Below are 53513 nucleotides of genomic sequence, written 5' to 3'. Positions count from 1 at the left end.
AACAAAGATATGGAGTTGTTGAATCTCATGTGAAATCTTGCTGTTTTCATTTGCATTAATTGCAAGAAGTGAGAGGGTGTGAAGTGTGATCCTACTGGTCTTATATCGGTCATGTCCGTGCATTAAAATGCAGACCTGGTGTGAAGTGTGTTTCCCTCACTGTGTTGGCTTTGTTTGCTCCGAACACCCTCTAGATCCATGTAGTTTAAGCCTTCGTCAAAAAGAAAAGAATACATCTTAAACATTTTATCTAAAACAGTTTATAACAAGTAGAAGTAAAATGTGGATGACAGCACCTTAGATCACCATAATTACATTTAGCCAATAGCAAGGATCGGCACCGCGGCGCATTCAAAAATATAGTATGTATTAAAAGTTTTTACAACCTGTAATAACCATGTTTTCATGTATAATAGATGCATGCAAAGTAAAGCTGTGCCAGGAAAGGGGGCAGGTTTGAGTTTGTTTTCTGCTCTTTTACAGACTGCAGTGGCTGTACTCACTCGTAAGGGTGAATATAGTAAATAATGATCTCGCACATGTTTACGTATCCCTTTAAAAAAAGGCCATTTTCTGTCTTAAATATGACAACAGTACAGCAAATTGCACCCTCAACTACTTGTTCACTCAGGCAGCTGAGGCAGCTGAGGTGTATTTGTCCAAATAACACCCTTGTGAATCTTGTGCCGGTGTCTTGTTCTGGCAGCTCCCCGGTGTGTTAATTTACGCCTGGGTCCATTTTATAGTGAGCACCTATTGATTTGCTTGGACACACATGTAAGGCTCTAAAGCTCTGTTAAGACAAGGCAAGATGTCTGCTACAAATTGATGGGAGCATAACGTGTATGTGTGTGTACACGCAGTGTTTCACATCATGCAATTCTCATACCTCACAAGGTGGCAAACACGTCACTAACACCCTATCACATCTGTTCCCATGACGATAAGGATCCTTTACGTTAATTAAAGCCCTTTGCTTTGCCGGTATGTTATGTGACGGACAGGTTGAAGTGTGCCATTAGGGCTTACAGATGCAGAAAAACACACGCATAAAGACAGACACCTTGCTTTAGTAGTGTGACTTATTGGAAGACTCTAATGCTCCATTGTCTCTAAATCTGTTTACAGCTTGGTTATTTCCCCGGGTAAAAGCAGTGACACCGTTACATACGCTCCATCACTGACTGCTTTGGGGCTCCTGAACTATTTCAGTGAGCAGAATGCATAGTGACTAATGGTTGTATCTCAGCAGTGTTCCAAGTCGCCACAATCAAATGCATTCAAAGTTTATCAGTGATTTTTATCAGGCTTGATGTTCCGGGCGGAGGATGTGAGGCAGGATATGAGGCTGATGGTTGTGATCAATCACTGATAGCATCACACAGGACTAACGAGGCCTCCTAACAAAGGAGCGCTGAGGAAAGGATGTAATTGGGAAATTGGAAAAATTATCTACCTCAAAGATGGATTCACACTGTCTGTGGAGACATGGGAAGGAGGGAGAGGGAGAAGTGAAAAGAAAAGGTCAATACCAAACACACTGTGCATGGCAGTGAAAGACGAGGACGACAGCCAGCAGGGTGTCCATCAGCAGTCATGTCTGCTGTCAATGAATCCTTGAGAGACAGCTGAAATCCCACCTGCTCTCATAACATACAATTTCATTAATTCCATGATTTATGATGGCAAAAATAAGTAGAAGCATAGTTTAAATGTATCTACATAAAATTGAGATATACATACATGGTAAACAGGGCTATAGCCAGGATTTTAGAAATACTGAGGTCATGGGTCCAAAATTACCCCCAACTGACCCCCCTTCCTCCTAGAAAACAAAACAAAAAAACACCTGTATAATTTTCTACTCTTAGTATTTGTTTCACTGTTTAAATTTCCATAAAATGTAATATCTCCACTAACAGAACTCAAGTGCTCTGTTAGCTCTGTTGCTAATGCTAATAGCTTTCTGATATGAAAAACAACAGACTTTGGTTCAGACTGTGCAAAATCCATGCAAAAGCTGTTTCAGACATCCAAGATGTTGAAAATGATGATGATGATGATGATGAAGACTACTGGTCTTGCTAATCCCCTGATTTTTCGGGTTTTGACTGAGCTGGTTCGACAACTTTTGATTGGATTGCCTTGAAACATGATAACAGCCTCTGGATGTTTTGTAATAACTTGTCATTCATGTGTGTTTGCACATGTCACCATGACTGTTCCTTCAGTCTGGAGATGAGTTAGCAATCATGCTGCTACTTTTATTACTGAGCATAAACACATGGTAGCAGGAATAGCTAACTTGCTACTGAGATTGCGAGCCTGTATTGATATACTAACTATACCTACACTATAGTGTTAAAGACTACCTTTGATTCGTCCCAAATTCTTATTTTTAGAATAGTTTTGGGAAGGGCTAAACCACAAATTGAGCATTAGTAGACTGATTAGATCTTAATCTCAATGAGACCACCTGATTAAATAAAGACTCAGTAAAAGAAATAAAATTTGCTTTGTGACGATACTAAATTGTCATCGATATGAAGTGCCATGTATGTTCGAGTCAATGGAATTCTTGCTTTTTAAAAGACCACATATTCCCTGTTTATGAACCAAAGCAGTCATGGTCTTTAATGTGTCCATCCTGACAGACTCACGACCCAGCAGCAGTGAGGCAGGCAGAACCAGCTTGTGGATCCTCCTGCTGAAGCGAGCACATTAAGGGCACTTCAGCTGCTCAGACAGGTCTCGCTTTGATCTGGGAATACACAGAGTCCTCAGTGCTGACAGTTTATGTAAGCAGCAGATCCCAGCCCATCGCTCAGATCAGCCCCACTTCGGGGAAAGAAGCGGCTGCCGCTTTTTGAGAGCGCAGACGTGGAGACACACTGGGAGAAAGACGGGGGTAACAAAGCAAAATAAAAAGGACACTGACACATGTGGGGTTTGAACGTGGAACGTCTCAATTGGAGAGGAATGGTGGAGAAGTCTGGGGCATTTCAAACGCAGCACAACGGTCTCGCCGCAGTCAAGGTCGAGCACAGCGTGATGACTTCCAAATCTTTACGTGCTGCTGCTGCTCTGATGGTGAAACAGAAGTGAAATTGATGCCCTGAATACTCTAGCAGTCCAATGGAATGATTCCACTTTCTAAGGGCTCATTCATTAAGAGGTTAATGACTCGAAATGTGAAATTAATTTTACGTCCGATGGAACATTCCCTGTAAGTGTGTGTGAGAGGGATGAACTGCGCTGAGCCGTCGGCCTAATGTTCTTCAAAGTCGAGATGAATGGGCCCCTCCCTTTTTCAGGGGACTCCATTTCTCCTGTACCGATCATAGATATGGGCTGTTGCTTTTTTCATGGCCACATTCAATTTATGGTTTAATTAACATTTTGGAGCCAAAAAGACGTCTTCAATAGCACAGCTGGCCTGAGATGTATTTATGAATGTAGTGAAGTGGGAAAGAGAAAACAAAGAGATTCTGACTTCGACTATGATATCATTTGACTAATCCTCATACATGAACTCACACGCGACAGCTGGTGGAAGACTTACTTAGTGTCGGTGGACTGTTCGCCAACAAAAAATAAAAAAATAAACCCTCCATTTCTTTGTTCACTGGAGAGCAATAAAAACAGATGGCAACTAAAATGATCCATGTATGCAGTATGATGACAATTCCTAATCATAATTTATCCCGAGCTCATCACAGTTATGTTGTGTTTGCAAAGTGGTTAATTCCTTTTTGATTCAGTGCCGTCATAAAAAGACACACTCGTCGTCGAAGCGAACACTATTTCAGTTGTCATTCCAGCTACAGGCTCACTGTCAGCATTATATTGGCCAGTGCTGATTAAAGCTTTAAATTTTGATCATCGGTGATTCAGGCTCTCAATAATGGTCAGCAGTGATTAAGCTGTCACTGCAGGGCAAGGTCATTTCCACTTCCTGGTAATGACACAGACTGCTTTTTAGTGTTGACGTATTTTCAAAGTCTGACAGCAATTACGGCGGTAAGTGAAAGAAACAAAGTTGAGACAATTTAGTACTTAACGTGTATGAAATGCACTGAATGTACAAAATATGAGGGACATCTTCCAGCCAGCTTTTATATTTGCATTTATAGCTGCTCTGTGTGTGTGTGTGTGTGTGTGTGTGTGTGTGTGTGTGTGTGTGTGTGTGTGTGCCATGTGAGGCGCTGAGCTCAAATGTGGGACAGGACCTTTCCTGAAGGTCATCCCAGTGCAACTTGACCTACCTGCATTGCCTTTATTTTTATTCTCATCCTTATTCTATCTAACTTTTGCTGGGTTTTATTCTCCATCTTATTTTACATTCATTTTTATGTGAATTTGCCTGTGTCATGTGTGGAGTGTGTTTTTAGCCACATTTGCGCCATGGCTCTAGGGATAGCCTTGTTGGTCCACCACTTTGGTGAAGGTATTGCAGTTCGGAAGCTGTTGAATCATTCAGAAATGTTATTACATCTGTGAAATTAAAATGTCTCAAATGCTTTGGTTTAGGACCAAAACCTTGCAAAACTAATGAGATTCCCATCAGCCTCTGTTGTACTTTATGTTTCTGCTAATGCTTTTTTATTCTATTTAACTACAGTGATTGTGTGTTGGGCTCTGAGCACTGTGTGGAAGCCTGACCAGAGTGGTGAGGAAGGTTACTGGAGGCAGACTCGAGAAGCCATGTCCATAATTCTTTATGAAAGAAAAGTGGCACCATGAGACATGTGTAACTAAAAATAGTACAAAACAAAAGGAAACTAATGAGCAGTTAACAGGGCTTAACTGAATAAAACTCAACTTACAGCAATGCAACTTAATTTAACATGAAGCTACAGCTACAGCAGTCATGGTGATGATGGGGAAAAATGACGTGTTCTCACCTTCTTTGTCACATAGACATAGTGTTAGTCTTGTTCTTTATTAAGTAGATGAAGGTAAGTTGCTTTGTGAATGCTGCTTTTTATTGATTTTATGTCTGCTTTCAGAAGTCCTCTGGCATATTGTATACAGTAAACTGGATGTCAACTCTACAGTCATCAAGCATATCACTCAACTGAACTCAGTGGGTTAATGTCAAGTATGAAACCACAAACTAATTGATGCCTCCGGATGTGTATCTTTGTATTATTTCTGGTGTACTGTTGTATATTAGAGTTCTCCTTAATGTCTTTTGCTTACTGGTGTGTGTCCATATATTATTTGTGTATGGGTCTAGTATCTATTCATTTCTTTTACCTAATGTACTTGTAAATAACTTGTTATGGCATGGCAAGATGTGTCTGTGCTTGTAGGCTACTGTGTATGTATAACATAGGTAAGTATTTTGTTTTAATGTAATTTTAATGTAATTATAAATGTTGGAAACAACCAAACTCAGCCTTCTTTGCCAGACACTGCACTGTGTGACAACAGTCAAACAGTATGTATGCATGCTGGCAAGTTTTACATTGTGATCTTACACATGCTCAAAACACTGTATGCTATTCAACCAAGACACATGCATCAGGCTTATTGCAGACACACAACAGATAGAGATTATTTAGATTTACAGCACTGCAGAGGAATAATTGCATCTTCTAATTGAACCAAGTCTGAGCTCTCAAGGGAGCAACACTGTTCCAAAACAAAGAAAGATTAATAATGAAATGATGAGACGTGGACTATCAGAGGATGATGCGCTGGGAGGGGAAGCTATGATTTAAAGATCTGGACAAGCTAAGTCTTAATCACTTTATCTGATTGGTATTTGAAGTCATGAATCTCAATTAGCAAGCATTAGGACCTTTCTGGCAGTTATGCGGAGTCCATCTCCATGATTGGACGCTCCCTGCTTGTCAGCTGGAGTTAATAAACTGCTAATAGATGGAAATATTTTGAAAGCAGCTCCAGAAAATATATGAAGCAGAAGATGTTGATTCAGGATCTGGAAAGTGTAGTATTTTACACGGCATTGCAAAGCAAAATGTTTACCTGTGATTGCTATGTGTTGATAATGTAGGCTAAGAGCACTGATACTCATCCTCATACAAAATTCTACAGGCTGTGGACTGAATTTACTCTAAATCAGCCCTCCTTTTTCACGTTTTTATCAGTTGCTTCTGTTGCTGTTGCCTTTTTTGTCTTATAATTAATGATTTCCTATCCTTGTTGCTTTGTCTATATTGCTTTGTCTATCCATGCTCGCCACTGTGTACTGGATCCTCTTGTGTTTGCATGCCCTAATTATGCCTGAAAAGGAGACAATGGCTCTTTTAACTGATAGGCCTTTCTCTCAGCTTCCAGGTCCTCTATCATTCCCTGCCACAGGTTCTCAAAAATGGCTGCTTTTGTACCCGCTCCCTCCATACCTCCATTATTAACAAACCAAACGGTCGTCCTGGTAACCTGCAGATAAGCAGCTAGGCTAATTTTGTTAGCTTGTTATCTCATCAGTCGGAAGGTAAAATGAAAGACGCTGGGAAATCAGCTAATTAGCCACTTTGATGTTTTGTCCTTTTGTAAGTATACGATCAGTGAACAGATTACGTTGCTTACTGCACCGCCGAAATCCAGCATTGAAAATACGCTTTTGATTTTCCTCCCTGTATTTTTGTGCTATTGTTTCTGCATTATTCACATTCTGATCTCTCATTTTTCCTCTCTCGTTGCACAAAAATTCAGCCCGGTTTCCACTGAGCCTCTTTAGCATCACCTGGGGTAATTCTGAAGGAACGCTAATCTAGGATTCAGTTTGATAATATGTATATGAAATATTCACTCTTCCCTCCCTCTCTCTCTTGGCGTTGATTTTTTTGCATCCTAACGTAAGCTGCGAGCTGCCTCTTTGTGGCAGCATGTGTCTGATACTGGGAGAGGCTCTCTGGGAGATGCGTGTGTGTGTGGATGACATCGGGGAATCACTCAGACGAGTATCCTACTTGACAGTTGCTTGCTGCCATCCGATGCCTCTCACCTGAGGCACAGGCGCCGACGTCCTTCAAAACCATCTGCCTGTCTTTCAGTGCTGCTAATTGATTTGTCCTTGGATGGAGGTGTCTGCGAATGCTTCGGGGAGAATATGCATTTTGACAGATGCTCGGCACGTGAATGTGTACCATACACAAAAAAGGGGCGGGGCCTTGTCTCGAAGACGCTCTCGCGCCTGGAGGTGAATTAGTCGTCTTTGTGATGCGTTCAGTTGTTTAAAGAAAGCGACGGGAGTTTAATGGCGAGACGTCTCAGCAATTTTACAGCAGCAATCTGGTTTGTTTTCCTTGTGCTTCAACGTACATTAAACACTCTCTCTACAGTACTTCTATGTTGCCCTCTGGTACTAGCTCTATCTTAACTAAGCTCGCACTTTTCACAGTCTTTAGGGATTCATGCCAAAATGCTTGAAAACACTATCACAGGAGGGGGTGGCCTCCCTGCCTTTTTTATACAGTCTGACACAGCTTTGAAAACAGTTTCCCATCATCAGAAGTCAAATGCCCCGAGCACTGAAATCAATGCAACAAATCGTTTTTGTATTTTATTTTTCTGACACAATAGTTTTCGACCCCAACCTTTGTGTGTGTGTGTGTGTGTGTGTGTGAGTGTGTGTATGTGTGTGTGTTTTCCCCAGCAAGTCTGAGGAGGCAATAATTAATTCAGGAATAATTCAAAAATTAAAGACTGTAAGCCACAAGGTGAATACGGTAGCCTTTAGTTTGAGTTCAGTGCTCCCCGGGGGACTGCACCAGAACTGATTCTTTTTCCTTTTTTATTCATGATTCATCATTGTCAAGACACATCTGGCAAAATACCGAGCATATGAAGTATTTAGAAGTGTTGGATACATTATGCTGCTTAATGGAAAATACTTTGAATGAGCATCAGGTACAGGGTGCTTTGAATAAAGTAACTTTTACCTCAAATATCAGATATAACCTGATATTAAACCAACTCGAAGCTTCTGTTGTAGCATTCTGCGCTCCTCATTATCATAGCCTCCCGTATGGGGGACTCACCTCTGAGTGCAGGTTTAAACTTCCCACCAATAATTGCTCTGGCTCTGAGGATTTATTCCCTGGTGCTTACATTGAACAAGGAGAGTCGCTAATGTATTGGTGTCAGAAGAGGTTAAATGCCTACACCGGCATTTAAATGTAATTAAGCTTTTCTCACAGCCTGGAAAGAAAGAAGGAACACAAACATGTATTGCATATCATATACAAAAATTACATTTATACTTTCTCAAACATCCCCTTCTATATAATAATGCAGCAGTTATAGAGAAAATTACAAAATTACCACAGTATATAACAGGAAGCATCCACAGACACCAATATGTGGTAGGCTATTAAAAATAATGTTACCAGCACAACAGCATCCCTTGTTGTAAGCAAACACAGACACACAGCAACAGTCCCTTGGCCATTCGGAGGCGAGGGCACAGCTATAGAGGCTTTTTAAAATGCAGTTTTAATTATTTGATCGTACCTGTGATCGCTTCACTACTAACCTAATAATGGCAGGAATGTCTGCTGGGGGTGTGTGTTGATTCCTCGGAGGCTGTGGGCTACAGAGGAGACGATTAACCATTTGCATTTAGATTGTGTGTTGACACACAATACAGACATAGGGCCCCGTGATTCAGATGTAGGGAGAGAGAAGCCGAGGGCCCGAGAGATAGAAGTTGACTGCGGGGGCCCTTAGTGTGCTTGTGTGTGCGTGTATGCACATACGGCTGTTGGTATGTACACAAGGTTGAGGTGGTCCGGTGTTAATAGCCATGCCTATCTCTCTCCCCCACGGCTTTCCTCAGGTCGTTCCCCCTATCTGCAATGAAGGATCGGAGGATTCATAGCATTAGCTCCACTGTAGCTTATTGCTTATTAGTTGGCCTCAACACCCCGAGGAGAACATGGAGGTAAATATAAGGGGGATTTAAGGAGGTTCCATCTAGTGAATGGATGGATTACATGATTATAAAGAGCCCTGCAGGGAGGCTTTGATGTTAGTGGAGGTAACCAGCTGGGAGAAAAGGAAAAACATGGAAAGACTTTAAGCAGGACAAGGGAAGACACCTTGAATGTGCGATGATGTAAAAGAGGTTTTTCTGTGGGCATTTATTCTTATTACACAGTAGAGGTGACTATTATTGTACTGTAGTGTCAATGGTGCTGTGTTTTAGTTGAAAGAACATTGTCTTTTTACAATTGGTGCCTCATTACTGTAGTTTTGGACATTTTATTTACCAGCTGCTATAGGCCTGATTTTAAACACACAGTTAAACCAAAACAATGAGTTGTCTCTAAATGCTCTGTGGGGCCAAGGGGAACTGCAGAGTCACGTGTCAATTGTCTTCTGGTTTGTTACTGCAGGGGACTCCTTTCACACTACACATGCTCATTTGATCCATTGTTGGTATTAAAACACTGATAAGTGCAGCTTTAACAGGTCTGAACGCTTGGTCTTGCAGAGCTACTCTCTGGTTCAACTTTGGCCCGATGCTCTTACAACAGTTCTGTGCACTTCAAGCTTTATCTCTGAATTGACCATTGTTCTCTTTCAGACTGTTGCTTCAGCCTATCGCTCTCCAACTGTCGGAGCAATGCTCTATTCTGTTCAAATGTTAACCCGCCACTTAATCCAACATCAAAACCAACCCCCTCAATAAGACCTGAGACAGGAGTTCTAGTGGACATTTCAGCACTCAAAATCCCAGGCTCAAGCAGGTTCACTTTTAAGGTTGTTTTTATGTTGCTTTTAGGTGTTTATCCCCAATATCCACTTGACATTGACTATTTTTAATAACTGTTCTTTTGTGCACTGCTCTAAAAACTCTACAGATGGAGCTTTTATCCCTGTCATGGCAAAAAAAAAAAATCAGCAAGCTTTACAACCACACACAGTCAGAAGCCAATTACGTAGCGGCCCGACCACACCAGCCGAACAATTACGCACAGGTAAATTATGCTCAGCTGACCACCAGAGCAAACAAAAAGCACAGGCACCAACGGAAACGACCAGCACATAACTGTCCCAACCAATCAGCGAACAAAACAGAGCCCAAATTCCCCTTACTGCCGAGCCCAAATCTATCTTAAACTCAACCCTAGACTTTCACTTGTGGTGGGCATTTATGCACAATGGCCCAATGGCCCGATAAGGAAAGAATAACAAGTGATAATTTACTGAAAGGCCAATAAACAGCAAAATCAGAAGAGTGGAGTGTGATAATCAGTGGGGATCAGTAATGCAGTAATGAGAGAGTGTGTGGAGATTGGCTGTAAGCATGTTGGTTATAAGAAATCAAGCAAACAAAGGGAGCTGCCACACCATGTGCTCAGGGAGAGAGCCTCCTCAAACTGTTTTCAGGTTCCCTTCAGATCCCTGAGATTACACCGGGTCCAGGTGTGCCTCATCAGACTGATGACCCCTCCCACTCTGCCTGCCAGGCCTCTGTGGCCTGCTTTTCTCCACCAGCCGGACCTCAATCCTTTTCACAGTTTTGAGCATATGAACCTCTCACTGCTAGTTAGTCAGTCACTGATCTCTTAGTTACATTTCTGCAACTCATGCCCAACTGTGGAGACCAACTCGGTCCCTTTTCCTATTCAGCCTCACTTTGCCAAATGGGAATAATTTATAAGACGGATCAAGATCAGTCCATCAGATCTTGAGAGGACATGCTATGGCAATAAATGCAATCTATCAATGCAGTCTAGTGGTGATGACTTATGTAACGAATTCCCTCATAACAGTCACTCAATCGATCAGTGAGTCAAGTAAATGTAAGTTTGTTAAGTCAACGGGGAGACAAATGCAACACGAAGAATGTAGAGTTTGTCTTTATTGACCGGCTGTTCAGCTGATATTTACAGAGCTCTGCTGTGTGAAGCAGTTCATTAGTGTAATCGATCCTGGCGCATACTCTTCTCTGTCATGCTGTCAAATAAGCTGCTTTGGTCTAAAGCTGTTTTTATTGATGTTCCTCAGTGTTTCTTGTGTTTTGTTTTTTTTGTTTTCTCACCAACTTACTTTCCTTGCTCAGATGAATATTTTATTGAGTTCAGCCTTCAAAACGTCTCTTCTTTGCTGCAAACGTCTAGAGGTATTTGAGAAGTTAAATACCTTTATGGCTAAATAAGTCATGTACACCGAGAAGATGGAGACAAGAATCAACAATATACAGCCACCTTATCAGTATATGACACATCTTATTTAGAGGACATATCCGTTGAGATTGCCTAAACCCAGTTTGACAAAGGAAAGATGGAAAAGATTTCAGAAATCTTCTTGGATAACTTCATAAGTTAATAATTGAATTGATCAATAATGCAATGAAACAGTGAAAATCAAAAGGAAATTCTTCAGACTAGAAAGAACTTTGCACTGTGGACACTCTTTAAAAAACCTTTAAAGTTTTTGCTTAAACCTGCTGTACTTGAACTGTTTGGCCACTTGGGGGCTGCAGAAAAACACATTGTGAATGAAACATTAACATACCTTTTAAGTTGATGCTAACTTGTTAGCAAACAGTTGCCAATTCCAGAGGTAAGTATCTGGCTTTTTAGCTGCCAAACATATTTATTCTGCTGTAAAGTTGAACATTGTGATATAGGGGTCTATGGGAATTGACTCACATTTGCGGCCAGCCTCAAGTTGTCATTCGAGGAACTGCAGTTTTTGGTACTTGCGCGTTGGCTTCATTTCTCAGCCCTGGAGGTTGCTGCCTGGTATACAACTGCATTTTTCTTCATCTAAACATGTAATTTTGTCACAGATTAAAAGGCAACACACATTGAATAGCTTCAATTGCTTTTGTGTTAATTCACTACATTTGAATTGTGCAGCTTTGAGATGCCTTTCATCTCTCTCAGTGTGATTGGCCCACGGGCCCCAGTGACTTAACTATAACATTACAGTGCAGCTTCTCATAAAGCCAGATCAATTACTCAGAGTGGGACCTGATTTTTGTCTCATTTCCTGTCCTCATTTTCACAGCTTCACAGGGACTGTAGAAGTCAGAGCACCATCTGTGCAACTTTGCCCAACCAAAAAAAAAAAAAAAAAAAAGGAAAAAAAAAAAAAACACATCCTCTGTTTGAGATAATCTCATGGAGGCACTTGTTCTTCTGGAAATCCTCTTGCCACTGAAATCAATTTGCTTTCATCAGGCCTAATGACACTTGGTTAGGGCTCCCATTTCCAAGCAGTCCATTGAGGGAGCTATTCGTGGAGGATGAAGTAACTTGGTGAAAACACTTCACGCATCCAATGAACCACATGGTCAATAGACTTTGCTGAAAGGATCAAAAGAAGAGCACACCCCAATCTCTGCTTTTAACATGTGACAATTACATATCTTTTACACAAGTGGCATATCTATTTACTCACCTTAAACGTTAGCTGTTCTGTTTAATCTAAGCACTGATCAGAGATTCAACCAACTGCATTGATAAAATGTTGGAATGTTAATCCAAAAGATACAGAAGAAATAATCAGTCAAAGTAAATGAACCATCCTGATTTATTTGTATCAGCATAGCTAAGCACAATAGTAAACACTGTCTAATCACTTTTCAAAAGGTGTAGCTTTAAAAACATTATGCAAGTGAGTGAAGAACTCACTGCATCCAGCTGCAGCATCCTCTTAACCAGATCCACTAATAGGTGCTGGTTTCCCTGTGGTCCACAGTTCATTCATCTCCATCACCTGCTGACAGTCCCTGATGTATCTCATATCCTGAGCATTAAACCTCATCTCGTAAGCGAACTCCTCAGAGGTCTTGAATCTCCAGCGCTGCTGACTCATCTGCTGCCCGTTGAAGTCTGCTCTATTTCCACAGTCCTGCACATAGTCAGCTAGCTGGCCATGAGTTTCTACGATGAAGCTCAGAATGTCAAAGTTCCTCTCCCCAGGATAGAGCAGGTACGCAGACATCAGCTCTGCAGCTTCCAGCCGCAGAGACCACATATCGATGGCATCATTAAAGGGAATGTGCAGCAAGACTTCTGTGTACCAGGTGGTCTGCATACAGACAGCAGGCTGAACAGCAGTAACACGATGCGCCAGGCCAGAGTAAATGATTTTCACTTTCAGTGGCTGCTGCTGGTCCACAATCATAATATTCTCAGGTTTGAGGTTTGCATGTGCAATTCTATTGGATCTCAGGTGGGAAAGAGCTGTGGTCAGTTGATATATAATTGGAGCTCTGTCAGGGAAAGACATTGGTTGGTTCCGGACGGATTGACAGTGCCATCCATAAAGCCAAAACAGATTTAGTGTTGGCATTGTCATTGAAAGTGAATGGATATTCAGTCTTTGACAGAACAGACAGGTTTCTTCATATATTTGAGATATCTGAAATTGTTATTCTGTTACAGACACGAAACAGTCTTTCTATGCAGCATTCCATGTATTCTATGTAGCCAGCAATGTTGTGTTTTGTGGCATGCGCAGTAACCATTCAGCTACCAAGGTGCTCCCAGTGCAGCCTTTTAATTGAACATTTTAAAGATTGTGGAAAAGGCTGTTTTTTTCACATCTTCTACTCTGCTCAAGGGAGCTTTGAATCCCCCGAGCAGCACAGAGATGGAATACCCAGTACAACACTAAGCCCACCAGGATGCCTGCAGTAAAGCAGTAACAACTGAGCAAGCTAAGCAGTCAGCCAGATCAATAGTTGAGCACATCGCTGGTTAATCAAAGCCTTCATCCCACAGGAGCGACTGAAACAGAATATGTTTGTCTCTCAGGATAAACCAGGTGTCACATCTGCTGGATTATGAAATCAGCTGCAACCAACCGGCATTGTTACATCTGAGACAGAAAAAAGCTACTTGAAAAGAACAGTTTCAAAGCGCTATTCTCACATTTCATATCTGTCATGTGATATATGAGGTGGTTTAAAAAAAAAAGTAAAAAATGAAATCAGTCATTTTGCAAGAGGTATCTTTCATTTTCTCAGGTCTTGGAACACTTGGAGGAAATCTCTTCAAATGTTAAGAACAATTGTGCTACAAGGCTTCAGAGTGTTATTTTGTATATTAGCAACTTGTCAGGTTTTTGGGTTTAAGATAAAGAATCATCATGGCTTGGGTGGCCTGGTGTCCTGTCCTCCAACTCCTGTCAGACGGAGGAATTCACAAATGTAAAGAAGAAAGATAATAGACAAAGAAACAAAAGTTTTATCCCCAGCAGTCAGAATCACAGCACTAGTATGGAGTAATCAAAGTTTGAACACACTGAAGTAGGTTTTTATTTACACCTGAATATTTTTTGCAAATAGATGCCTACAGATGACTACATCCTGGCCTTATTACCTGGAAAACACAATGGGACCCCAGCATGAAGTCCTTCAGGTGAAATTGAAATAACCAAAAGGGAAACACTCTTCACAACACTCACCTGCTGTGGCCGGAAAGCTGTTGGCTCCTTTTCTTCATGAAACACCTCTCCCTCCACCGTCCCACAGAAGAACACTTACAGCCTTTCGCTCCCTGCCACCCCACCTCTTCTGTCTGTATTCCGTTCCAATTATCTCAAGTGTTAAATCTGTGTTGGGACTGGTCCTCTGAATATTTTATATCGCCCATTAAGCACGAGTTGAGCTGCCTCTACTGTTGCTGCCGCAGCTCTGCATGAGTTTTCATTGTAAATAACAGCTCTTTACGTCATCTGTGGTGGTGGCAAAATAGGGAAGCAGCAGCTTGTCTGTTGAAACTGCACAATGGTCTCTGACTAACAGTCAGTAGAAACTAGGTGCTTTGTTGGTAAAAGAGACAATTCTGTAATAATGGAAAACCTGAAGTCCATTTCCAGATCCATCCGACTTTTCTCACTCTTAACACTCCATCATTTGGTGTGTTGGAAGGGGACCAAATGCCTTAAAAACTGACCAAGCGTCCATATGTGACGAGATGGGAGTGAAATCAGGTTGACTCACTCACTCGTAATAAGTCTGGAGGAGAGTGGCACTGACACATGACTAAAATGTCAATAAAGAACTGCTAACCCACGTTTGAGCTCATGAAAAGGCAAATGCACACAATGTAATCTTCTCCAAAGACACTTTAAATGAGCACTGCTGAAGTTGACAAGCCTGTCTCAGTACTGAGCCGTGCTCAAAGAAGGGGCAAAGCATGTGCAGGTCCCCCATATCCTCAACAAACAAGAGGTTGATTTGTGTTGTTCAAAGAACCAGATACCAAGAGGCTCTGTGTGCTCAGCCTTGAAAGCAACATAACAATAAATTAATGAAGGGAGAAATTCAGTTGTACCAGCAAAGAAATGAAAGAGAGTGGTGAAATACCTCATTTTGAAACTGACTTCAGTTCCACGGGAATGCAGTTGGTTGTCCTTCATGAGGAAAAGAGAGTGAAAAATATTCATTTTGTTAATTAGAAGTCTGAATGAGCCATTAGTGCATAATTGAGGCCATGAATAGAGGTTTCATGAATGGAAAATTATCAGCCATTTACTGTGTAATAAGACCCAACTCTTGATTGTGCTGCACATTATACGACAGACTTAGCTGTTGTTGGCACGACAAACAACGCTGATTGATCAGATCTACACGTGCACATCATTCATTCATCAATACAACACACAGAGCATGACACAGTTTGCAATTGCTGATTGCATAGCATATTTGCTTTTTTCCTGCACTTCACAGTAATGCAGTGAGACACATTCTTACCTTGGAGCAACCAAGTTCAACTGCAGCCTTACACTGTTTACTACTTAACAGCTTTGCTGGAGCAATAGGGGGTTAATTGCCATGCTCAAAAGGCCCCTGAGTGGTAACAGCTGAGGTAGGAGGGGTCATTAGGCTACTCATTTAGCACTGAGGTTTTCCCTCAAGGTGTTTGGATTCAAATGAGCAGATTTCCACACAGAGGCACGCTTAACCACCCTTTAGGCTCCATTCATCCTGATTAGTTGAAAAGATGTATAGCCTAAATAAAATAATTCCTTACTCCACCAACATACTTATCTAAAAGAAAAATAGATGATTATGCGTCAAAAAAACGTGATATTTCATTCACTGATCATCCAGCATTGCTTATATTTTCATGAGCGAAGTGCTACAACTGATTGTTCGCTAAAGCCTTCGTCTAAATAGTGATAATCCAATCATAGCATAGCAACCATGACAAGGCATGGCAGGTCTATACCCAGGGGTGCACATAACTTTTTGAGCCAGGTACTCAAGTGCAAACCAGGACATGGTGTTTGGTACTCATCCCATTGTCACCTTCTTCAGCTTCCTGCATGATAGACAATGAGGATGCACTTTCAGGTCCCTTATTGAGCCTCAGGTTAGCTGTCTCCATCCACAGGTCAGCAGCTGGCTTTGGGTCAAATGATGCTGTGGTCACATGCACCTCCACCTTTCCCTACTAGCCACTCCAATAAAGCAAAATTCTCAGCATAGGAAGACAGAATGTTCATGATTTTATGAAATACTAGAAGAAAAACATTACACATAGCTTTTTAGCTGAAGTAAAAGGCAGGCCAGTGTGCCTAAATTACTTTGTGGTGCACCTGCAGAAATGAAAAAGGTCAACATCCACTGTCATTACAGCTTGAAACATGCTACACTGGGTGAGTTGCAAGGGCACATGCACTTGGATGAAGTTAAAGCTCAGTTAAAGCTTGGGTGGCCAACAAGCAACTTTCATAAGACCACATTCTGAGAGACAGCGTTATGCAGGCAAGAGTATCTATGGAGGATCTCCCAAGATTTTTTTTTATATATATATAATGTCACACTGTATAATCACAGTGAAGGACACACACAGTCTACGCTCAGAAGCACACACACAAAATGTCACCCACTTCCCGTCACGTCGTCTTAACCGACGTCTCAGCAAAGAACACCTGACTTTGTTCTAGTCCCACTCATTCGCAGCTGCTTCAAAGGCATCGTTAGATTAAAGAGAGCCGGGATACCATGCTTTTTCATCTGTGCTACAGTGCAGCACTAGGCCGTTCGGCTCTTGGAATTTGAATGAGACAGGTTTAGATGAGAAGAATGGTTGAAGAGGAGTCAGGATGCGTGGATTTCACATATTCGTGTTTGTATGTTTGCAGCAACACCCTGCTGTGAGGATAGCTCTAGATTTGAGATAACAAACAGCTGTAAAGTTTCCAACAAACACCGATCTAACTCTCCCACAGACACATATCTTCCTCATGGAGCTACGACACCTTTGCACTGGTTACTTTTATTTTTCATAAGGAAAATCAAGGGATGTTACCTGGATTGTTTTTTGTACATGTTTTGCATTATATGTATATATATCTGTGGTTTTTTTTTGGTTTTTTTTGTGTGTGTGTGTGTTGACTTAAATACGGGCCTTCTTTGCACTTATTCCAAATATTCTTATAGAGTTATCGTGGTATTCTCTTTTCATATCACGTCTTAGTGCCAGAAGCTTGCATGCAACCTAAGCCTCAGCGCCTTTGCGTTAAGCTATGTATTTTGGTCATGCCATTGTGCTTCATGCATGTATAGAAATCCAAGCCCATTTCCATGTAGGCTACCACATGGCACCTCTGTAACAGATCAACATTCAAATACATTCAATTATCTTTGCTATGCACATCGGGATTAATCATTTATAGGCTAATACTAGGTTGACTGCAGCGAATTATTCCTCAGTTCCTGTGCCACTTCTGTCACACAGATATAACTGGTTGGATATTATACAGGGAGATGGGTAGCTGTGAGAAAAGTGGGTGCAGTGCTCTCCTGATTTAATATTATGCATAAAAGCTCTGGCGATGGGGATGCCAGTCTGATGTCTCTCATTAATTCTTCAGTTCAGTGGGCTGTGGACAGACACAGCAGATTGACAGGGGATGAGGAGACTTCACCGGCAACTCCTTAATGCTTTAAAATGGGAGTATAGTTTAGCTTTGATGCCTTCTATCGCTAAATGGACATGTACCCCCTCCACCACCCCACCCCCGACAGCCTCGGTGCACCCGTATCCCACCCCCACTGTCAGTCAGTCAGCCCATTGTGAATACATGAATACTGTAAACTGTAGTGACAGGGTAAATTACTCTGTGCGCCATCGAGCCACAAAACATCAAAATGCTTTATGACTTTCTGTGAGTGTGAATATGGAGATCAGGAGGCTTGGTTTGGTAGAGCCTGGAGGCAGATGTGGGACTTTTCCAGGTGCAGCAATCATTGCAGTTCCCATTTCATTCTCCCATGAGTTCAATTAGCAATCATTTTCTTTATAAATCACTCACAAATCGACTGTGTTTTTAGAGTGTAGCTGATTGCACAGCGCTTACAAGGATTTGCCTGCATGATGTATCTTCAATAAACAACCTGGCTGCCTCCTCTCATGTCCTCCTTGACTGACTGCACAGACACACGAGCAGGATCGAATGTGTTGTGTTCTCTGCAGGTAACAATGAGTACATTTTTATTTTAGAGCAGGGAGATGCAAGTGTTGCTCTGTTGCCTCTCAAATCTAAATATGTAACTCACTGGCCTGCATGCACACTGCATGGTGAGACACTGCTGTCCGTGCCACATTTAAACTGAATGACTTAAAAGTTGGAGCTCTGTGTGTTTGATGCTCAGCAGAATGGAGGGTAGCAGAAACATGATATAACTGATTTGGATTTAAAGGTCACCAGCCACAGCCGACCTGTCCATACCTTTGGAGAGTCCTTTGCAGTGAATAGGCTCAATGTATGGATGTCTATTGAATGTAAAAATGTTTCACAAGGCTAAGATTCTTCCAGCTCTGTTTGGCTCTACTGAAACACAGTGGCTCTTCGTGCTAAATGCTACCATCAGCATGCTAACATGCTCACAATGACAATGCTAACAAGCAGGTATCTACACTGCAAGCAAGACTAAAACACTCAGCGTCAAGATTATACTGACATGTGAAGGTAAAATCCAGGAAAGGTAATAACTGACTAAACGTGAAATCTTAATCTTTTTTTATTATTATTCTTGTTTTATTACAAAGATCACCATCACCAAATACTGAACTCAAGGCCTCTTCAATGGACTTTACAGTGAAAAGCAGCAGTTTGAATCGAAAGGCTGCAATATGGTACATTTTCTTGAAACGTGTCGGCCTTTCAAGAGTAGCCACTTAATGTGAAACATTTATCAGACAGACTATAAAAATTAATTTACAATAAATAGAAATAACAGTAAACAATATAAATATGAATCTATTTAACATTTTAAACATAATTCACACATTTATGGTTTATAGTAAGGGTTCAGGGTTGACTCAAGGGCTACTTAAGTCAATGTTTGAATTAACCAGGTGTTCAACCACTTGATAGATCAGAGTTTTGAGTGTAAGTTGAGGTAAAACTGTGTCAAAAAAGCCCTCATAGCTCATGAATAATATGAGTTTTTGAGATAGCATAATGATATTTCCAGTGCTTTAAATTGAGTGCTCTAAATTTTTCAGACTCTGACCCAAGTGACATTATCAACACAGTGGAAGGAGTGTTTGAGATGTGGAGTTTTCCTTCACGGATTTCACAAAGTTTCTCATTTCTCTTTCTGTCGGTCTGGCATACAATGCAGGCTACAGTACAATCAAATAGTGTCAGTTCTGACCTTGATGGTTTCATGGTACAAACATAAATAAGAAATTACATTAAATGTTTACAGTACATTGACATTCAGTGTAGAAAAATTCCTTACAAAAAGTTACAGAGTTTACAAAGTGTGAAAAATATTGTATTTTCCCCCTTATAAAAAATGCCACCTTCAACGAGGCAAGTGAAGTCGCTTCATATGTAATGAAACTGAAGAGTGGATAACGTGGAGACACAATACATGAAACATGATGTGTTGGTTCTTCACTTAATTTGTGTGAATCTGTTTGAACCAGTATGCTACCAAAATTATCTGCAATCAGAAGCCGGTGTGTTACCAAAAAGCCAGTGTCAAAGCAATGAAGTCATGTTTCGAATGGCTGAGGTTTGTAAAGATAAAGTATTCAGACATTCTTAAAGTGATAGTTACAAAGTTGCCTTAGGGATGCTACAGAGATCCTCAGCAGTGACATTTTAATGAACATTTTTTTTTTACATAAAGCAGTAGTTCCTGAAATGCAGGCTACCTGATATTAGTGTGTTCGGTACTTCAAGATATGCAGTACTGTATGTGTCCGCTAGACAGTTGTGACAGATAGGAAGGCGTTATGTACTTTGGAGCCCTCTGGGACTCTGGCCCCATGGCTCATCAGCTCCTGGATGGTCATCCAGTTATCCAGGATCTTTTTGTTTCGTTTCTTCATCATCTTTTTATGACTGAGCTCCAAGATATTGATCTCCTTCCTGCCTTCAGCTCCACTGGCTGGCCCCTCCTTCAGACACTCGAGGCGGCTCTTTTGCATGAACTCCCTCCTCTTCCTTTGCTCCCTGGCCCGCGCCAAGTGCTGCTTCCTCTCCTCTTTGCTCCAGTAGCGGCCCATCTTCATCTCACTCATAGCATCGTCATCTGTGGTCATGCCTCCGCTCCTCTCCTCTCGGATCCTTAGCGCCCGCTCCCTCAGGATGCGGTCTCGAGCAGGCCTCCGGGCCACATAGCGTGTGCCATCAGCTCGAACTTTGACCTTCCACTCTAAACGTGGTTCCCCAGGGCGTCCGCTCCGGTGCACAGGATCTCGGCAGACACTGAGCAGACTCAGCTGGCTCTGAGAATACTCCAGGGATGAATGCTGTTGGAGCAGCTGCATGTAGCTCTGCAACACAGAGAACATTGTTAGAACAGAAGTGTCTTCAGAGGTGCCCCACTCAAAGGAATATCAGCATGAGGTTGACATGTTCTTGATTGTACCTACCTGAAGTTGCCTGGAGCCTCCTTGGCCTTGATAGGGGGTTGTCTGATATGAAGACCCATAGGGAATCCCCCTCCTGGAATCTCTGGTCCTCCCTTTTTTTTCACACCTCTCATCATCTGCAGGCAGGGCAGGGTCTGACTCAGACCGGGATGGGTTGCTCTGGTCTGGGCTGCTGGAGATAACAGGGCCTGGGTCGGCTGGTCTGCTACGACAGGGTGTACCCTGGGACTTAGGGATAGGAATGGGGCTGGAGGGTGTGGAGGAAGCCAGTCTGAGGTTTTTCTGGTTGGTGATGCTGATGTGCCTCTGCAGAGAATGATCGGGAGATCTCTCCATACCTAGTGGTGTCGACCGTGCACTCTCTGCTGTGTTGTAGGCACTGGAGCTGTCTTTCTCTCGGATTTTATCGCTGTCTGACCTCTCTGGGTGTTCATGGATGTCGGCCAACCTGCCGTGTCGCTTGTGTCCATCTTTGGGGCTCCGTCCCGGTGAGGATATGGGCTGTGAGGGCTCCAGCTGGTGGGTCTGGCGGAGCTGATGCGCCTGCATGATGCTCTGGCACTCGAGCTCAATGCTGCGCAGTTCCTCATTTAGCATCCTCAACTCCTGCTCCACTCCATTTCCTCCTCCAACAGCATCAACATCATCTCCATCCCCTCCCCCTTGCTCAGTGAGACTACACTCTATGCTGTGTCGAATGGAGTACACTCCACACTCGCCTCCATTTCGGATTTGACACTTGAGCTCCAAGAGTTGCTGGAAGCGATTCTCTAAACCTAGGATCCCACCTCCACCATTGCGAATACTGACCACCCCTTCATGACCTTGGCCTTTGGACGATGTCCTCGAACCTTTGGTGTCCTGTGGCACTACAGTCCCTCGTCTTGTGTGTGGATTCTCTGCCCGCCATCGATCCCTCAGGCAGTGGGCTGGGGTCCTCCTGTGGAGTTTAGCCAGCAGGGGTTGGTGTTCTGGACTGTCTGTACTGCGTCCAAATCCACTGTCTTTGTCCTGATTGTTGGAGGAACAGGTAGCTGTGTCTGTAGTCATTTCCTCGTCAGCTTGATGCTGTCATATGAAGAAGATAACAGTTAGTCCTCCTCAAGGCCAGTTTCATTCATTCACTTCTTGCATTTGATGCAGTTCATGATTTTGTAACACATTGTGGTGGGAGAATGATCAACCTTGGAATTAAGTCGATATTGGATGATTCTGCACCTTACAATTTATGACCATTGTCAATACAGGAAGTAGTGTATCTTATATGTGGAGAGTCAGGGTGGTTGATGGGCATTAGCATGTCACAAAGGTTGCCATGCACAGATATTGTAGAAAGCATGAAATTTAAAAGCGTTTACATTTAACATAGTGCTGGGTTTTGTAGAATTGTGCATTATCAACATTCTTGTCCGACATTTTTTTTAACTCAAATCAAATCCTGTGCTCTTACTATCCTTTCTCTACTTTCACCTTCTTTAATTTAGTCTCTCCTTCCATCCTACCCTGCCAGCTCTCACTGACACCCTCCTGCCTCCTGATTGGACATTCGTCTCTTGTTTTTCTGTGTTTCTCTTAGCTTACACTCTCACCTTATCTCTCCTGTCAAAGTTATGTTCCTTCTGCTTCCTCCTCTCCTCCAGGATCTCCATCTTCAGCTCCTCCACAAGCTCCTGTTGCTCCTCATCAAGCCATACTTCCTCTTCCAGCTGAAATCACAACATCTTGTCAGAAAATCTGTCTCACTTTCTGTGTATGTATCTATGTGTGTGCGTGGAGAAACTCACGCTGACAGTTCGAAGGAAAGGAAAAGGCACTTAGCGGGCAGCTGTTGCTGTTTGACAGGGCATAGGTTGTCAACACAGGGCAGCGAGCCTGTGTAGGTGTGTGCGTGTGTGTGTTTACCTGGATTTCTGGTCTTGTCACGAGTAGTATGATGCACCTTGCTTCTTCACTTGACAGCAAGGCAACAGCTTTCTCTCTGTCTTGCACTTCACAGCCATTAATCTGTACATCAAAGACAAGTATAGATGGTCATGTCAAGAAAAAAGAACATGCAGAAAGTCCCAACCACAACCGCAAGAAAGGACAAACTGTACTTTTACCATCATCATCATCCATTTAACTGACATGCATGAAAAGATGAGCGTCGTACCCTTGTTGGGAACCATTGTTCCCATTTTTGCAGGACACACCTTGAGTAATCACACGCTGACACCTTTTTCTCTCTCTCACTCTTTCTGCCCATTTTCTTTATCCATTAGTCTCTTTTTCACACGTGTCTTTCCTCCTTTCTCCCATCACTTCCTCGAGCTCCACACAATTCCTAGGAAAGGCCTGGGTAGTCTGCATGCTTGGTAAGGGGAGTCAATTGCGAGTGTGTAGTCCGACCTCACGAGAGTCTGCTCTCACCACACATCCAGACACACAATTAACTGTTCTTTGACAGGTGGCGTTCATCTTTTCCTCACTAGAGTAATGGGGCTGTCAGGACAAGATAATAGGGCCAGGAGTACAGCAGGCCCTGCTCCCCACAATCATTCACACTACTGGGACAAAGAAACACTACTACTCAGAGTGTTACAGTATATACAATAAATATGGAGCAGAGGTAATGTTGGTACACTGTTATTCCCACTTGAAGCAGCTTAAAATATTGCTTGCTGAGAGGACATATAGGAAGTCAGCATCAAACTATTTTATGATTATTTTTCATAATATCTTAGAAAATCTAATTTATCTAAACTAACATGCATGAATAAGAAACAAATGAATATTGTTAATTTTGGACAGTAACTATCAGGCACTTTAATTTTAGCTGTACTCCATGATTTCCTTTCATTCACCTTGTCTATATTTTGTGCTATTGACATTTTATATTGCGTTGATATTGCCTGTTTTACTTTTTGAACCCTTCCATTTGAAAATGAATAAAAAAAAATACACAATATTGATGCCTGCGGAATGATTTGAAATAATGAAGTGACAAACAAGCCATCATTATCTTACATCTTGCGTTAAAAACTGACATTGTGTGTGTTTTCAAACTTGACAAACAGTCAGAATGAGAATGAGAAGTGTGTAGGTTTAGTGAAGTGCCTTGATAACACTGCAGCTAGAGGCATGTTGAGTTGTTTACCCTGCTTTATGGAGTAGGATGTTAAGCCATGCTGACAAGTGAAGTTGAGTGTATGGCTCCAAAGCAATGTATTGCTTTTCACAATGTATAAGCTCACTTTCAACATGGATTTGCCACTACATATCAGAAGGTGTTGAGGTGGGTGAGGTCAGGCTTAGAATATATCTACATAAACATATGCACCCACATGTAAGTATTTATTATACATACGTTACGACATAGAGAGCATTACATATAAAAGACCACAAGGATGGGACTTCACATAGGACTCAACAACAAACAAGACACAGATGATGTCCTGTTAAGTCTCAATGAGGATCTGTTAAGAAAATCCCGTCCACACAAGCACTGTTTTTTAAAAAAAATCTCCATTTGTATGGCACAAAAACGCACCTAAGTGCTGTCATGAGCATGTAAAATCATCAGGTGATGATATAAGTGACCAAAAACTGCATTTGTGTGTAGATGAAAGGCCAAAATGCACAGAAAAAAGCATGTTTTAAAAAATACCCAGGTACCCGTGAACTAGGCACGAGACAGAGAGTGCTGGAGATGATGTAGTGCCTGGTGTAACTGCGACTAGGGACTTTAATTTCCCTTGTAAAACGAGGTTATTAAATATACATATGCTTGCCAAGACTGGAGACACCAGCCGCTTAGCTTTCCTCTAAAAAGACTGCCTTGCAAGTGGCTTGGAGGAAGTACCTGAGCACGTTTGTTCAACACAGACAAAAGAAACAAGAAATGGGTGGGTGGCTGATATCAAAGACATCCTGCCAGTGATGTGAAGGATGCTAAGGCTTAAACCCAGACATGTTATACGCCATACGAGTTCATAATATAACCTGCTGTGAATGCACTTGGGTCACTGAGATGAAAATAGGCACCTGTAGGATACGATCTCCTTCCTTGATGCGTCCATCTCTGGCTGCTATACTGTTTGGCTCCACCTGCACAAAAGAACATGAAAATCAATGCTGACAGCCGGTCATTGAGCATCTCTGAAACACCACTGATGTGCCACACTCGCACCACTGCTGTCTCATCTCTGCTGTCAGGAATAAGAGTGTGTTTTTTCATCAAGGGAGGGTGCTTATTTTCTCGCTGACAACCTTGTATTTTACATACAGGTGGGTTTTCACAGGTTGTTGGTGCTGACTTGTATTACTGCTTCTCATCCAAGCTGAGTTTAGTCGCTGGTTGTGCTGACTGAGGTAACACGGAAATCCTTGACATCGTAAAAAAGAGCATGTGAGTTGTAAATGAAGCAAGAGGGAGACAGCAGAGACAACAAAAGTCCCAATTGTTTATGGCACGATTCTATTTTAGTTGAACGCCTCGCATTTTTGAAGATGCATCCCAGTGGATATGCAACAGCACTACAAGCCCTCAATAATAAAATAATAAATAATTATTTCATAAACTTTGTTGTTCTTGCATTGAAGATCAAGAGAAATAGCTACATGTGGGTGGGTGGGGGGTTTGGAAATGGAGAAAAAAAATTGCACTCTTCTCAAAGTCGCACCAATACTATCCATACATTTTAATGAGGGAGATTAGCATTTGTATCCTTTTTATCAAACATACAAAAATAGATGCGTTCTGTCAGTGGGAGACCGCTTTCACAGTCTGTTGAGGTTCAGCAGGTGCCAGTGTTGTTTGTGGTTTTGTATTCAGATTCTTCATGTGGTTCAAGAAGAATAGAGAAATGGCTGGTAGAGCCCATGGTTACATACAAGTAATTGTATGAAGGCTGAAAGGAGCTTAATATGTTGCCGGTCTTTGTACTTCTGCCATTTATATCCTTGTGGCAACGTTCTAATCCTCAATAACAGCTCTTACTTTTCACACTGTCGCCTTTTTTGTTCATAATGGGATTGAAATTGCACCTGCAGGCGGACTAAACATCTTTATAAATCAGTTTGTAGTGCTTAAAGCCCTGATAATTCAACATAATGCAATAATTGGTCTCCTTTTTGTCTCATCAATAGTTTTGTAAGAGGAAGGAGCTGCAAATCACTGGAATTTTAAAAAGAAACTCTGTAATGTGTTCCCTCTTTGTTTTGTGTGTTTGGTATTCAGAGGGGGTACTGTAAATGGGAGAATGTGTCATTTCACTTACAGTTTGGGGGGGTTGAGGAGGAGAAGGTCGTCGCTCAGAGCTAATTAAAACCTTCAATTAAAACACGTTAAAGGAGGAGGGATCACATTTCAAACCTGACTTCCTCTTTGGCCATGCGTGGCTCATTCAGAGTTGCTATTTGACTTGCAAACATTTTTTTCTCCCCTTCCTCCCTAATTCAGTTTGACTTGCTCCCTGCTTCACGATGTAAAGAAGGGAAACCAAATGGGATTTCATGCCATTTTTTTCTCACCGCTCCAAAGGAAACTGATGAGGGGGGCCCTGAGTCTAATTTAACAAACATGCAGCCTTGTCTCCATCAGACTTTATCAGGGAGCACTTGTTTATACTCCAGTGCTTCTCTGGGGTGCAGCATTTGATTTTACACTGCAGTAAATAACTGTTTTGCGGTAACATGTCTGTGAAGATTCTCATTCATCCAGCTCATGGTACTTGTAAGTGCTTTCCAAAGGCAACTGGACCACAAGCAAGCTCAGTTGGCTTTGGAAAGCACTTAGAGCTCTTTTGTCGTAGTTAATTGTGTGAAACAGTTAAATATGTTATTGAGGTCTAACACTATTTTTCAGTGTCAGTGTAAGGAACCAGATATCGTCTGTCCTTACCTGGCTGACATAGATGCCGGTGTCCTCCTCATCGTCAGTCCTGTAGCAGAGCGTCAAGCCAAGCTTCTCCTGGCTGTTCTGCCTACACAACTCCACCTCCTGTTACAACACACACACACACAAATAAACCAACAATGGTTTAAACCAAACATGTTTTCCCATGGTGCACCTGTTAGGAGCCTATGTTTTCCCCAGTGGATTTGATGGATTCCAAAACCATATCAATTCAAACATGGAGTTTATTCATCTGTTTTACAGAACAGCTGAAATGATACCACCCATGGGAAATGAGGTCCAACGTGATTGTTATGCTCTACATTACCGTTACTAATCACTTTGGGAGTGTTTTGTTTTTCTGTGGATTTGCTTTAGGCTAAGAGGATCTATGTTAACTTTCTACTGATATACAATATCCAGCCAACCTCAATTTTCTATCTTTTACACACACACACACACACACACACACACACACACACACACACACACACACATAACCAGTAAAAACATTCATCAAGACATATTTACTAGCTGGATATTAGAAGGAAAACAAAACAGTTATTTACATTGATGTGTAACAGACACATTGAAAATAAATATTTATACTGTTATGTTGATAACAAAAAAAACATAATTAGAGCTGGATTATCGTTATGTTTCCGGCAAAACATATTTGTTATTGCTAATTAATATGAATATGGACGTGATTTGGTTGCAGTATTTTTGATTGCTAAAATTTCTCTTTGTTTCTTTTATACACAGTTTTCAACCTGCATGAATTTATTTTTTTTTTGGCTACTGGGAGGCAGTGCAACAAGCTGCAACCTGATATATTAGCATCTTATATATTGATATGGCTAACATGTTAGCAAACAGGTTCCTAGGATAGCAGGACAAAGCTGCTACCCTCATTGCTACCTTTTACCCGCTGTTACTTAGCTAAAAGTCGACTGGTCTCCGTTTGCTACACAGACTCACAGGCTGCTCGAACTTCACCCACATTAAGACCTAAACTTGCAGACGTCACCACACTAGAATTCAAGCCGGCATGATGAATGAACATGTGCACAGACACAAACAGAGCCCCAGAATGTGTTCTGTACATCAATGGACTAAAATCCTGTTAGTATCAAACTGAATCCAGCATGTGGCAACATACAGGACAGGTCTTTGATGGATATAGTGGTAGTATTTCATTGGCAGACCCCCCCTCCCACAGGAAATTTCTCTAAATTTAGCCCGACGAGCTACTGGCTCCGTTTGATCCCTGCTGTGTATAAAGGTAATCACATAAAGGTGACCCTGGGGGGGGTAATCTTTATTAACCCCACGCTGCCAAATTCATTTCAGCGCGGTGAAGTTGTGAAAGGAGGGGAGTGGGGTAAAAAAGGGATGAGGCCCCCTTTATTTCTGTCATGGGAAACCTCGATAGCAGAGATTGACAGGGGAAGTAATTAATTTCTGTGGCATTTAACCCCCTGTACAGACAGCCCTGACCTTCAAAGGTTGGGCTGTGTTCAGAGTTTGTCATGTGAAAACACCAGGCGCTGGTCTCGATTACCCACACCCCTCACCAGTTTAGTTCACTGGCTGATTTGTACAAACCCTGACAGTAAAGTAACAGCTGCATAAAGTGAGATCAGATAACGCCTTCATGTCAGCGCACATTAGGTGGTCTGCTGGATTTGACTGGATTACTAATGTCAGTTATCGTGGTGCAAAGCCCATGAGTGATCTCCAGATGTGCGGAGCAGTGGGTGCTGAAACTATAGAAAGGCTCGATTAGTGATGATTGGATCCTAATATACGCCACCGCAGAGTTTAAATTATGGCACAGCGGTGACATCTAACTAATGTCATGTGGCTTATTGTGACAATTGATAGAATTTATCTTCTTAATTTACAGTTTGTGTTTTCCCAATTTTCAGTGGGAGAGCTCGCATTTACCACATGCTACCAAGGCATATGAGAAACATAGACATATGATAATAGGCTCTGTCTGTTAAAGCCACATTAAACATCTGTTTGTAACATTTCAGTTTAGTATGCACTTAACAGTTCCTTCATGTTTCATTGAAAAGAATTCACTGCTAATGTTCATTGGCTCATTGTTTCCACTTTGCAGATGATGGCGTCCTTTCAGCTGTCAGTATTTTATAGCACAGACTTGAAAGGGTACTGATGATAATTCAGTCAGGAAAAGCTTACAAATGCTTTTTGATGACTGTTTCTCCATTGATACTGTGCTTTTCTTTTGTAGCTTATCTTATCTTAGCTTAGCTCAGCTTATCTTAGATTGTATAAGCACATTTCCATCTGTTTTCATGCTACTTGGTCTATGCAAGTCATTTGAGTGGTACATTATGGAAGCATGGCCCCTGACAACCTCACCATTAATGTCAGGGAGGGTGGCGGCTTTTTAAAGTGTGGCAAAATAACCCTGATGATGCCATCAGGGTTATCTTGGAGTGGGTTAAAGACTATTGATTTTTAACAGAAAACCCGTGTTGCAAACTGGGGCTGTGGATTTTGAAAGATATAGGCATTTATCAGGCAGGGAGTGTTTAACAAAAGATGGTATCCAGTTGCATCATGGTCATTATAGGAGTGTTTTTGGTGCTTGTCTGAAACTAGAGAATAAAAGCCTTTTGGCCTGCGCAGCATCGATTTTGAGCATTCTTCATTTAATACGTGTCTCCCAAATCAAACAACATTACAGAAGAGCAATACTAAATCCCTTACTTTTGAGTTTGTCACTGCTTGATAACAGGTCTTTCTGCTGCTTTGATCTTATTTTTTCATACTTGCACTGACAAAGCTCAGTGAGACTCTTTTTTCCCTCGCACCACCCCTTGCATACCAATATTTTTTTGTTGTGAGGATTTCAAAAAAACAAAATCCAGCCTTTGATGTTTGGCACCGTTGACGATCCATAATTAAGACATGTTTATTTTGATTAATCTGGCATACAGCTAACTGGCTGCTTTCTGGCAGACTGCAGCCTCTTCATTAACAGCAATGTGTAACCTGGTGACCAAACAGAGCGTTCATTAAAATCCGCTGTTATTCAACATTACTTTGCCTGGGAATTAGATATTAATATCCAAAAGGGGTTGCAACTGTGAGAACACGATTAACTCAGATATTCACAGTATTTTTAGTCACACTGGGAATTAGAATTGGACCGGTTTGCTATTGCGCCGTGAACTTTACTTTTTATCCAACAATCAAAGCATCCAATAAAACTGTTAGATCTGAAACTCATTTTCGGCATCTCCTGACTGCTTGGCATTATTATAGTTTGGTAGATTTGGCAGAAGTAGCAGGAGTATTATGACAGCAGCAGTACCCATGTGGACAAGCTGTTGGAAGTGAAGCTAAACCTGTCAAAAGTAATGTTCCTGGGGATGGCAGCCCTATTCTGTTTCATCCAAGAGAAAAGCCATTCATGTTTCAGTTAGATACACATGGATGGACAAAGGTAAGAGAGGAAGGCTGATTTGGTGTGTGTACGTCTGGCAGGTGGGGGTGGGAGTTGGACTGTATGTGTGTGTGTGTGTGTAAAGCTGACCTTGTTCTGATACTACTGCTATTACCGCACAGACCTCCACACGCCTTCCCAACCCTGACACACACAGGAGACTCTTTTATCCAGATGACGCTGTAAGGTAAGGCCACAGCTGGCAGCAGAGGAATCCTAATGACCCACAATGCAGTTCACTGAACCAGGAAGTGCCTATTAAACTAGGGGGGACCACTGACAGTTGCAAACATCACCCATCACTGTCACATGGTGGGACCCTGAGGTCTACTCTCTGTGTGCCATGATGCATCTGTTACAATGGAGTGACTGTATGGCACACATACAGCGAAGAACAACCTCAAACATCACTGGAGCTGCTCAGTGATGAAAAATGTGTATATATAAAACAGCAGGCAGATTTAACAATCTTATTTTGAGTTATGTTTTACATGTACACAGCAGAAAATGATTGAACAAAGGCATTTATCACTCATGTCATGAATGACTGGATTGCCATGAAATTTGGTTTAGATGTTCATGATCCCCAGAGAATGCATGTGACTTTGTTGCCTTTTCCACTGGCACTATCATCAGGTAAAACATTTTATTAGTCCAATACTTTGATTTAATCGTGAAAAGATGTCTTCATCTTCAACATATCTAATTAGGGGCAATATTGAAGTGTATGTTTTTCTCGCATGGTTGTTACATTTGCTAAAAAATGAAATGTAGCTTTAATGCATGTTGTATTGCAAAGAAGCACCAATTGTGCCCTTTCTATCTAGCAATATGTGATTTAATTACATTCACATTCATTCTCCTGTAAAAGCCTCTTATTTTGAACTAAGGTTTCATTGTGCAGTCCTATTTCAAGTCCTGCCAACTGAAGTCTAGAAATACAGTATGATTAAATATGCACCACGGACAGCTAATTGAGTAATCAGTGCAAGGTCATAACATTCTGTAACACTGCTCACCCAAACCTGGAAACTACTTTTTATCAAACATGTTCTTTAAATCCCGCCAAATCTATTCTGATACCGTTGAGTGCCTGCTTTTTACTACACGACACACTCACAATGTCTGTTAAGCTTGAAGTGGCTGTCTGAAAAGGGGGCACAAACAATTCTGAAGGACAGCACATGAAGAAAGAGAAGCTAACAGCCTATGAATGAAACATACTGGAAATTCAACAGACAGGCCTTTCAGAGAGGAGCTTATTTTAGTACAATTATATGAAGAGTGGCCTTCTGTCTAAAACCCAGGGTCTTTGCTGAGTTACACAAAACAATCTGAAGACTCTGTGTAGTTTTCATAAGAAGCAGCCAATTTTCTTGTATTGTTGTGGCAGACGATTTTTCTTGTATTGCTATAGGAGTTGTGCGCATCATAGGTCAGGACTAACCTTGGATTATTTCCTGGGATTGCGTATTACTGATAAAACTGAGGCCTCATGTCCAACTGCATGACGAGAAAAAATTCTATTTATTCAATATAGTTACAATTGCTTGGAAATCTGAAGCCACAAATAGCTTTACAAATGAGCATTTTTATATGAGCATTGTGCTGTGCACATCCTGGGGCTTCATATGAGTTTGATACAGCATTATCACCATTTGTTTTGTCGTTGGAAAACTGAATACTCTCAATCTCCATCAAGTCTGTGGATGCCATCCTTTCCAGCACTCATTAACAATGGTGAAATAAAAGCACTTTATGCCTTAACAGTAGAGAGATGAAAGCAAAAGAGGCGAGAGGGATGTGAACAAGGTGCAACAAAGGACCAATCTCATTCTCAAGTCATAATGTTCTGGACCACTGCGGATGGATCGACTGACCGACGGAAGGGGCAAATACATGTTGTACTGTACAGTATGAGTACACTCATACAGCAGAAAGATGCAAAACTGTACCTCATATTCATACTCTTCAGTCCTCTCCACCTCTGCTGGGGTGTTGGACAGGTACTCTGGACATTCATAAAACTCATGTTCCATGGTGTGGATGGAATGACAACTGAAGAGAAAAAAGAAGAAGAGACAGTCACGTTGAAGACCATTAATGTATGCTCCCATATGTCTGTGTCCTCATGTTTGTTATCACTAGTCTCTAGTATTGAATGGCTTTGGCAGGTTAAGAATGATATCAGTTAAATAAGGTCTAAGAATAAAGGAGGTGGTCTGTGCCATGTTTAATGGCTTCTTTGAGAAAATAAAGACATAAAAGTAAAATATACTAGTATTTATTATGCAACATAGCAGATCCCATATGTAAAACTTATGTTTTTTTTATTTTTTTTTATTTTTTTTTTGTAGTTTTGTAATGAAGTTCTGAACAAGCAGTGTTGACATCAACCATTAAAAGCCACGACCCCTGCAAACTGTCACCATGATAACTGCCTCTCCATAATCATTGACCAAGACTGGCATATATGTAACTTTATGGGATAAACTGATTTCATCTGCTGCCCAGCAAAGCCCTATCAATAGCCACAGAATGGACGTAGCGCCAGAATGCCTGCTCTATCAGCCCATTGGCTTTTAATTGCCCAGCAAAAGCTCCCATTAAAGAAAATGGATGTAGCACAAAGAAGCAATTATTGCATGCAGGTTTGGCTCTGCATAATGATATCACAGGGACAAAGTACTTAGTTGTGCTGGGGGTTTCCACACTATGATACAACTTCTTAATAACTACCGTGAAATGAAAGAGAACAACATAGAAGCCCCTGAGAGGCTTCATGTTAATTATGGATGGAAAAAAATGGAAAATCATTTGGTTCCAGATAAAATATGTATTGTAATAATATTAATTTACTGTGTGTACCATTAAGGCTAAAAGGCTAAAATTTATTGCATCTGAGTGTTTGCCCTCACCTGTCAGACAAAAGGAAGGGACAGATGTCAGGGACAGGTGGAGTAGCAGGCCGAAGCTTCGACAGCGCCATGATGTGTTCGAAGGTGATGTCCGTTTGCGTGCAAACATCCACTACACACGCATCCTGTGGCGTGGCGCTGTGATTATGTGCAACAGCAGCCGTGGATCTGGTGGGGGTTCGCCGAAGAACCTGGACAACAATGGGGTCTCGTCTGATGGCCTCCACCACCGCCTCCTCATGGTCGACCTTGGAGAAGTCGCGTGCATTCACCTGGAGGACGAGGAGAACAAATCACTCGCACACCCTCCATGTTCCATGTTGTGGTGAAAACACGCAAACCATATTTTGTTCCAGCGTGTGATTCTCTTTTCAGTGACAATAATTACAATATATACCGTCTCTTGAAAGGGGAGACTAGTCCGTTGAAAATGAGAGGAGACCCTGAACACTTATTAAAGATCACAGAGCCTCTTTTTAACCCTCATTTATCCAAGGACGATCTGGCAGACGTGCATGCACTTTTCAGCAACAAGCTGCTTCACATTCACACCTGGGAGCTTCACAGTACCTTTACACATCTCCACAGTCAGGCGCCGAATAGCTTCCAGTAAAGCAACTACAAGTTAAGTGCTTTTATAAAGGGCACTTTGGCAGTAATTCTTGATGGAGGGAGCACATTACATATTCTCCCATTTTTTAAACCTACGCAGTATGCTTTCCCAGCAGGTTCAGACATTTTAACTGCTGACCAGCTATTCACAAATGCGCTTCTCTAACCTTTAGGCTACTGCCAAATTTACAGAGACTGTATAATGTACTAGATCGCAGCATTTGCTGAAAGAGAAAACCTCTTTAATGAGCTCATTTTATTTCATTCTGTTTTTTTCATTCTTCTTCACACCAGTCAAATGCATTATTTACATTGCAGTCCTACTATTAAGTCAATTAGACGTATACTACTACTACTACTACTAATAATAATAATAATCACAATAACATTAATGATTTAATCAGAGGAGCAGCTAAGTGGGGAGGAGCAGTGGGGGTAGACCTTGCTTCACAGGGAATGTCAGTTGTTGCAGGCAGCACCTACTTAATTTGCGAGATCAGAAAAGGTTGTGCCACATGGGAATCAGTGGAGAGGAGATGTCATACTGACAGCTGTAAGAATACACACTCCTACAGCATACATTTACTCTCTGATGCCAAGTTTAACCCAATTAGATTAACCTCAGTATGCCAAGTTCATTTTCAGCCTATCACCTCCTGGAATTGATTGTTTGCATTGATTTCAGATGTCTGAGGGTGTCAGAGTGCTTGTCAAGGGCTTAAAATGTGATGTCAGCATCATTATTGGGAGAAGCTGAAATATCTCTCATACACATTAGCCTGTTGGAAGGGCTTAGTAACAGCAAATTGGACATCATGTTGATGGCAGTGTCTTTTGTGATGCAAATATCCCATTACCATTTCCCTGACATTTTTGTGGGTGCAATGAGTTAGACAGTGTTGCAGCTTTAGGTGCCCATCACTCTACTTTCTGCTGCCATCTGCAGCTATAATGCCAATTAACTTATGGCTGAATCAAACCTGTGACCTTTCATGTTTTCGTGACATAAAAGTTCTCCTCTACACACATTAACTTCATTTTATCGTCCTGTTTGAATCTATGTGCATCGCAGAAGAAGTAGAGAGAAAGTTCCACAACATTTTAAAGTTGTAATGAGGTCCAGATGGACACATTAATCTCCAGTCAGAGGGAATGCTCTGGAAGGCAGGAAGTGATTGTGCGGGTACACCTGCCAGTGTGTTTACCTGCTGTTGTTCCCCTATTCAATCTGCCTGTTGATGAGCTAACTGGGGGCTGATTAATAGCCAGCAGATGTGACAAAGACTGGGGATAATGGCTCAGAACGTGCAGGTTTTATGCGTGTGTACGTCTTTTTTGCATATACACTGAATTTACAGAGCATTAGGATAATTAAACTACAAATGAGGAGATAAAGAGGAGCAGACAAGTAAGCTATGACTTTTAGAGCACTGTCAATTGAGATGTGGAAATATCCTCATTTTCTGCTCAGTGTATAATCGTTTTCTTTGCAGTCTCCTATTATTGTTCTATTATTGTTTATTCTTGCAAAGACCATTTCCCCATAGGGATTGTGGTTTAATTTAGTCATGACATGGGATCATCATTTCTGTCTGTACGTGTGTGTGACTGGGCAAACACGCGTTGGAAACGTATACGTGCTGATGTGTTATCTGCACTGAGACGTGTAGGTGTGCGGATCCCATCAATATCAAACAGTAATTCCATTTTGATTACAGGTTCCCTGTCTCGTTTCTCTACTGCGCTCCTGTGACCAAGCTGACAGAGAGACAATATCAACTCATTACATCATCTTACACAACCCATGAAAGCTCCACGAGAACTCTAACAATAGTCTGAGTTCGCTGCAGTCCATAGGGACGGCTGCAATGAACCAACAATCTAGTGAAGCCTTCATATACCTCTCAAGCTAAAGGTTACCGTTGCCAATAAAAAATGGTTCCCAGTAGCCCTAAACGAAAGCTTCTGCCTGTCCAACCACTCTTCCTAAAGGTCAAGGTTCAAAGTGCTGTGTTACAGTTTGGGAGGGTTACTGTAGCAAATGTGTGTGCGTTTCTGCTGTGTGTGTTGAGCACAGCGAGTCATCATCGATCCAGCCTTTACTGAAAATGTCATTTGCTTGTTATCGGCCCATTTTGTATGCTTGTTATTACTCTTTGAGATACCTATGTGTTTTTATCTCTCCTATCTATCTACTAGCCTTCAATGACACAAAGCAGTGAAGTAGAAACACTAAAGCTGCAATTATAAAAGAAATATTTTAGATTAAAAAAATGTCATTATCTTAAGACTTGATCAATGGACAATATTGGGGTGTAGGGCAAACAGTGTCTACAAAGAAGTGTTGGATTAATGTAGCTTAGCCACATCAAATAAATTCCTCTGGACTCTTACTGCTAACGCTACTCTGCTAATGTAAACTACCTTGTTACCTTTTAGCAGGGCTAGTTAGCAGGCTAGGTGTAGCTATTTTCACCAGGTAACAGTAGTTGACGACCTTAATTCCCAGCACTGCCTCTCTCCTCTTGTGCTCTGAAGTGGATTGTTTAAATACACTTTGATATTTCATTTCCTCACATAACTCTATGTAGACTTTTAAGGTCACACAGACAGAACATGACAAGTCTCAGCTACCAGCTATTAATGTAACATTTTGCTGCCTGTGATGCACCAATTACACACACCATTGACTGTGAGGGGTTACTGGCGAAGCATGGTGTGGAAATGGCTATTACATGTGTTGAGACAGGGTTTAAGCAGCACAGCCAATCAGTGCCAGGCCTGAGGCTGAGGAGAGGGCCCGTGACAACCTTTAAATGTGTCACTGGGTGTAATCAGTTGGCCACTAAGATGGCTAAATGTTGTTTCCACTTTTGAATACAAACAGGAGCGATAAGGAAAGCCAAGAGATAAGAGTTTGTTTGTGTGTGTATTTGTGTGTGTGTGTGTTTCTATACATGTGAATGGGTGTGTTCGCTGTGCAGAGATAAGAGCGCGATGGAAACCACTCAACCTCACAGCTAAATCTGACAGATATGGTGTCAATGTGAGCCAATGCACACACGCCGCACACGCACACAGTTTAAACATTACATCAGCTCCCAGCAGACTTAAAACAGCTCTACAATGCAATTGTTTGCATTAGCCATGTTTGACTGAATAATGCCAGTATCTCAGACTGAATAGGCTGACAATGGACCACGAAACAATAAGCTGCTGAGGAGAGATCTCTCCTGCCTATTCAACACCGACCTCATCTGCTCCTGAGGAGACACCGCGCTCAACATCACCAGAAAGCTTTCATCCATAAATCCCCGAGATCATGATTTTTGTGAACTTGAGCTCAATACAACTAAAATTGTTTTTATATTCATGGAAATTGGCATATTGTGATGAGTGACGAAGCGCAGGTGGCATGCTCCAATAATCTGCCATATCTCATTTCACTTCCTCCTCTAGCTGCATCGAGATGATTCAGGAGGCCTCTCTCATGTGGCGAGGGCTCACTGTCATAAATGTCTCATTTTAATAATAAAAGTCTCCGACATGCAATATCACCATGCAGAGGAGGCGATGAAGATGATGGTTTCATAAATTTGAGTGGCAGGCTGAGCAACTGGTGGGCCGTACTCAGTCAACTGAATCACATTGACCCTTGCCTTGTGCGGGATGAGAATACCATGATGCATGCCTGACGAGCAGACAGGGTGAGCTTGCAAAACAGAATGGAGGAGGTTGAAATAAATCGTTTTTCTTCAATCTGCACCTCTTTAATCGTTCTACCGTACTTTCAGCTAATGTTCAAAATCATATGATAACTCTAAACAATTTGCAAATGGTCATTTAAGAATTTAGAGACAAATTCTAGCAGCTAGTTTGGTTAGCAAGTTTTTCCAAGTGGTAGACATCAGTGAAGTTTAGTGTCTTTAAATTCTAAGTGCTCTGAAGTCAAAAAGTGAAAAAATAAATTCACTCACTTCCTGTACAATTATAACACCTGCCATTTCAAAGGCGACAGAATCCCATTTGTGTGAGATGTGGCTGAGAGAGGAAAATATATAATTCACTACAATTACGGCCAATTTCAAGCTGAGTATGGTAACTCTCTGCTGTAAATGACTGCTCTTTTGCTGTGATCTGATTCATTCGTTTTAATCTATATTTAGCCAGGGAGGCTTTGTGAGCATGTCAGTCTTTGCAGCACTGTTCTAGCTGACCAGAGCAACCGCAGTCTACTTAGAGACTTCCTTCAAAGTTGAATCTCTGTCTAGTTCATGGCAACCAGTCGCATTTATCTTCCCCCTATAACTGGAAATGTGCTGGAAGAGAGACGAATTGTGATGTGCGAGGAGAGTTCCTCAGTACCTCATTGCATCGGCCTAGTTCTGAGTAAAAATACAAAATCCTGACCTAAGTTAATTCTCCTAAGTGTGCCATTTTCTTCAGATTTGAAAAGATTCACTCCAGGAATAGAAAAACCCTGACTCAACTTAAAAAGAGCAAGAAGAGATAGTGAAATTTCACCTCTGTTTTGCATTTTCAGCCAGGCCTGTTCGTCTTTCCCAATCAGCAACTGTTCATTATGCATTGTAATGCTCCGCTGTTTTACATTTCTGTATCGCACCAATTAATCAAAGTGACAAGGTATTTAATGAGAGGCAATTAGAGTGTTAACCAAAATGCAAATCAGATGGAGAGAGAGTGTGGAAGGGGGTGCGAGAGATGTGTGTTTGTGTTGGTAGTGGTGGTGGTGGTGGTGGTGGTGGCTGCTTGGGGTGTGTGTGTGTGTGTGTGTGTGTGTGTGTGTGTGTGTGTGTGTGTGTGATAAGCTGTGGCAACGGGTTCAAGGAGACTTTGCTCAGTTGCCTACTTATATTAGGACCCTTATTCATGGAATAGTTCAGCTCTTCCTGCCTGTGTTTATGTGCTCATCTGCACCCATAATTGCATCTATGTCCACACCTGCGATTGTGTGTACAAGTTGTAATGAGTGCCCTTCACAGTTTTTCACAGACATGGGCTCCTGCACAACAGGCAAAAACAACCAATTAGTTCTGCATGGAGGAGGACCGCATGACAACATGAAACGTGGATTAAGTAGCTGCTGTCTGGATGGATGTTAAGTAGCCTGCTCAGGTCAATCCTTTCTACATCACATAGTATCTGTGTGCAGTAGATTAGACTTCTCCGGGAAAAGCTCTTCACAGTGTTGGCTTGTTTTAGCTTTTAGATGTTAGCTTCAGTGGGAGCGTCAAAAGTTAAAAATTTATGAACTTTTAGCAGCAGAGTGGCGTGCTTCAAGTGGTTCTGCAGCAGCAGTGGAGACAAGTGCCTCCCGCATGTCCCTGTTCAATAATATCTGCTAAAAGTAACAGGCGGGTGTACTGTCCTTCAACTGGTTATCCTGCATCCAAGCCCCTCACCGTGAAGGATCTGCACTGCTTAAGTGTCCTTCAGCTTTGCAGCTGCACAACTGATCATTCGCAGTTACCTCTCTATGGAGGGATAAAACAGCAGAATATTTCATATATGTCCCAGAATCACTTAAGACGGTCTTCATAAAGGCCAGACTGCTATGTTGCGCCATTGTGCCAATAAAACAGAAAATATCTTGTCACTAAGACCTTTATGCACCCAATTGTCCCCCATAAAACCAATGCTAGGGTCAGTGCAGCTGGCAGCCTTCTCATGTTTTACATTTTAGAAGACATGTTAAAATTTATTTTGAAATCCCATTAAGTCACATTCATATTTTAATCACCTTGATCGACATCTCCAGTCATTCAGAGCTGAGCGGCAGCTTGTTCAGTCTGTGAAACTATACTGTTGGCTGACGTTCACTCAGTGGAGCCAGAGAACTGTCAGCAGCATCAGCTTAGAAGACACTGGATATCTTCAGCTTTAATTCAGTCAGATTAATTATCAGCAGTTTGTCATTAGTACCATGAGTAGAAAACTGCATAACCATCAATGAATATAATGCGCCTTTGAATGTAATAATTACAATAATGAAAAACTCATTTTAAGCATCCCAGTAATGTAGTCATTATCGCTGCATGTGAATTACAGTAAATTGTCTAGTTGTCACTGTCATAGTGACACTAATATTGTTGGGCAAAGTTCTCCATTTTTGTTCCCTCCTTTTTACATATTCAACATCAGCACAACAGGGTGTATTAAGGTGGACACTATTGCTTCCACAAAAATGCATATTTACTTTTGATCTTTTATGGCTGCACATTGATCTAATCTTATTAGTGTTTCTCTCATTCTCCTTTAAGTGGGGTGTTTTTTCTTTGTCTTGCTGTCAAGATATTTCTTTCCCCTTTTGTCTGTCGTTGTCACCGTAAGTCAGCCCGGTTCATTTAGATTCAGTGGGCAAAATGCTGTATTTTTGCCAAAGCACTCTAAAACCAGGCAGCATGTCACTTTCTGTTTCTACCTATGTGTTTTTTATGCGTGTCTCGAGGGTTTTCTCCCGTCTCGCTCTTCACATGTCTATCTTTCTCCACCCAGCGTAACAACACCAGCCGTAGAAACAGGCACACAGACATCAGAGACTGTTGACTTGTGACTGTCATTCCAAGCAGCCATTTCTGATGTAAGTGGGGGGAAATCAAAGGTTATCATCTGTCAGTGAACGCATTAAGAACCATCTCATTTCCTGCTCTTTGTACCACTTTCACATTCAAGGCGGGCTTCCTTTCAATTAGGCTTCATGAATACAGCGACTTCCCACTGGTGAGACCTTGGATTGAAACATGATTTATCTGGTATTCTGCTTTTTGGAATTACAATACGAGTATTTTATTCATAAGACAGCTTGTGTGCTACAGATACTTTCAAGGGAACAACAACCTTTTCCTGTATCATCGCCAGCATTGGGAAATGTTGCCTTTAAAAGTAACTTGTCACATTACAAGATTGCAACATCGACACCCCATATTTAATTGAAAAAAGCACTAAGACAACATATCAAACACTGAAACTGAGAGATTTCATTGTTTTTTAAAGTTATATCCTCATTCAGAATTCGATGCCTGCAACACATTTTAAAAAAAGTCACATTTGCCTCTCTGTTGCATCACCTTCTTTTAACACGCTCTCAGTCAACAACTGAGGAGACCAATTACTGTAATTTTGAAAGTGGAATGTTTTCCCATTTTTACTTGATGTACAATTTCAACTGCTCAACAGTTCAGGGTCTCCTTTGTCATATTATGTTTCATAATATGCCGACTCAGCCTCTGGGAGGCTCTTTTTATACCCAGTCACCACCTGGTGAAGCTGTTGCCAGTTAACCTAATTAGCCGTGAGTTGTTCCACCAGGTGTTTTCTTTTAGCCTTTCACAACTTTTCCAGCCTCTTGTTGCCCCTGTCCCAACTTTTTTGAAACGTCTTGCTGGCATCAAATTCTAAATGAGGATATTTTCTTGAAAACAATGACATTTGTCAGTTTCAGCACTTGATATGTTGTCTTTGTGCAATTTCCAATTAAATATGGGGTTTCAGTGTTTTGCAAACCATCTCATTCTGTTTTACTTCAGTGTGCTATGAAATAGAATGACAAAAACCCCAAAGGCAAAAGTCAAGAGGTTTGCTTCACACTGCCTTGTTTAATCCACAATCTTATCCAACTTTGACTGTGGCCTGACAGTTTTCTTCATTGTCTCTCATAAAATGATTAATACCTTCTGTCTTTTGGACTCATACATCATGGCAGGGCCAGTGTGCCTGTGTTTAACTAATAGGCTCTGTGTCCTCAAGCAGCCACCGATGGCACGGGTTATGACAAACTGCATCAACAAGACATTCATTACCCTCAACATCCTAGCAACCAAATCACAATTACCGCGATCCATGAGTGAGCATCCAGCCCCGCTGCCACACTCTTATTCCTTGCACACCATGTAGCCAATGCATAAATTAGCCTTCTTTTGTCACACTGGGGGGTTGGCGGGTTGAGAATTAGCTCCGTTTGTTTTGTTTGTGATGAGACAGGGTGCACTGATGGCAGATGACTGCAAAACTTCTTCACTGATAAATCAATAGAAACCACTTTCACTTTCTGCATGCATCTGTACACATGAACACTTAATCCCCAGACGCGCAAACATAAATGTGTTTGTGAGTGCATTTTACACATATATGCCCGTATATGTATGTATGTGTGTGTGTGTGTGCAGATAGTTGTCTTGACTGACTAATGTACTTGGCCTGCGCTGTACTAGGACTCTATTGTTGCACTGTGTCCTCCCCACAGTCATTAGATCGCCATTAATCTCACATCTGCCATTAAAACAACAGCCAGTGAGCTAGGCTGAACAATACAGTAGCCCTTCCTCCAGCCCCTCAACACATACTAGCAATGAGTTTGAATTAGGCTCTCGGGGGTCACCGATTAGACCCTCATAATTCATTGAGACGGCTGAGTTCACAATGAGGTTATGTGTTACCCCTCTATGTGGGAAAGCTGAGCAACACATTCTCCAGCATGTTTGGTGCTGCATTTAGAACAAGACTAGTGATATTCCATATTTCTCATATTGTCAACAAATCCAATTTAAAGAGTAAAACTAACAAATAGAGATGTTAGTGGTTAATCATTATTATCATATTTGAAGATCCGATTCAGATTTTACTGCCCTTGTTTTCGTCGTTTTGGGGCAAAGTCACTGCAGCGCTGTGGGTAAAGTGTATGGACACACTAGGAGAAGTCTAACATGAAAGTGACACAACATGCAAACACCTGTGAAGAGGCAGACAATGACAGCAGGCTGACTGAGACTTTATGTCAGTTGGAAATTAGCATGTTTCATTGCTTGAAACATTTTGTATATTCATAACTATGGAACAAAAAAACATTGCCAAGTTCCTAATCTTTTTTAGAAATCATAAAATTAAGTCAGGACCCTCCAGGAAGAACTGTTGGACACTGGACCCAAAATCCTTTAGGAGTGAGATAATGATCATCTTAAATGTAAAACTGATAAATTCAGTACACATCCTCATTTAATGCAGTGAATCTTTGTTATTCACATGAGCACTGATTTGGTTGAGGGCAAAAAGAGCCAGGATCCAGATACAGGGGCATAATTAGCAAAACATGCTAAGGCTTGGAAAGTGAAAACATTTTACTGCAGAGCAGGAAAATAAAACATTTATGTGCTGCTTTTTGCATAAAATTAAATTGTTTTTTTTAAAAAGAAGCCTAGAGTGTGAACTTCCCTTCTCTTCCCTCCTCCCACCAAACCTTTGCCTTTTTCATTTTAAAGTGATGCATGTTTATGCTCACTGGAAGCACCTAAACCATTAGCATTATTCATAACACGACGCTTCCTCAGTCTGCCCTTTGGTGGGGAAGAAAAACGACTTCACACTCCACTAACTGTGAGCGGGCGAGAAGAGCTCTTCCTCTGATGAAAAATACCTTCATCCAAAAACATGGTTGGTTAGTTAAGTGAGAGGCACACAGTGGTGCAATTTACCCCTCATTCAACCCACCTCAATCAAGACCTCGACTGTAAGTCTAAATATGACTGAGTGAATGGATAATCACATCCGCCACTAACGTACTATCAGCCGGGTGATAATGACTGACTGTGTCTGGGTAATTTTTCAGACTGTATCTCAGATTGACTCTTTAAATCAAACCATTGTTTCTCAAAATAGGTCACGGGCCTAATTTGTGTGAGTCTCCATGTAACAAGGCCACGAAGCATGGTATAATTATGATGACTGATTAAGAATGTATGCATTCAGGATGATAGGATTTATTTGTAACTTCTCTTTTTGAAGGGAAATAATCAACCCTATAGCCAGCCAACACTGATATTGGACATTTTTTTGGACAAAGTCCTGGCTTTATTCAGTGACTGTATAATCAATAGTGGATGGAGCCACCATGACATCACCCACTGGTTTGTGGATTACCATTTTGAAGCCTCAAGTTTGGCTCGAGTCCTGATCTGTCCTGATTGGATCTGACTGAGGACCGGTGGACACGGTGTGGTACAGACTTGTCAATCACAAGGCAGCCAGGCCCTGCAGCATAGCCTGCTTTATTCTGTATTTTATTCAAAGTGGGACCATAATTTATAAAATGAGCATTATGCTGCATTGAAGAAGTCTTGAAACTATCCATTGAGACCATAAAGCAAAGAGGAAATTGTATATAAAGAGAATCCAGAAACGCCAATGAAATCCCCAAATTCTGGGCAATTTTACTTTGAGAAACATTATTTTTAAATTGTTGCACTATTTCCCACTGCAGTCTGTCACAGAGTGGTGAACCCCTCCTCATCTTTGCTGCAGATGTTGCACCAGGTGTTTTCTTTTCACATTTCACAACTTTTCCAGGCTTTTATTGCCACTGCCAACTTTCTGAAATGTGTCGCTAAAGTGAAGTAAAGTGAATTTTTTCAGAGATGTCGCTTTGCACTTTAAGGGAAAGCACCCTTCTCACCCCTACGAGTGGTGTTAGAAGATAAGAGGATGAGCAGAAGATACCCCTTGACCAGCATTTGTAAAATGTTCTCAATCAACAGAGAAGCATGTAATTCTTTAATTGATTTCGCAAGCTTCTCAGTGACCAAAAAGTCGAGTTAATCGGCTTGTAATATGCAGTTTTGCCCCTTGGTCAGAGCAAGATTGTGTTATGTTATGTTATTTCCCAAATCTAACAAACAAAACCGCACCACAGAAGAAGCAGTCTCCTCAAATTAACAACAGCAACAACAAAGAGCCATCCACAGCGCTTTGGCCACTCTCCATCCTGAGGGCATTTCCCATATCAACACAAGGCTTATGGTTACTCCCCGCTCTATATGTAATCACCCCCCACCCCCACCCCCTTACTGTGCAGATGGTTTAGTGTTATTCTATCTGTAACTGGACTCGATGCCAGGCTCTGAGTGGGCCTAATGACTCCTGAACCCAAGTTGGTTAAGTGGGAATCCAACACCAGTGCACTGCTGTAACCTAATCTCCTTTTAGACCACCTGGACCCAGGATCCACCCTGTGGGTTCGAAACGTATTTGGCATTGACATCACAACTTTGCATTTGCATTTTTAAGCATTTAGCGAACAGCTTTATCAAGACACACAGTGTATGCAGATTTATTTAGCTTGAACAATGTTGTAGAGGCCATGATGGCCATCACTGAAAACATTATCACTGGCATTACAAGCACCCAGCTGTAAATGTTCACGACTCAGAGCCAGGGTTCTTTGAAAATAGTTATAACAAACACTCCTGTCTCCCCCCAAATAATTATGCATGATGGAGAAATTCTTGGCAAAGAGAAAAAAAGAGCAGGGAAGCAGGAGGTTTTCTTTTTATAGTATAACTGACATTTGGTCTCAGATGAGAATTGCACCTTCGCTGCCAAAGAACTGAACCAAAGATCTGACTGAGAAAAATTGTATGCTAATATGAAAGACGTTAGGGGTTTTTATGTCTCAGAACTTGTGTTATTAGCATTTTTCCCCCTGCTACGGCTAAATATCCAGGGGAAATTTTTTTGAGCATATTTTCTGTGTATGTGTGCATTTTTGTAGCAGCAAAATGCTTGCAACATATCCATAACGGCTCCAGATGGTTCGCCCTAACATCTGTCTAACCTGACAAAACATAGCCTGCAGCGTGCAGCCATAAGGTGCATTATTGGGTTATTCTGGCACAAGGTTGGCTTCAAACCCTATAACAGTCACTGGCTGACAGCATACACACTGAGACAAGGCAAAATTAGTGTCTCTCTCCAGCACATGAATGACAGTTGCTGTGTCCTCCATCACTATATTTTTCTTTCCAGGGTTTTTGTAACACGCAGAGAAAATCTGTGGCATCTCAGAGGGCGGGTCATGCCGTAGTGTATTAATGAGTTGGATAGACAGACAGTGACAAACGGGCAGAAAGACAGACAGGGGCAGCGGAATGGAACGGACTTGAAACTGTCTGGCAACTGATAAGTGATGGGAGGAGGAGGTGGGAGAGTCTCTCTGTTTTGGAAAAGGCGAGGTTAAGAAGGGGAAAAAAAATCAGAAGAATGAGGGGATTTAAAGGACTTATTGATGGAACACGCCTCGTCTTCACTCGCTCTGGTTCTCTCCCCTCATGCTTTGCTACTGTACTACCTTCCCTTATTTCCTTTCTTCCTCACACCTTTTTTCCTCCTCTACCTTTCCATCTTCCCCTCTGCCCCCATCCTTCACCCTCTTCCCACCTCCTATCGTGTTGGCCAGGCCACTTGGCCAATTGGTGAGTATGGTAATCAGCTAGAGGCTGATAACAACTGATAAGTCCTCTTGTTGGCTGCTAAGAGCTTGAATGACATTTTTACACAGTCGTAAAAAGGAAAACAAGCCGTAAAGCTGATGAATGGGTGGACCCTGTGTGATTTTCCTTCTGTGTGCTACATGAATGTCCACAGTATGTGCAAATAGGCATAGCTACCTCTTAACGTTGCTGTGTGCTTGTGTGTGCGTGCATCATGCGGCAACCTTTGCCTTGTCTGAAGGGGAGACAGGAGGTGGGGTGAGGAGTGTCACTCTGCCCACAGAAAGGGCTTTCATCCTGGGCTTATCAGAGCCAACACAGGGGGGAGATCATTGGCTGTTGGAGCGAAATGGCGACTGTTGCTGTTTCCCCCCCCCCTTCACATCAGACCAGTCTTCCTCTGACTGTGTGAACCCCCCCGACCCCTCACGCCACCTCCAACATACACACACATGCACAAACAGCAAGAAAGTGCTTTGTGTGTGCGTGCATGTGCATATGATTGCATACAGCCACATGCACAAAGAAAGACACATTTGGGCATGGCCATCACTAGAAAATGACAAGCTCTCTCCCTTAAATGCACACTGCCAAGAAACACACACACATACACACAAATTCATTTACAGTAGAATCAAAAATAACAAATCAATCAATTCCACTTGTTTCCAGTTTTCTAATGGCAAGCAAACACACACAACAACACCAGGGTGCTGTTTCCCGTCTTAACCTGGCATTAACCTGATGCTGAATAATCACCCATTTCCTTTTTCCACTTTTGGCCGGCAACCAGAAGACGTGCTACCCACAGTGCCAGTGACGAGGCCATATGCACCCCTAAATCATGTGGTGTTATCGCCATGCTGTGCTCCAACGAGCAACTGTAACCATGATGGAAGACACCAGATGATCTCTGTTCCGGAGCAGAGTTCATTTCCATAATGCTAGATTAACATTTTTTGGGGGTGAAAAAGCATTTCCTAAGTTTATTAGCTTCGAAAGTGTCATCATTACTTTTTTTGCAGTCATTTCTTATTTCTAAACTGTTGCTTTCATATTTTGGAATGAACGTATGGTGCCGTACAGTAAAATAAGACAGATCACCGGATTTTTAAATGCAGACACAGAAGTAGGCTGTGAGAAAAATGAGAAGATTTAGACATTGAATGATGCACTGCTGGGACAGCAGTTTTATTCCAAAAGAGACAGTTCTGTTTTCTGACATGCAACTGCCGAGTGTGCGTGTTTGTGTGTATGTGGGTGAGGGAGACTTGTCAAGTGGAATTACACTCCCAGGTGAAAAGGTCAAGCTCACTGACCCGCACAGACAGGAAGACAACTTGTTTGGTCAAAAAATGCACGAAAAAATGGAAAGGTCACTTCATTCAATACTTTCTGAAAAAGCTCAAAATCCCATCAGAGAGACAGAGAGAGAGAAAAGAAAGCAGCGAGATCAGGGCCAGTGTTGTGCCTCTCTGATCAGTGGACAGCTGATGAATCAGGTGATGCCTCTCTTCATCCCCTGTTGGTCATCTGCTGCACATTTTATGACCCAAACACATCATTCTGAGGTGAGATCTGGGAGCAGAAGATTGTTTTAATCACCCATTCCCCAAATCCCAGACTTCTCCGTCATGCATGCTCACTCTTGGATCACAGGAATATTTTACTGTAGTTGCATGATGACTGCAGTCAGGTGATTTTTTTTCCATTTCCACTTCATTTTCTGCTTTGCACGTCTCTCCACTGGTTGAGGAAACCTTCCCAGCCGGTGTAACCGATAGCGCCGACATATTTCACATCCCTATCTGGATGAAGTCATGGTTGAGGTCTGAGGTGGCCATATGGAGGTGACGGCTGTGAGGGTCTGACCACAGCTTCCCCTGCTCTGTGTGGCACTCTCTGGACACCATAGGCGGTGGCGGGATGAGGGGGTGTTTGTCTAGCCCCCTCCATGCTGTCTAACAGGCTGGACATGTGGCACAGCATCTGTCTCCCTAGGACAGGCCCACACCAAAGATCGGCTTGGGTCAAGTAAATGTATATCTATATGATCTAAAAGTAACATGAAACATCTACCTAAATACACTTGCCACTGGTAATTGGCAGCTTTGTTGCGCTAAAATAGCCTCTCTGTTGAATCAGTGCATTTATGTTTGAAGGAAAAAATCCTCATGATGTCAGTCCTGGTTGATTTGGCACTTGGTTACTGGAGGTAATGGCAAATGCATTTTAATAATCAGTTTATATTAAATGAAGCCACGCCTCACAGTTCACATCCAGTGCCCCCATCCAAAGCTAACGCAGGAAACAGTGTGTCCTGTCCTGCATGTCGTAAGGCTGAAAGAAGGGTGTGGAGATTGTGTTTGTGCAGTGGACTGGAGTTTGCGCTCCATTACATTACCTAATTGCAATTCATGTTTGCCTTAGTATAAAGTATGATCTTTCCCTAACAATTCATTGAACGCTTGGGAAAATGTGTCTTGAGAGGTAAGAAATGCAGTAGAAGAAGAGCATCTTGTGTATCTGTGATCTTTAAAGACGACTTAAGAAGACAGCAAACAGTAATACTCATTAATACAGACCACATGATCAGATATTATGTCAGTGGATTGACATAATGAATACTTCAAGGGTTAAATTTGAAAGATTATATAAACTATTTTATCCCTTCGTCCAATAGAGAACTTAGTAGAAGCCACTCAATGAAATGAACCAGATCTGACAACACACTCGCTCCTTAAACACTACTACTAGTTAGCAGGTATGCAGGGGAGGATTTCACACAGGGGCTGTTGTATTCTGTTTACAGACTGTATAGTATTGTTGTGTTAATGAAATAATGCTGAATATGGTACAACTAAAAGAAAAAGCATGTGTCCTGTGAGGCTCTGGAGGCCAGATGCTGTGGGACAATTTAACACAGCCACAAGCAAAATACATGGAATAGCAATTGCCACAGCCTGAATGGAGCCCTGCGGTGAGAGTGTGCAGAGGTGCATTCACACAAAATCACAAATGAAACGTTGAATGTAAATGGTCTGACCAGAGTCATAAATCTCTCAGTGGCCGCTGGGCAGCTGGGATCGGGCAGCCAACTGTCAGAACAGTGCAGCTGTGTGAACAGAGATAGCCACTGTGGTGGAGGAGACACTGAGGCAGGCCTGCAGGCTGAGAACTGGAATTGGTCTCTGAAATGTTAGTTTTCAAAATGAAAGGTGCTAAACAGGTCTGTTCCAAACACTGTATATCCATCCTTCGCCTCAGCCCTCCTTTTGCAAGTATATAGGAGAACCTACAGTGGCCACGAAACTCACAAAAAATGTGAAAGGCTGGTTGGTTAATTTTGGACTACTGTAGAAACATCGCGGTGCAACATGGTGGACTCCTAAGATCTGTCTCAGATCTCTGTTGAAAACACAATTCTCATTTTCAGGTGATTATACACTGATGAAAACACAATTATGAATATTCCAATTAATTTCTGCCATATTCTGCCAATTGATCCCCCAAAATTTTTGTACACTGATGAACTTTAATACCTCCTCTGTCAAAGTGAAACTCGATGTGAAAGATTTTAATCGATCGATCGAATCAATTCCATTGGAATTAACTGATTTTGCCACAAATTGGACGAGACAACGGTCTGTCAGTTTGATGAAGTTTCTCCTTCTTTTGATCACAAGAGAAACAAACGCGAAGCAAGAAGAATGCCACCAACAACAAGCTGCGATTCTCAAATGTTTCATTCTTCTAATGAGAAATCACATTGGTCAGGACTCACTGGCCAAGACACAAGGAAGTGAGAGACACACAAGAGGAACCACTGAAGTCTTTAGGGACAACTGAGAGAGTCACAGTTCACCCAAAGCTGCAGTCCAGTGCCATTGTGCTCATGTTTCATCCCTACTTTAGTACAGTATCAGCATCCTTGGCTTTTCCACTGGTATAATGAGCAGGTGGTGTCCTATTGTGTAGCACTGTTGGAAGTACAGCAGAACAAAAACACTTTAAGAATCTGCAATGTTGTGTGTGTGCCAGAGTAAAATCAGAGAGGGGAGAAGCAGATTGCTGAGAGGGAGGAAGACAGAGGGGAGGAGAGTCTAATGAAGGTTATAGAGAAGGAGAAAGTCGGAAAGAGAAGAAATGAGTCTGGGATGATAAAAGAGAAAAGAGACAGAAGGATTGTTGAGGAGTCTCCCTGGATTTGCAGAATCCCCTCAGCCTCCAGTTTTGGGACAAAGTCACACTGACACACTTACTGCCTGGTGAGCTCTCTTTCTTCCTCTCTTTCTTTCTCTTTCTCGCTGTCTTTCGCACTGGTAATGAGAACTGTCGGTGTTCACCGACTGTCGCATACACACCACGGTGTTTAACAGTATGTGGGTGTGCTCACTCACACACACACACACACACACACACACACACACACACACACACACACAATATTCTTGGACGTCTGCCACAGCACCAGGACACCTACAGTGTGATGCGGAAATAAGAAGAAGCCATAAGGGTCGTTTTTATGTTAGTTCCAGCCAATCTCCTTGAAAACACCACTCTTTATGATACAATCATACATCTGCTGTTTTGTTATGAAAATGAAAATTGCCTGAGATACAGCCATATTCTAGCCTTAGATGCTTTTGGTTGTCATATGTGAATGTTTATTGTAAGATAAACCAGTAAACGCATCCATTATGTGCAATCTGCATGTATTTCTGGCTTTCAAACTTAAAGTGGCTTGACATTTTAGGTAACATTCTCACTCTCTTTATTGCTCAGTTAGATGGAAAAATATGAAGCCATCACCACTGGCCAGTTAACTACGTCAACATAAAAGAGTGGAAACAAGAGGGAAAGGTAAACAGCAAATTTGACAAACATGATGGTGAACTTTAAAAGTACTGATATATTAGATTTTGTTATACTTTGACAAAGCCAGGCTAGCTGTTTCCCTCTGTTTTCAGTCTTTGTGCTAAGCTAAGCTAACCAGCTGCTGGTTCTTGCCACATTTTACTGTACAGACATAACAGTAGAGTTGATTTTCTTAAACTTTTGCCAAGAAATCAGTCATTATAGTGCAGTCTGCATTTTTTAATACATGCCTTTAGATAGCTAATTAACTGCTCAGCGGGTAACATAATTATCCCTTTGTTCTAGTCAGTTTATTCAGCTCACCTCAACAATACAAACGGAGCCATGACCTTCTAGGGTTTCCTGTAACTGACATGGCTAATTTCTCCATCCGGGCAGAAAACATAGACATACACTGTCTCATTAAAGCATGGGGGCATTTAGTCAGAGAGCGTAATGAGCTTCAGTTCAGTGTGAATCTCGTTCATGAAAGCAGCATCAAGCAGCGATGGAAGGTTAGGTGGGGATAATGTATTTTAATGTATTACAGTTTACAGAGCCCATAACAAGAAAACAGGCACTTTCAACACAAAATAACCAACAACACCCTTACTGTCTTTATTATTGGAGCACCATGAATAGACAAACTTCTGACATGACTGCACACTTTGGACGGGGGTATACGATAACAGTAGACAAAACTTCAGCAGAGCCGCTCAGTCTCATTATGCGTTACATATCCAGTTTCCCTGCTGTCTGTAACCGTGTAAGATACTAAATGATGAATGGATCCTCGCTGCTGCTGCTGCTAGCCTCCTATTCGCCCATACTCGACTCAACAATAGAGAAAAACCAGCACACGTGTTTCCCCACAATCAGCTCTGCACATATAACCATATCACTGCTGTAAAAACCATGTACATACACCTCACATGTTTACCTTCCTCTGTGCCTCAATTAAGCTGATGTTCACATTCACAGAGGAAACCTTTTAAGATATAAATGTCAGTTTTCAAAATGCAATCAGAGGGAAGCAACACATCATCTTCCTCTATTTCTCAAAGAATGGCATTTGGTGGTGTTTTTCAGTAGATTCCCACTTGCTGACACTTCCTATCTAATCAACACATTCCAGCCAAGCCCAGCACAAGATGACAAGTTGTACATTCACAGTGTTTTACTGCTCATAATTACAATATGATTGTTTGTGGAGGTAATAACAACAGTGCATGGCTTTTTGTCAGTCAAAAAACATACCTAAAATGACTAAAAGTAGGTCTTATGTTTCATTTCTGCCCATATATCGTGGAAATTCTATGAACAAAAGGGCCAAAGGTCAATAAACCCATTCAACACATAATATAGATCGGATTCTCACATGACAGCAGGCATGTGAAAACCGTCCTATCAGGTCAGAAGAATAAAAAAAACATCCAAGTCCGGTTCTGCCAAACAACAGAGAAGAAAACAGCAGAACACATTTGCTGGTTGTTCTTTGAACTGTGCTGCTTCTAGACAGTCACAGGCAGAGGAGATGTGATGAATTCCCCTGGAGCCAGCACGGGAAAAAGAGCTGAACTTGTCCTCACATCTCCTGCTGCTGAGGAGAAATAACTAGCTACACTCACTTTGATGGAGAGAGGAATACACACACACACACACACACACACACACACACACACACTGGCTCTCTGCCTGGCTGCTTGGAAGTAACTCATTTTTTCTATGTTTCTCTCATGTCCCTTTCCATTTTTCTCCTGGTTTCTCCACACTCAACCCGTCTGCTGTCTTTCTCAAAAGACTTTCAGCTCCCTCTTGTTCTCACTTTTACCTTTCTTGCTCATCACTCCTTTTCACACCAATTAATTCCTGCTCTCATTATCCTCACTGCCTCTGCTGTCATTAAGTTCATCACGCTGATGGTTCCCACATCAAACCTCCTCCCTCTCCTTTAAGTCTCACTTACCTGTGCAATCTCATACAGCAGTTTGTAGTGTTCCTCCCGTTTCTGCAAGGTGCACAAATTGCAGCCCATTCTAGTTGTCAGGGAAACAGTGCCGAGTGCCCGCTGGAGTGTGTGTGCTGTCTGCGGTGTGTGTGAGCTCCCCCTGGGGCGAAACACACTCGGGCTCCTCTTCCTTGGCTCCCCCACACCTCCTTCTCATCCGTGTATCCTCAGAGATCCCCTCTATTCGCTCCGAGCGCAGAAAACACACACATACACGTGCACCAGCTCACTGCTATAGCAGAGGATGTGGATGTAGTTCCCTCAGTGTGTGTGTTTGTGGGGAGTGTATCAGTGGCAGGATGAGTAAAAACACCTTGCCTCTCTTTCCCTGTTGCCTGTCACTCCTTCCACTGATTCTCACTTGCATGCCTACATACACCCTCTCCACCACCTCCTCATCTCAGTGTGAGCACACACTCGTAAGCACGCACACTTTTGGCTCATGGAGACACACCTCCTCCTGTGGCAGGCTGCCTACACATGCCTGCTCCTACTCCGGCTCATGAATAGATGGAGTTCTCATTGGCTGTTTAAGGAAAAGGGGGCTGGGAGAAGAGGGAGGGGACTGGTCTTATCTTGGGCAGATTCACTATCTGAACATCAGTGTTGTTGCTTGCAGGCGGAGTGAAGGACATGCTGCA

General features: G+C 42.0%; 1 protein-coding gene across 1 annotated transcript; it reads right to left on the bottom strand.

The window, feature by feature from the left end:
• Window positions 1-18965: 18965 nt before the first annotated feature.
• pdzrn4 (PDZ domain containing ring finger 4) lies at window positions 18966-53283 on the bottom strand. The gene is made up of 9 exons (XM_076722310.1): window positions 52831-53283; window positions 33118-33389; window positions 32155-32257; window positions 26722-26820; window positions 24864-24926; window positions 22743-22844; window positions 22430-22546; window positions 20841-21908; window positions 18966-20741 (listed from the first exon to the last, which is right to left on the bottom strand). The coding sequence occupies exons 1-9, from the start codon at window positions 52897-52899 to the stop codon at window positions 20169-20171; spliced, it is 2466 nt and encodes an 821-aa protein (XP_076578425.1). The 5' UTR covers window positions 52900-53283; the 3' UTR covers window positions 18966-20168.
• Window positions 53284-53513: the final 230 nt, after the last annotated feature.

The sequence above is a fragment of the Chaetodon auriga genome, chromosome 22, assembly GCF_051107435.1.
Source record: "Chaetodon auriga isolate fChaAug3 chromosome 22, fChaAug3.hap1, whole genome shotgun sequence".
Classification (NCBI taxonomy): Eukaryota; Metazoa; Chordata; class Actinopteri; order Chaetodontiformes; family Chaetodontidae; genus Chaetodon; species Chaetodon auriga.
The sequence above is the reverse complement of the archived record's forward strand: the minus strand, read 5'-3'. Positions and strand labels throughout refer to the sequence as shown.

What these genes read in the sequence shown, in the direction of transcription:
- pdzrn4 (XM_076722310.1), bottom strand. Translation starts at nt 52,899, where the DNA reads ATGGGCTGCAATTTGTGCACCTTGCAGAAACGGGAGGAACACTACAAA. An exon ending in CTGAAGAGTATGAATATGAG is followed by an intron (nt 26,821 to 32,154) that starts GTACAGTTTTGC and finishes GTGTTGTAACAG; the next exon opens with GAGGTGGAGTTGTGTAGGCA. An exon ending in GAGGCTCCAGGCAACTTCAG is followed by an intron (nt 20,742 to 20,840) that starts GTAGGTACAATC and finishes TCTGTGTTGCAG; the next exon opens with AGCTACATGCAGCTGCTCCA.